The 71471-nt window shown below is 45.7% G+C and overlaps 2 protein-coding genes across 2 annotated transcripts; one reads left to right on the top strand and one right to left on the bottom strand.

The window, feature by feature from the left end:
• Positions 1-18613: 18613 nt before the first annotated feature.
• On the bottom strand, positions 18614-48852 carry CLSTN3 (calsyntenin 3). The gene is made up of 18 exons (XM_079140385.1): positions 48509-48852; positions 45838-45960; positions 45177-45372; positions 43544-43752; positions 43127-43276; positions 42693-42878; positions 41980-42261; positions 41086-41198; positions 37272-37434; positions 36594-36650; positions 35645-35802; positions 35363-35511; positions 28453-28679; positions 28008-28178; positions 27011-27156; positions 26701-26836; positions 19801-20003; positions 18614-19572 (listed from the first exon to the last, which is right to left on the bottom strand). Exons 1-18 carry the CDS (start codon positions 48570-48572, stop codon positions 19432-19434), a joined length of 2874 nt encoding a protein of 957 aa, XP_078996511.1. The 5' UTR covers positions 48573-48852; the 3' UTR covers positions 18614-19431.
• Positions 48853-50338: 1486 nt separating this feature from the next.
• RBP5 (retinol binding protein 5) lies at positions 50339-54037 on the top strand. The gene is made up of 4 exons (XM_079140389.1): positions 50339-50517; positions 50790-50968; positions 53110-53211; positions 53611-54037. Exons 1-4 carry the CDS (start codon positions 50445-50447, stop codon positions 53662-53664), a joined length of 408 nt encoding a protein of 135 aa, XP_078996515.1. The 5' UTR covers positions 50339-50444; the 3' UTR covers positions 53665-54037.
• Positions 54038-71471: the final 17434 nt, after the last annotated feature.

Below are 71471 nucleotides of genomic sequence, written 5' to 3'. Positions count from 1 at the left end.
CTCTCTCTCTCTCTCTCTCTCTCTCTCTCTCTCTCTCTCTCTATCACTCTATCTCTCTCTCTCCCCCGCTTCAGTGCAGATGCTCTGCTTATCTGCTTAATAAAATCTCTTGTGTGAGTTCCCATGTCCAGAGTGATTTTCTGGGTTCTTACATTGGTGCCATGACTCAGATGAGCTCTTCTACTGCCACTAAGGCAAGTGGAATCCCATCTGATGCCCTAGACCCCCGGATGCTGGTCTCACCTTCCATTTATCCAAATGCCTGGTCTTCAGATTGGTGAGTTTTCCCCTAGATCAACTTAAACACTGATCTGAAATGCTACTGTTAATCGTCTGATGCCCTCAAGGCAGTTCCCCAAACATGACTTTTACAGTTATGGCTGCCCCCTTAGTTGATCTTATCTGACAGGTGGGTCTTGATCTTTATGGTGGAGATTCTCTCTCTGGGTTGAGGCTCCTCTTCACTTTTCCTCTTGTAATTCCTGGCACCAGGCCCTCAGCCCCCTCAGCTTTTGCCCAGGACAGACTGACACGGGTGACATCTTTCATCATTGTGCTGCTTCCTCATCTCCAGCCAACTAGTCTATGACCTCAGGACACCTTGGACACTGACTTGACTGTTTATCAGTCTCCACTGTGGGATCCAGCTCTTCCATTCTAGCAGATTCACCCCTGGGGTGTCTACTAGACAATTTTAAACCCCTTCACCTGACCCCCAGCCTAAAGCCACCAAAACTTTTTTGCTTGCGTAATGATATTTGGCCACAAAATCCTTTAGATAATCAAACAAAATGATCAATTAATGGCACCCTGGACCCCAGTGTTTTACAAGACTTATACAACTTCCGTGAGCAAGCAGGCAAGTTGAAAGAGATTCCTTATCTTCAAGCTTTCTCTTTCTTGCTCACTAAACCTGATCTTTGCTCTTCCTGCAAACCTGAACACCTCCTTTTGGCTTCTTCTCCCCCTTAATCCCTCCTCCTCCTCTGACTTTTACCCCCCTAATATCCCCATAACACTACCCTATGGCAGAGGCCCTTCCAGCCCCTGGTCCTCCATCTACTTTGCCCCACTCTGTTTCTGCTTCCACCCCTCTTCCCAGCCTACCCAGTCCTCCCCCCCACATGATCCCAAGCACATTTTAGCCCCACTACAGGAGGTGGCTGGTGTAGAAGGAGTGATCAGAGTCCATGTTCCTTTCTCGCTCTCTGATCTTTCCCAGATAGAGAAGCAGCTAGGCTCCTTCACCTCCAACTTCGCAAACTTCATTAAGGAATCTCAGTATCTTACCCAGTCTTATGACCTTACCTGACATGACATTTATATGATCATGTCCAACACCTTGACCCCTGAGGAGTGCAGGTGAGTCTGGGAACAGGCACTCAATTAGCAGATGAGGTTCACCAATTGACCCCAACCCATTCCTTTGGAGCTGAAGCAGTACCAGATAGGGGGCCCTAAAAGGACTATAACACGAGGACCAGGCATCCGCAGTGGGATGAGTTCCAAACCTGTATACTTGCAGATCTCTTAAAGGTCACCATTAAACCCTTTAATTATGATAAACTTCAGGAAATAATACAGGACAAAACTGAAAATTCATCGCCTTTCTGAGTCACCTCACAGAGGCCATGCTCAAATATACTAATTAGGACCCTGAAACTCTGGAGAGACGACAGGTACTCGTGACTTATTGTTTTTCCCAAAGCTACCTGGACATAAAGGCTAAATTGAGGCAGTTGGATAGGGGGCCCCTTACTTCACAGCCAGAGGTACTAGCAGTGGCATTCAGGGTGTATAACAGAAGGGAAGGAAAAAAAAAAAAAAACTAAAATACCAAATGCTAGCCAAAGCCTTTCAGCCAGCTAGACCTACCCAGCTGACCACTACTAGGGGCACCCTAGCTCCCAGAAGACCTCCAGGCCCATGCCTCAAGTGTGGAAAAGAGGGCCACTGGGCATGAGCTTACCCCAACCCCTGCCAGCCCCCAGGTTCTTATCCAAAATGCCACCAACAGGGACATTGGGCAGTGGATTGCCCTGTTGCTCAGAGAAGTGACAGGTCACCCTCACCCCCTTCTCCCAGTAATTTACTGGGATTGGCAATGGATGACTGAAGGAGCCCAGGACTTCTACATCTGATGACCATCACCACTCAGGGGCCCCAGGTGACCCTTATGGTGGCAGGCAGGCAGCTCCCTTTCCTTATGGACACTGGAGCCTCCTTTTCAGTGCTGCAGGAGTTTTGGGGACCCACTTCCCCTGCTAAATCCTCTATTGTCAGGGTAGAGGGAAAACCATACCAACCCATAAAGAAGAATAAAATTATGGCATTTGCTGGTAAATTGATGAAGTTGGAAAACATCATGCTAAGTGAAATAGGCCAAACCCAAAAAACCAAAGGCTGAATGTTTTCTCTGATAAGTGGATGACGATACATAACGAGTGGAGGTAGCAACAGGGAGGGGGAGAGTTCGAATGAAGGAACTTTGGATGGTGTAGAGGAAAATGGGCAGGAGTAGGTGGGGGAAGGTAAAATAGTAAAATGAGAACAGACAGTATTACACTATGTATATGTATGATTACACAAATGGTGTGAATCTACATTGTGTACAACCATAGAAATAAAAAAGTTACACCCCATTTGTGTACAATGAATCAAAATACAGTCTGTAAAAATAATTCTTTAAAAAAAAAGAAAAGTGGGTTTGCTCTGGGGGTCTTAGGACACATGTTCAGTTCCACCTTTTGTCCAAAAAGGCTAGACCCCACTGTAAGAGGCTAGGCACCATGTCTTAGAGTATTGGCCACAGAATTTGTCTTAACCCAGGAATCAAAAAAACTTTCCTTTGGGGCTCCTAACGAAATGCTCTCACCTCATCATCTGTCCAAACTTCTTACTTACAATGGTCTGCAAACTCTACTGCTCTCTCAGGTGTTGGCGTTGCAAACTGCTGTTATTGAGGACTCTTCCATTCCCTTTAAGACATGCCTTCCTTTAAATTCAGCCTTCTCTTACCCTGCCTTCCAACATACATGCTTCAGCAACCCATAGCTGCCTTGAGACTGTGGAAGAGTTACTTCCCTGCCCCTCCAATGTTCAAGAGGGGGCCTAAAAAACCCTACTCTTATATGGTTCACTGGTGGAAGCTCTTTTCTTCATGAAGGGATCCAACAGGCTGAATATGCCATTGTCTCCCTGGAAAAGGTTGTCGAGTCAGGGCCACTACCAATAACACCACCAACCAATAGGCAGAACTAATCACCCTCACCCACGCATTCACCCTCTCAAAGGGAGAATCCCTCAATCTGTACTGATTCCAAATATGCTTTTCACATTATCCTTTCCCATGTTGCTATTTGGAAAGAGAGGGGGCTTCTTACCACAAAAGGGAACTCCATCACCAAGTCTAGTCACATCCTAAACCTCCTTGAGGCTCTTCACCTCCCGGAAACCATAGGCCCTGTACATTGGCAAGCTCATCAGACAGACCAATCATTCATCCCTTCAGGCAACAACAAGGCAATCCACAACTCCTCTCCAGCTTCTAACCCTCAGGTTTCTTCTGACCAATACTCAGTCACCCCAGTGGGACCCCTCCACCTCAGGCTGAAGGCCATCAAGCCCTCCACCCTTCTTCCTGTTCTGGAGACTGAGGACCAGAACAGCGAGCCACCAGACAACCACAGCCAGCCATGAGGGTTGGACTGCCAGCTACATTCTTGCCTCCCCTGCCATTTGCCCTGTCTGCCATTTTTCTAACTATTGAACTTTCCCCCAACAGAGCTATCCAGGTGCCAGCCAGATCCTCCCTCCTGATTGCCCGAGGGACTGTTGGAAGATCAACTCCTACTGTCCCCAGGGATGTTTTACCCATTTTACATATGTTCACAGCTGATGCTCAGAGGATCTACTCTTAACACATGTAGTCACCACCACACACCACATACTCAATTAAATTAACCCTCTCATGGCACAGGGATGTCAAATGTACATGAGAGTGGGGTTCTCTCATCTCCTGGCTAGCACCCTAGACTTTAACAGCTTTTGACTTTCAATAGCACCCCCTCAAAGTAGGCAGATATCACCCCAAAATTGTCAGGAGTGCCTCTCTTCCAATTTGCTTCCAGGTGCATGTCTTTCAATGGAAGCCACCCTGTGGGTTCACTAGAAAAAGAGAAGTGCTAGCAGGAAGGTGCTGCTTCTATGTCAATCAATCAGGTATTGTTAAAGACAAGATCAAACAGCTGCAAGAGGACTTGGAGAAGAGAAGGAATGAACTTACCTGAGGCTCCTCATGGCCCATTTCAGGCCAATTATGGCAACTTATTCTCCCATGTATGTCCTGCACTCCTTATAATTGCCATCATACTGGCCTTTGCCCCCTGTGCATTGAAATTTGCACAAAATCAGATTCAAAAATTTTTTTCTAATTAGACTATTAATCAGCTTGTATTACAAGACTATCAGGACCTCATAAAGGAAGAATCAGAGCCTGGCCACAGTGCACACCCAGGGGAACTATCCAGTCCCCAGTCCCCACCTACTGCAATGACATCTCCCTCCCCTGAATCAGCTGTATGCCCACACCCAGCCAGAAGCAGTTACTGAAAATGGATCTTCAACCATACACCCAAAAGAGATCTTTGTATAAAAACAAAAATGGGGGAATGAAGGGACAATGTGTTAACAAGGCTGCAGCCATTTCTCCCCTGCCATTTTGCTGCTGCCATTATTCTGTCCCTCCCCACACACACCATTTTACAACCTAGATTGGTAGCTCATGAACTTCCTCATCAGTCATTGGTCAGATTGTTATTAGCCTGTGACATTCCTTTACCCAAGGATAGCTCCATAGCTCACCATTCCCCCACCCCCCGCCTCCCTCCCTCTCTCTCTCTCTCTCTCTCTCTCTCTCTCTCTCTCTCTCTCTCTCTCTTCCACCCTTCAGGGCAGGTGCTCTGCTCATCTGATTAATAAAATCTCTTGTGTGAGTTCCTGCATCTGGAGTGGTTTTCTGGGTGATTTCAGTAATAACTAACATTTTTAGTGGTGTGACAGGTTGACAGATTTGACTCTATAGAAATGTTATAGGCCAAGCTATATGGGCAAGGACTAAACAGACTCCATTTTGCTCTGAAACTCCATGTTATGTAGGAAATCCTTCTCCCATGGAAACGCCCCACCTCTGTACCCATCATCAATTACTTAGCATGACTTCATTGGCAATACAAAATGACAAAATGGCAATTCTTATATAATGAAAAGTTGTTCTCTTTTTGCTTCCATTTTTCCTAAGCACTATACCATGACAACAGTGATGTCAACAGCTATTGTCTTCATGTTAATAACCATTCTTTAGTTTGTACCTAAGTAAGGTCATTTTGACCCACTTCCCCCGCTGCTAATTATTTCAGATCTCATTGATGTTAGTTTGTAATTTTGAATGGTAGCAACAGACACTTAAGATTGATGTACTAATTTATGGTATAAAAACCCTCTACAACTCTATGGACGGGGCCATTCTCCCAATAGCCATTTTTTGGGCATTGTGTGAGATAGTTAGCCAGCCGACTTAATAAAGACTCTCAAATTTGGACTTTTCAGTGGTGATCAGTCTGTTCTTAAGTTGCACCCCATAACAGGTGGCACTGTCCCAAGCACAGTGCTAAACACTATGTGTACTCTCAAAAGTTTAAGCATGTGTGCAGACAAGCAGGATTGTCTGGTAAATTATTCTGGAGTTACTTCCATATTGCCTGGCAACAGGCTAGCTTGTAAGACCGGGAAGATGATCATCCTCTTTCTCCCAGTGAGTCAGGCTGCTCCAGAACTCAAGTTCCCAATCAACCAATGGCTTTCCTACCATTGGAAAGTGAGAGAAGCTAGCTATGTCTGATCTCAACATATACTAAGTTCTCTAGGTACTGAGCTTCTTGTTTCCCAGCTAATTCTGGAAAGATTAAGCATCAAAACTCAGACCATCAGTGATGGAAACCACAGACCACTCACTCTTTCTTCACAAAACTCAGAACAATAGGAAGAGACAGTCTCTCCACACATCCACTCCGAGATGCTGAGAGGACAGGGGATCCATTCACTTGCTGACTCTTTCACCTGCACATTTTCATTGCACAGCAAATGACTCCCTATAGTTTGCACTGAGGACTTTGCAAGGAAAAATGTAAACTCCTTGACAGTAGGGACTGCAACAGTGCTCCACTGCTCCACTTGCCCTTTTGAATTCAGCTCCTAGGCTTATGTTCAAAAGGGACAAATTTTCCTTTTTTCCTTCTCCCTCTGCCCTCCCTAACTTGGGGGCAGGGAACGAAATTACCCTGAGCTATCTGTGCTCTACTGGAAGGAGATATCTGCTGAGTATCTGGGAGATGACTACCTCCTAAATTAACAAGTGAATGTTAACACAACTTCAGGGCACCCTGGGACCCCATTTCTGGGTACACCTCTGGAATGTAGACTTTGAAGAGCTCCTTTAAAATCCCCCTGTTCCTCCTGATGGGCAGAATCGCAGCCTTTGAGACAGGAGTCCCTTGTGTTTCTCCTTTGCTTGCAAAGCAATAAACCTTCTTTTTCTTTTTTTTCTCAAAACTGTGTCCTCATTATTGAATTGGCATTGGGGACAAGGACCAAGCTTTCAGCAACAAGACTTTAGCCTTTCCTGTGCTGGACCTCCAGGACCTAGAACTCTCCCAGACACATGGTAGATAGTGTTTAATAGGCTTTATTACACTTAGGTGTGCTAAATCCAACAGATCAAGAAATGATTGCCATTCAAAAGAGTTTGTTACTGTTCCCAAAGGGGAAAGGGCATACAGCACCACTGGGGGGCCACATGGGGAAGCACTGGGTCAGTCAGGAGACAGAGGGAAAGAAAGAAACTGGGTTAGAGACTCATTTTGGCTCCCTGGAAAGGAGTGTAAGAGGCAGGTAAACAGGTCGAGGATAAGCTAGTTTGAATGATATCAGTGGGTTAAGGGTTGTCCCCAGTTGTATGTACCTGGCCCTAGGGATATTAGGGCAGGTGGAGAGAGCTCTGGGTTTGAGGGCCTAGTAAGGGAATGGGTTGGTGGTGTGAGCTCTGGGTGGGTTAGTTTGCATTTGAAAAGCATTCCTTGCAGGTAAGTTGTTTACTCTCTCTAAGAATTGACTGACACTGGTAGAGACAGTCTCTCCAGGGTCAGCAAAGTCCTAGATGTCAAAACATGAGAATACAGGAAAACGAAAGACATGGTAATACAGGCAATAGCTATTTGTAAAGAGAAACAGACTGAGTTTGGGAGCACACCTCCTCCAAAATTAGTAAGATACAGATACTAGTCCCTGGAAGTCCCGATCCTTTTTGAGGTAATAAGGAAGGTTCCAGGGACTGGGAGGAACAAACACCTGTGAAATTCCTTTGGGTCATGACGAGTCAGAAGCAAAACCTGTGAAATTCTGTCTTTTGTGCTAATGTATCTCCCCCCACCTCTTCTCTCCCAGAGTTTTTCAGAGATGGAACTTTTAAAACAGTGAAATTTCTTCCAGCTGTCTTTGAAAACCTATTTTCCTACCAATTTGACTGGGAATGTTTCTGGAGCAGTTAGTATTATGGCCTAGCCTCTTTCCTCCCTAGGCAGGATCTGTGCTGCCCAATAACCAAAGGTAAGATATTACTATTGTAAAAACCCAGAAAACCACTCTGGACATGGGAACTCACATAACGGAGTTAACTAAGCACACAGACAGTGTCTCCCTGCAGGGTAAGAGAGAAAATGAGAGGAAAAGAGAAAGGGTGCGCGCAGGAGAGAGAGAAATGGAGGAGACAGCATGAAAGTGAGGAGAAGAGAGAGAAAAAATGGCAGGGAGCTATCCTTAAGCAGTCAAATCCCACAGGTTAACGGGACCAATAATGGAGAAGAATACTTGCAAGCTGCCTGATGAACCAATAGCTAGCTAGGAGGTTCACAGACTGACAAGTGGTTGGGAGGCGGGGAAATGACTGCAGCGGAAAGGGCGGGGGAGCAGCTTTATATTATAACTATCAGATTTTGAATGGTGATAATTATGCACTAGGTTCAGAGAAACAAAGCACAGAAGATAGAGTGAGTTCAAATTTCAGATTTATTCTTCTTAAACCCAACTAGAGAAAACTATAAGGAAAGAAGCGAATGAAGGAAATAGAAGAGGAAGAACAACAGCAGCACAGGTTTATTGGGGACAAACCTGTGGAGAGGGGCCTGTTACTGAAAGCTCAGTCCTTGTTCCTGATGTCCTTCCAATAATGAGGACACAGTTTTGAGAAAAATGAAAAGAAGTTGTATTGCTTTGCTAGCAAAGGAGAAACACAGGGGACTCCTGTTCCAGAAGCTGTGATTCTGCCCATCAGGGAAAACAGGGCTTTTAGAAAAACTCTTCAAAGGCTACATTCCAGGTGTGCCCTGACAGGGAGTCCCAGGTGCCCTGATAAGTGTGTTGAAATTCACTTGTTAATTTGGAAGATAGTCACTTCCTAGATCTTCTGGTGACATCTTCTTCCTGTGGTGAGTGTGTGCTCAAGGACAGATAAGTAAGTGTAATCATGTTCCCCAACCCCAGGTTAGGGAGTGGGAGGGGGAGAAGAGGAAAAGAAAACCATGTCCCTTTTAAAATGAGCTGCAAGGGCTATTTTCAAAAAGTGAAGAAGATCACTATTACAACCCTAGAATCAAACACACACTGAAACTTCAGCAAAATATATGAATTTTTCTTCTGAGATGAAGTATATAAATTGCATGAGGGAAGTTTATAAAATGCCTCAGAATAGAATAGAAATAGGGAAGATGTTGCACAAATGAATTTTGGCATCAAAATCATTCAAGTGTTTATTATAGTATTGATTATTTATTAATAAACACTTTTTGGTTTTGGTTTTCAGAACTTTGTGGATTTCAGAATTGCAGTTAAGGGACTGCGTAAGCAAAGCCCATAGTAGAGATTCAGAAATATCTAAAGAAGAGGAGTGGAAAGAGGAAATATTTGTTTTAGTATCAAGCAAACTATGCTGATAACAATGAAATTAAACTCCATTGAGAGGATTATTCAACCCAGAGATAGGTGTGGCTGAATGCCCAGGTTCTCTTACATAACATTCAGTGGTATGGACATCTTAAGAGCAAAAGAGGCCAGGAAAAGTAGCTTAGTTGTGTGCCTGGGATACACTGGAACACTAGGATATGCCAGTGAGTAACTGTCAATCTCTACTAAAGTCCACCCTTCTTGTCCCCAGTGTCAGGCTGTACCAGTGACTCTGAAGTTAAACTCTGTTGAAAGGATTCTCCAAGTAAAAGGCTGGTATGCGGACAGCTTGCCTAGCATGTGCAAGGTCCTGGGTTTAATCTTCCATACTTCAAAAAATCAAACAAAAAGACTGGTGTGTCTGTTTCAGTCTTCCGTTCTACCATGGACTTGACTGCAGTTTTGAGGGGCCACCTCTCAGCTATGTTGTGAACCTGTGCATCCTCAGGGAGTCTCTCTGGGTCACTTCTCCATCTCTTAGATTTCTTTGGATCCTGTTACTCATTCCAATCCACCATCCAATATAAGCCCTACACCCACCACTGTGAAGATTTTTAGTGTGTAATGTGTGGGGGAAAGATAATTTCCAGTTACCTAGGTTTTAAATTAATATTTTATTGAAATTATAAGTAGAAAACCTGATTTTGCTTAAGCTGCTAAATTCAACTTATAAATCTTGAAATTTTATGTATAAATGTGCTTACTAAATGTGGCTTTTCAATCACTTCCATTTGTTCTTTGATTGATAGTTAACTCAACTTGAGCAGATTTAAATTCACTTAACAGCCTTAGTCGTGGCTCAGTGGTAAAGCACTTGCCTAGTATGTGTGAGACACTGGGTTTGATCCTCAGCACCACATAAAAATAAATAAATAAAATAAATTCACTTAACAATTAGTTAAGTAGTTATTTATCTACTTAAAAACTTGGTAAAATTTCTATAACTTTTTAAAACCATATTCGCGTTTAATATATCTGATTCTTTTTCTCGTGTACTTCAGTTGCCTGAGAAGGTAGATTTAGAATCCTTTTTATTATGCAAAATCTTTCTCATAGCTTAAGCAATTCTTGTAAATCTAATTACTTGATTTGCCATGTTCAGGAGTTTGATTTCTCTTAAATGTTGTAATACTGTTTACAAGCTTGAGTAACATCATATTAAATCAACACGTATTTCCAGTTGAAAACAAAAATTAACTTAAATTCAGGCTTAGCTTAAACTCATACATGTTTTTAAACTTAACATCTAAATATTATGATTTTCCTCACTGTCTCTGTACTAAATTCTATTCTTTGTCGGAGTTGTAAAGTCATTTACCCCACCAAGCAGAGAAGGTTGACTTTCTAGGGAAAACTGAGGTTATTAGGTTTAATAATTAATGTGACTTGGGATGTAGTTCAGTGGTAGAGTACTTGCCTAGCATGCACAGGCCCTAGCTTTAGTCCCCAGCACTGAAAACAGAAACAAAAACAAAACAATAGTCTCTGTAATGAACTGAATATTTATGTCCCTACCCCCTCAAATTCTTATATTAAAATCCTAACTCATAGTCTGATGGTATTAGGAGATACGGGCTTTAGGATGGGATTAGGTCATAAAGTTGAATCCCTTAGAAATAGGATTAGTACCCTTCTAAGAAGAAAAGAGCTTGCCCTCACTCTTTCTTCTCCCTGCCATCTGAAGACACAGAAAGAAAAATCATCTACGAACCAAGAAGAAAGCCCTCACCAGACACTGAATCTGTTGGTACATGGATCTTGGACTTCCAACCTCCAGAATTATGATAAATAAATGTGACTTAAGTTATCTAGTCTATGGTATTCTGTTATAGAAGTCCAAACTAAGTATGTGTTTATAAGCTTTCAATTACTGTAACAAAATACCTGAGACAATTATTTTATAAAGAGAAAAGTTTTATTTTTGCTCATTTAAAAATATCAAAGGTTTACTCTGGCTTCTAATACATAGGAGACCCATTGGTTCTAGGTTTCTGGGGATGATGCCAGATGGTAATAGCAGGAAACACATGGCAAAGCAAACTGCTCACCTCAGAGCCAAGAAGCAAAAGAGGAAGAAGAAGGGGTCAGAGTTCCATAATCCCCTTTGAGGACACAACCCCAATGATCTGAGGACCTATTACTGGGCCTTGGCTCCTAAAGTTTCCACTACTTCCCAATAGCACCTCTCTAGGACCAAGTCTTTAACACATGGGTCTTTGGGAGACATTCAACATCCGAATGATAGCACAGTGTCTTAAAACAGTTATTTATCAGACTGAAGAGCAGAAACAGGAAAGTTGAGGGCCACATGCTGCCAAGGTCATTCTCACTGGTGACTTCAAAGGGTTTTCACCTGGTAGATTTACTTCTGCCAACCTCATGCCCAGGCTTTCAACTGTGCTGTTCCACAGTTCACACCATCAAGGCATCTTTTGCATTATGCCTTATCCCATCTTGGGCAGATGGACTGCTACTAAACTCTACCTAGATCTCAGCAAACTTTCCTCACTTTGCAATTTCTGCATGCCCTTTGTATTTTTCTTGTCTTACCAGATTCTGCATGCCTGTCAATGGCCTCTCTGTTAGTCAGTTTCTATTACTTTAACAAATAACTGAGAGAATCTACTTTAAAAGGGAAAGGTTTACTTTGGCTCACAGTTTTGGAGGTTTCAGTCCATGACCAATTGGCCCTATTGCTTTTGAGCCTGTGGCAAGGCAGCATGTGACAGCAGAAGCACTTGGCAGAGGAAGTTATTTAGTTCACAGCAGCCAGAAGTGAAAGAGAAAGGAAGAGGAAGAGACCAGAGTCCCACAGTCCCCCTCAAGGGCACCCTGCAATAACGTAACATCCTCCAACATGTACTACCTCTTAGAGACTCCCCTGCCTCCCAATAACATCACAGTCTGGGGACCAATCCTTCACTTATCCAAACTAGAACAGCCTCTCTTTTCCAGTCTTCTAATTAGGGTCAACATGTACATCTCCTTTTCCCTTTCACACCCACCTGGCCTGGTCTCTAAGTTGCCATGCTTTTTTATGCACCTATCTTCAAAGACCACAAACATGACTTTAGGAGGCTGAGACAGGAGTATCGTAAGTTCAAGGTCAGCCTCAGCAACTTAGCAAGACCCTGTCTCAAATTTAAAAATTTAAAAAGGTCTGGGTGCGGCTCAATGGTAGAGTACCCCTGGATTCAATTCCCAGCACCAAAATAAAGAACATAGCCTTTCTTCCAATGAAATCTCTCTTTCTCCATCTTAATCAACCTTTGAATTTCTTTCAATTTTCTTCTGCTCCTATTTCAGGAGCAATACAAAAATCCTATGTTGTTTTGTCATTGTTGTTTTTAACTAGTTTTTCCTTGATTCTCTGAGCCTTTGGGTTTTTCCTTAAGAAAATAGTACGTAATTTTAGTAATCATTTTCTTCACCAATTTCTTAAGGTAGAGAGATAAGCAAACTTACTATAAACCCAGAGGTTCAAAAAAACTATTAAAGGTGCCTGTATTCAAAACATTTTAAATTTTAAGAATTAGATTTGCTCAAGGAATCAAGGAGGTTCTGCAGTTTGGATAAGTGTCCCCCAAAGGACCCTGTGTTGAAGGCTGAAATTTAATTGCCATTTTGATGGCATTAAGAAGTTGAACCAAGACAGGCACAGGGGCATATGCCTGTAATCCCAGTAACTTGGGAGGCTAAGTAGGAGGATCACAAATTCAAGGCCAGACTGGAAAACTTAGAGATACCATGTCTCAAAATAATAAAGAATGGGAATATAGCTCGGTGGCTCAATTTCTAGTACTAAAGGGCTAAGGAAAATATTAAAGATCCTCTCTGTCCACGTGCCTGCTATGACCTTCACACACCCTTGGATGGACTATCTAAAGAATGCTGACTTATTGACTCACTCATGAAAACTCAGAATCATTCACTTACTTCAAGACTAACACTCTCTCCCTTTATAGATCTGGCCATCCTTGCAGGGATGAAGTGTCCTAGAGGGGGATCATTAGGTCACACAGGTTGTTAGATGGAGCTTTCTTTGTCCTAATTTGCATTTAAGGAGACCCACTGGGAATAAGACTTTGGAGTCTCACTTGTGGAGAGGATACTCTGCCTAGATCGTCCTAGTCAGCAACCTGAAAAGTTGCCCCGTGACTCCCCAGCTGCATGCCCTCAGGTGTTGGTGTTTCCCTTGATCTGGTGATGTGTTTTCCTCACTTTCTGTCTTGACTGTGACTTTTGATTTTGCTCTTGCTTCCATATTATTACTAAAATAAATGTTATTTTATATAAAGAGCATGTCTTTTTGTCTGTGGGATTTATCTGCCAAATTCAGCAGCTGCACAGGTACATAATGTTTTAGCATTACAAATACCCGCAACTCCAAAGATAGGTGGGGCCATGAAGTCTCCACTCTACTGATGGATTGATGCTGTCATCGTGGGAATGGATTAGTTTTCATGAAAGTATGTTCCCAATAAAAAGAATGAATCCAGGCCCTCTTCCCTCTCTTTTCATACTCTCTTGTCCTTCTGCCTTCTGCCATGGGGTGGGACACAGCAGAAAAGACCTCACCTAATGCTGGCACCATACTCTTGGACTCTCCAGGCCCCAAACCATAAGCCAAATAAATTTTTGTTGATTTGAAATTACCCAGTCTTAGATATTGTTATAGCAGCAAAAAATAGACCAAGACACTTCTTTTAGGTGAAGAACTAAAGCTTAGAGAAGTTGAAGACCAAGACAATACTAAGTTACTGGGATATGGACACGGGTGGAACTGACAGCCTTAGTCTTGAACTTCCTCCCGACCACCTTGGTGCTTTGGGCTTTCCTCAGAGCAGTAAGACAGTATATAGGGTAGATTCCTGAAGTAAACGGTCATTGGCACAGAGGTCTATGTAGGGACTGTTCAACTTCAAGGGAACAGGTGGCATGAGCAGCCCAACTCCACCTTGGGCCCAGCACTCTGGGGCCTTCACTCACTGTGTTTTTGTCCACCTCCCCAAAGGCACAAAGTTTTCAGGTCTCTGATTTGGTAACAGGAGGACACACTTTGTTCCTGAACTAGTAGTTAACATATCTGTCTTTACAGCATGGCTTTTTTCCCAATGGCATTAATGTACCATTTGAGAAGCTAATTAATTTTCAGTGAAGAGAGTGGACTTAAGAGGAAAACAACCCCCATCACAAGAAAATCATCCCACCATCTGGAAATGGTGCTTCCCGTTCTTCACTGGACTTATTTTCCTTCTCTGTAGTATTGTGGAAGGGACAGAAAATAAAATAAAAACTACTCTCCTTTTAGAACATCACACTACAAATAGAGAATGTAATGTGGCTTTCATGCCTATTAATGGCCCCCGAGAACCAGCCACACTGTGACCCATGAAGAAAAGGTCACACAATCCCAATCCACAAGAATTTATGGGAAAAATGCCCAACCGATGGTGAGGTGGAAGACGTACTGCAAAAATTGGAGTCGGTCTTGAGACAATACTGGGGACAGAGGTTCCCTTAGCCTTGTGGACTAGAATTCCCACTCAGGAAATACAGTGTTTCTACTCCTTTTCCCAACAAAGCCGGCTCTACCACTTCCCAGAGTCTCCATCCCCCGCCCCTCCTCCCAACTGTCACTAAATTTAGACCCTCATCTGTCCTTTTTCTGTAGGATGTTGGTATTTTAAGCTCTCAGCAGCTTGGTGCCACAGAGAGTCGGTGACTCCAGCACTGCAGGTAGACAAGGCAGCTCCTCCTCTCCCAGACACCAGCCTGCCAAGGGCTCACCTGTCTCCACACCTATCTCACTTTCTCCTGCCTCCCTCCCTCCAGGAGGCAGCATGAAGGAGCAGGTCCTCCATAGGACCCTGGGTGAGGAGAGTGTTCCCTGAGGTGGCATTGAGGAAACCAGTACCCACAGTGCACAGAAGAATCTAATGGTCATCTGCTCATCTCCATATCATGCTTATGGATGTCCCCAGGAAATATTCAGGTTCTGAAGGATCCAGTGGATCAAAACAGGCCAGAGGAGCACCGAGTTGTGTTGGCTTTAGGGATCCTAGTGGATTCACTTTGGTGAACCCCTGACATGGAGCTAATCTGAAGGAAATGAGATCTTCCACAGCTCCTAGAAGATTGGAGCAGATCTGTAGAACTCCCAAGGCGGGGGGTGATGGGTGTTCTTAGAAGTGTTGCTGAGCAGTGCATCAGCCTGAATGCTATAGAGTGGAATCCCAAAGTGGGCAGACCCACACCTTTGCACACTTTTGTGTCCACCCACCCCAACAGCACAAAAGTGAGTTTTCACATCTCTGGTTGGATAACAGTAAGGACACATTTTGTTTCTGAATTAGTAGTTACGTATCTGCTTTTACAGCATGGCTTTTTTCCCAAAGGCATAGCTCTTCCTAATGCACCTTTTGAGAAGCTAATTAATTTTCACTGCAAAGAGTAAACTTAAGAGGAAAACAACCTCCCCACCTCCCAGGAAGAAAATTTTGAGTGGGGCCAAGGGAAATGTGTATGCTGTTTCTAATTAAATTGGAAATAGGTGAATTGGAAACACTGCCAAGTCTGACATCCTGAGGCTTTGCCAGCTTCTGTGAGGGAGGTTAGGGAACATCTTTCCAAAAGATCTTGAACAAAAAAATAAAAAACCTTTTGGACTCCTGCCTGCTGCTCTTTGCCTGCATCATTGGAGTTGGCGTCTTGCCTCTTACCTGATCCCTATTTCCAGTCTGTGTGAGTGTGTGTGTGTGTGTGCATGCTAGAGACAGATTGAGAGAAGGAAGACAAGTTGAGAATCGAGAACAGTTCAGGGCATGTGTTGGAATAAAGAATTCAAGGTCTTCACAGGCCTTCAGGATCCCACTGACATAAACACCCCATGTGACCTGCCCATCTGTCATAAAGGGAGATAGTGGACTGGGCCCTTGTGTGTCAGAGGCTGAGGATAAGAAGAGGAACAGGGAACAAGAAATAATTGGTGGCCAATGGTTCTGATTCTGGAGGCTGTTTCCAAGGAAACTAATGTAGAATGGTTGCTTTTTTTTTTTTTTTTTTTTTTAATATTTTTTTAGTTGTTGATGAAACTTTATTTTCTTTATTTACTTATTTATTTATGTAATTATTTATATGTGGTACTGGGGATCAAACCCCGGGTCTCACACATGCTGGGCAAGCGCTATACCACTGAGCCACAACCCCAGTCCAGAATGGTTGCATAAAAAAAATTTTAAAAAAAAAATCAGGGACTGATGCTCTAGGAGGGTCAAGAGGTAGGATGAGGTTAAACAGATGCTATAAGAGAGACTGTATGCTGCCACGTGACAGTCTGCAGGTATGTGTACATTAAAAGCCAGCTTGCCCTCTCACCTGCAGGCTTTCTGCCCCTAAAGCCTGATCTGGAGGTGAATAAAAACTCCAAGTCCCAAGTCTCAACTATGGTATAAGGGACTCCAAGGACCAATGGAAATAATGGATCTCACCTGGCTTCCACTCCTCTGCAGTGGGAAACTGTGGCCTCCGAGGCCAGGGTGAGTGAGGACTAAGAGGATACAAAGAGAGTAGAGAGGGGGTTGAACACACTAAAATTCAAGATCACAAACTAAAACCTGCAATTCATATGTCTTTGAGAGCTAGAGCTCTCAGTGTCTCGAGCTTCTGACCTCTACCTGGAGCTTCAGAGGCGTTCCAGGATGAACAGGTAGGGCTGCTTCTCACATGGTGTTGCTTGCAAGCACTGACACAACAGCTTGACATGTAGGCAGACCACTACGGGAGAGGCTGCTGTAGGGTATCTGCTTGGCCACCCTCTGTCCCCTGACTCCCCAGGCCAGCGCATCACCCACGCTGCTCTCTCTCCACCTATTGGTAAATTCTGAGTCTGAGAACGATGCACAACCTCATTCATCATTTCCTGGGCCCCTGCTGTGTGTCAGGACCCATGTGAGTTGCTGAGGATACAGAGAATCTGTGATAGACATGTGCTGCAGCCCCATGGAAAGTACTGTCATGGAGATCCATCTTTCTGGAAGAGGTGACATTTGAACTGAGTCTTCAGTAATAAGATTGCTGGGGAATGGGAAAAGGGCATGCAAGGCAGGAAGAGCAGTACCTGCAAAGACACACAGGCAAGACAGAGCGGGGTAATTTGGGGAAGTATAAATGGCTCGTGTGACCAGAACCCAGGTGTGCAGTGATGGTGACAACAAAGAGATCGGGAAGGGAGGGAGGCAGGACCTGATCCACCTGGGTTAAGAGGCCTGCCAAGAGGCTTGACCCAAGCAATGACAGGGAGGTACGGAAGGTTCCAAACAGGAGTGGCATAACCAGAGAGTCACTGAGTTACGGATGGGATGGAATGGAGTAAGACATCAAAGACTAGGGCAGGTAGGAGGCTCTTGGAACAGACCAGGTGAAAAACGAAGAGGACATGAGTCAAGGCAACAGCAGAGGAAGAGAAAGTCATATTTAAGATATAGCAATGACTGATTAGTCACCATTTGGACATGGGGTTGAAGGGAGGGAGGAATCTAGACTGACTCCCAGGTTTCTGGCTTAGGTAACTGGGTGAAGGTAATAGGAATAGGTAACCCAGAATACAGAAGAATTCAGGCAAAGGTGAGTTTGACGCACGGGATGCCCAGGTGGAGGTACCAATAGGTAGGTGGAAATAGCAATTAGGAAAGAGATCTGAGTGGAAGATAAAAATGTGGCATCAACATTCAGCTGGTAGTTGAAGCCACGGGCTAGGACAGAGGCACCTGGTAGAAGCGGGAATAGGACCAGAGAACTCCACCGCCACCTCACCATATTACAGAAAATTAGGAGCAATCTTACTGATACTCTCACTCCCTTCTTTCTGTAGAAAGGAACCAAGGCTTAGTGTCCCTGGTGTTTCCCAGGGCAAGGAGAGCACAGGAATGATGTTCCCACAGTGGCTCACTCTTCTAGATAACTCCATCTGTTTTATTCCTTTACCACTTGGACCAGAGAACCAGTGGCCCAAAAGGCCAAGGAAGGACCAGAATCTGTCTGACCTCAGGCTGGACTGCCAGGTCAGCATGGCAAGGCTGAGGCCACTCAGCAACCATGTCAGGAGAGCCATGTGGACAAAGCAAAGGTCCCCTGGGTTGAGGGCCACAGACTGATCAGCAAAGAGAGCTCCAGATCCCTTTTAGTTCCAGACAGCAGAGTTGCCTGCCTTCTCCCTGAACTCCCAGACTTGGAGCCCATGTCGTCAGGCAGGATGTGCCAAGTGATAGGGAGAGGCTGGCGGTGTCCCCTACAAAGCATGCAGCATCTGTCCAGGTGTCTGTGGCATTTCCTGAGTTGTTTGTTATTTTATGGGGGTACTGAAGGAAGGAGACAGTGAGAGCCACCTGCCCCCATATTACCTTCCCACTAGCCTGGAACCCTAGGGATTTATCTGTCAGTCCTGCCCCTTCAGACCTGAATGGCCCTGAGACCCCGTTGCCTGCCACCCACGCCCACACAGGATCAGGCAGGTAGAAGGCAGCTCCTTGAGTTTTTTCTTATTGTTTTATTTGAAAACCCTAGGGTGTGTCCCCTCCCTCGCCACACCCATCACCTTCCCTCACCCCAGGACATGACGATGCCACACGCACACACAAGGCGGTGAGCTGCACACAGGAACACAGGGGCTGCGCTCACGACAACATTGAAAAAATATACATTATATATAATACACCTGGGGCTCCCCTCTCCCTCCCATCCCCACAACCTAGCCACAAGCAGGTCATGAAAGAAGGGGCAGGAGCTATAGGACCTCAGGACTGCAAAGGCAGGAGGAAAGAGGACAACAAAGGAAGGAAACGGGGAGAGGTGGAGGAGCAGGGATCCCCAGAGTGAAATGGAAATAGAGGAGGGGATCAGAAGAGAGGCAGGGAAGGCCTGGCCTTCCTCCTCCACGGAGCCCAGGGGAGGAGGGCATCCCGTGGACGGGACAGAGTAGAGAAGGGCAGAGCAGAGGATTTCCCTTGATCCCACCTGTCCCAGCCATGGCTAATGCCGTCCCCTCCCCAGTACAGTGCGTGACTGGTTGGGGGCAGACAGAGACATGGTGAGCCAAGGGGGCAGCTGCCACGGGAGGCAGAAAGGACAGCCAGAGTCACCCAGCCCAGATGCCACAGGGAATGACAGCCCAGAGACAGGAGGGGTAGGAGGGAGGAGAAAGAGTTGGGGCAACTCCAGTGGGGTCCGCTGGGGTTTTGAGACTAAAGGACAGCTCTTCTGGAGAACTCTCTCCCTCTCGGTCTCTCTTCTCTAAGAATGTCCTTCTCCCTTTCTTTCCTGGGCGTCTCTGTCTCACCGGGGCAGAATTCTTTCTCTCTCTGGTCCAGGATGTAGGCCTTAGTAGCGATGTGGAGGGCTCTCGATGATGCGTCTCTCGTCACTGCTAGGGGAGTCAGCTGCCTCTGAGTCACTGCTGTCCTCCTCCTCCTGCTGGCCACCAGCAGCCCCCGCCACACAGGCTTGCCGATTCTGATAGGACTGGAGAGGGTGGAAACAGCGAGGACAAAGATCACACCCAGGGTCTCTCCTTTAGGAGCCATGCCTCCCTCAGTCCCCTTACCCTCTCCCTACCTCACTCCCAGTCTGAACCTTCTTCCTCCCTACTCACTGCAACAAGAGCTTTCACATGGGACCCAGGGGTCTTGACTGGGTATGTTCCAGGTGAGCTTCACTCCATAGACCTCCCCATTCCTCAGAGCCACTCACCTCCATAGGATTCACAATAATGGTGAGAGCAGAGTCATCCCAGAAGAGGTCCGGGTCTTTGGGGTCACTGGAGGCCCCTGGGGGTCCACCAGTCCCTGAGACGCGGCGGTGAAGGGAGTGGATGCGCACAAGGCCCAGGATGACCATGAGCACCAGGAAGCCCACACACACCACAATGATGAGGGTCGCGGCACTGGGGACCACTGTGGGGAGAGTGGGGAGGTCAGCATGACACAAGTGGGGGCCTCAGGCCCAGGGAGGAGTGGGGAGGGATTTGGGGGAAGAGGCTGCCAGGCAGAGGAAGTCCCCAGTTAGGACAAGACAGCATCCACAGTGGCCCAGAAGAAGACAGTCTGAGAAACAGAATCCACTAGTTAGGACAAGAAACAGGAGAGGGAGGGAAGGAGAATGGCTACAGCAATAGCCAAGGGGAGCCACAGACAGGAAGGCTGATGGGAAAAGAAGGCACAGGACACCGCCCTGCCACGAACAACCCTGGCATCAGCAGAGACAGAGGACAGGGACTGGAATCTGCCTAGTCTTTCTGCATGTGCCTTACCCAGACACCACTCAATCTAGAAAGCCCAGTACCCAGAGGAAACAGAACAGAGCACTACAGAAGCTTGATGGACAGGAGGGGAAGCAGACTCCCAACTTAGCCTGGCTGCTTGAAAGCAGGCCCCAAGACTGGGGACAGGTCCAAGGGGCAAGGAGAAACCCCTTCTCTTACCCACCTGATCTGGGCTCATTCCTGCTGGGTGACACCTCCCTTCTTCTTGAGGGCTGGAGGCTCCTGGTGGTTTGGGGCTTCTCCCTAGTCATCTCCCCCTGAGGCAGCCCTGCCTCCTCCTTGGCCCTACCATGCCTCTGGCCCTGCTGCCTCACTTTGATGCCCAGGTTCAGGGGGGCAAGGACCCTGACAGGCAGTGAGAAACGGAAGGGCACAAGTACTTTCACAAGGACCCTTGAGCTGATGGCAGCAAAGCAGATATGCATGCATAGGTACATACCCAGGAAGAATGTGTGGGCACACAGCTGGACAAATGTTGCCATGCCCCTCAACTGAGCTAGGCCTCTGCCAGCCTGCACACCTGCCCTCACCAGACACCTGGCAGCCTGCTCACACCACGGGATTAATAAAATCCATCTAAGGGTCTCTAGCAAAGCATACAAAAGCCATATGGGTGACATCACCCAGCTCCCTGCCAGCTGAGCAGACCAAGCAAGCCCCTGAAGGAAGATGTAAACAGTATAGACTTGGGCTGTGAGGGCTACAGAGCAAACAGCCCTGTACACAACCCTGCCTCTTTTCTGCAAACACATACGTAGCACTCGGAGAAGCATGAGGAAGCAAAGAGGGAGAGCCCACAGTACCAGGGACAGCAAGTGTAAGTAGAGACCCCACAGACGCAAGCCCAGGCCCAGGGCCCTTGCGGGCATCTGGGTCACTACACGCCACATGGTTCACACCACTACATGGCAGCTCAACCCTGGGCTTAGTCTATGTGTGTGTGTCCTAGACACACATACACACACACCCACAGATTAGCAGTCACATAAGCAAGCCCCCAGAGGTATATGCACACACACACACACACACACACACACACACACAATATTACATTCCAACCCAGTTCCAAATTTACCCACATTACATGATCACATATCAAGAGACAGAGCAAAGCACAGAGAAGCACATGGCACAGGAGCCCCTCACCGCACAACCTGCTGCAGACCCTTCCTCACCAGCAGTCAAACACTCCTGCTGCCACCCGCTCCAGGGCCAACCAGGTGAGTGAAAACACCAGGACTAGGCAGGCCAGCCACCCACGCACCTCCCTGAGGCCACCCAGATGGCTCTCTGCCAAGTTGATACCCATCCTGACCCGACCTACAGCCCATTTGGAGCCACTTGCAGAGCACAGCTGGCTCTGCAGGGCAGAGTGGGTAGGCTTCCTGGGCACTAACTAGCTCCAAGACAAAGATTGGCCTGCCTGGATCAGCATTCCTCAACTGGCTGGAGATCAGGAAGGAGGAGAGAAGGGGACAGAGCTGCCCTTTCTGTGCACCTGCTCCAAACAGTCCCTCCCAGGTCTCCAAGTCAAAGGAAAAGACCTGGTGGTGGGTGACCCACCAGCAGATGGCCCCTGTGGCTAAACCCAGGCTCTAGAAGGAGTGGCAACGCCATCCTCGGAGTGGGCCCACAGCAGGTGAACAGGCACTATGGGCACAACAAGAACAAGCCACACTTCTGGTGAGTGCCTTATCAAAAGCATTTGTCCTAATGGGCGTGGCACACGCCTGTAATCCCAGAGGCTCAGGAGGCTGAGGCAAGGGGATTATAAAGCCAAAGCCAGTCTCCGAAATTAGTGAGGCTCTAAGCAACTTAGTAAGATTCTGTCTGTAAATAAAAAATAAAAAGAGCTGGGGATGCAGCTCAATGGTTAAATGCCCCTGGGTTCAATCCCTAGTACCAATAAATAAATTATCCCTCTGAGCCCCTGGCCTGGTGAAGGAAATGACAAGTTGATTACTAGGAATAAGGAAGGACCATCAGAAAGACAAAATGCAGATACTCTGTGTAGCCAAACAAGTCTGGTTAATTAAGTTAAGACGAGCCAGGAGACCAGGGAGATGGGAGGATTTTTAGCTACCGACAAAAATTTACATTTAAGAAGTCCAGTCAACATTTCTTGCTGCATTAGATCCTAGCAGTTAATTCTTCCCTTGAATGACCTCTATGACTGACCTTAAGGGGCGTTTTAGCAAATGGCCCATGTAATCAGAACAGCACTATTGAAAGCCCTATCTACAGCCCCACATAGTGCCCTCTTTATGAAGAAAGTGCTTCAGGAGAGAAGTCTTCTGATCTCAGTCCCAGAACTTCTCTAGAAATTCCAATTGGTCCCTGTTCTATGACTTCCATAACTTCTCAGGTTTCCTTTTGCTTTAGCCACAAGGAAGTTCAGAATCAAAATTATGGTCTATACTTACAACTGCACTGTATCTAAGAGTATGTATTTTATAAACTGACTTTATTCTTTTGCTTCATTTTATTCTTCTTTCATCATTATCCCTTCCTCATTATTTCCTAGTTCATATTCTTTTTATTAAGTGTCGTTGTTTTTGTGTGTTTGTTTGTTTCGTTTTTGTTGCAATACTGGGAATCAAACTCAGGACCTCATGTAGTTTAAGGCAAGTGCTATACCATGGAGCTAGAGCCCCAACCTTTTTTCTTTTATTTTTACACAGGGTCTCACTAAGTTGCTTAGACTGGTCTCAAACTTGCAATCCTCCTGCCTCAGTCTCCCTAGTAGCTGGTATTACAGACATGTGTCATTGCACCAGGTGTGTTGTTGTTTTTTGGTTTTGGGTTTTTTTGGTTGGTTGGTTAGTTGGTGTTTGGTTTTTTGTTGAAATAGGGTCTCGCTATGCTACCAGGCTGGCCTTAAACTCCTGGGCTCAAGTCATCCTTTCTGCCTCAGCTGCCTAAGGAGCTAGCCAATGTCCCTGTGCTGGCTCATTTTCTTTTTAATCCTATTTCTTCGTGGGTCTTTCTGCAAAGCTTCAGATAATTGTAGGAAACAGTAGGAAAATGACTTCCAAACTTTTCTGCCCAATGAACTCAAGTAAGGATCTTTAAACTCATTGATACCTGGTGTCCTCAGCCCCATACAGTCTGATCTCATCCATTGGATGTCACTTAAACACCAGGATTTTTTAAAGCTCCCCAGATGACTCTGATGTACATCAAAGTTTGGAACAACTACATAAATACATAAATAATGTCTTCATCAACTCAGACAACCTTGCTCTCCCTAACCATAAACACCCTTAATCACCCTCTCAAATTCTCAAATTTACATTCTTTCTCATGCTCCTCATATTCAGAGAAGACCTTCTTCTCTCTATGGTCCAAGTTCAAACTTTACATATCCACAAAACCTTCCCTGACGGTCCCAATACACACCAATCTTAGGAGCTGCAGAGAAACGTGCCTTAGTTCCACTGGAGGAGATCACATCTCTGCTTCTATATGATTACAGCTGGATATTGTGAAACCACAGTTCTGCAACACCACTTTTGGACTTCGGAGGTGAAAGGGAGGGAGCACCTTGAGGAGTCAGAAAAGGCATGTGAAAAGGTCACCTGAGAGGTAGGCAATGTCCTCAGGGAAACTGTGAACCCTGTGCCCACTCAGGCTGAAATAAGGGAAGAAGGAAAAGCAGGCTGCTATTCTAATTAAACTCTCGGGGCGGGGGCTGGATGTGGCAGCCACACCTTTAATTCCAGTGAGTCACAAGGCTGAGGCAAGAGGATTGAAAGTTCAAAGCCAGCCTCAGCGATTTAGTAAGGCCCTAAGCAATTTAGTGAGACCCTGTCTCAAAATGAAAAAGGACTGGGGATGTGGCTCAGTGGTAGAGCACTTGAGGTCCCTGGGTTCAATCCCCAGTTTCACCCCCACCCCCAAATCTCAGAGGAAAGCTCAGTTGACCCAGACACTGGCTTAGAACAAAGGACAGGAAGCCTGAGCTTCACCATAGGGAGAAAAGGAGTTAACACCTGTAAGCATCAGCCCCACTCACAGCATCTCTGGCGGGTAGTGGGTGAGAAATGCTGCCTATGGGACCAGCCAGTGCAGGGTAGCTGGACACCCCATGGGAGGAAGTTCTGTAACATTGGGCTGGGGTTGCAGCTCAGTGGGATAGCACTTGCCTAGCACGGTGAAGCACTGTGTTTGGTCCTCAGCACTGCATATAAATAAATAAAGGTATTGTGTCCATCTACAGCTAAAAATATTAAAAAAAAAAAAAAACAAGGACTACCTCACCTGGGGTCTCCTACCAAAATAGAATAGAATAAAGAGGTTGTAGCTCAGTGGTAGAGCACATGCCTACCATGTGTGAGGAGGCACTGGATTTGATTCTCAGTACCGTATATAAATAAATGAATCAAATAAAGGTCCATCAACAACTTAAAAAAAAAAAAGAGAGAGAGAAAGAGAATCTTATCAGGCCCAGAAGCACACCCAGATCTCCAAGAAAAGAATGAGAGAAAGAACTAAGGAGTCATAGGGGATATAGATACGACTAGCCCCAAGTGTTTAAAAAAAAAAAAAAAGACACACATACACACACACAAAACAAAACAGGTTTCGTTTGTTAGTATGTCTAAAATACTGGGTGAAGTGTCTTTGAACCTTTGCAACTTGATTACACCTTATATCCCCTCTCTCTTCTATTCCCATCTACTTTGCTGTAACAAATCGCAGTAGAACTGACAGAAAGGACTCTGCAGCTGTTTTTGTGGAGACAGCCAGTCCCAGGGACAAGGAAACACAGAGACAGTGTAGGTGGAGGCCACTGCAAGAAGAGAAGAGACCGACTGAATACCTGGGAGGACCAGGGGAGCTAGCCTGATGAAAAAATTTTGGGAAGCCCCTCAGGAGCCCCCAATTAGGTACAACTCTAAAGTAATGAGACTAAAAAAGCATAACCATGTGAGGAGGAGGTTGAGGGCCATGGTTAGTGCATGTGATTTGGAATCATGTTGCTTGGACTTAAATCTAGTTCCATCTTTTTTCTAGCTGTGTGCCCTTGGGTAAGATATTTGACCTCTTTGTGCCTCTGTTTCCTTATATTTAAAGGGAGTACTATTTCATTTTTGGTTTGTAATGGCAAAATGAGTTAATACATGTGAACCCATTAACACAGACAGCAAGAGCCTGTTTGTTGGTATTACCATTACATGTATTGAGATGAATGCTTACTTTCATGGTACTGTTCAGTGACCCTGAACTTCCCTGAAGAAAGCATTTGTGGAACTCCCTGGGGAGTTGGTTTCAGAGTCTGTGTCACAACCCTTTGACATTTTTCCAAAAGTGACAAGTCTATGACCTTTGATAGTGGTTTTAATGTTTAAAAAAGTAGAATGATATCCAGAGCCAACTCTGACAAAAGTAGATGATGAAGTTGGATAATACTGAACTGGGTTAAAAGTGAAGTAGGTCCCCAAAATTACAAAAATAAATATACCTCCTGAATGGGCTTTGAAAAAAAATTCTAAAGAGGGATTCCAAAAATCACTTTCAGCAATGTCAGCATCATTATTCATTTTTTTAGTAATGAAGACTTGTTTTATAATATTAAGTATAAACATCAGGTTACAAAATAGTTTGATCTCAATTTCTAAAAAGAGAAAAATAGGCATAGAAAAAAGACTGGAACATAATATACCGTAAGGCAAGGCACATTTTTTTTCTGTATACTTGTATTTTCTAGTTTTTCTACAAATGAGCAATTTGTACTGGAAAATAATTGTACTGTGGTAAAGGGCCATGGTTGGGAAGTGAGATTGCTTTAAAGGCAGCACCCCATCTGGAGGTAACACTTTGCATATTTTGTTCTAGAAATACTCTTATGACTTTACAGATAGCACATAATGACACATGTAAAAGTACCAACTCTCTCCTTGAAGACAGGAATTGTATCTGTTCTATAATATTTTATATCCCAAATAGCATCTTAGGACAGTGCTAGTACCTTGTAGGTGCTTAATGAATGCTTGATAGCTCCACTGCATAGGATCTCTAAGTCCAGAGCTAATTTGGGAGAAGGTTCGTCAACAGGAACAACAGACACCTAAGCCACACCTTGACTTATGATTCCAGGCACAAGTGTCCCTTCAGTAACTCAGGGCATACCTTGTTCACAAGGGAGTCAATGACTCAGCAGGATAAAGGGATTAGTCCACAGCTGTCAACTAAAACAGGTACCACAGGAAACAGAATCAACTGGTCTCCCCTCTCCTCTCCTCCCAAGGGTGGAAAGGAGTAATACCAGTGACCACCCCTCACTTGACACCCACCTCTCTTGCCAGGACCCAGTTAGCCTTACGTACTGGAGTTCCGGTGGGAGCTGGCCAAGCTGTGTCCCGCCATCTCAGGAAGAGGCTGGTGACCACGGTGCAGAAACTGCTGGGAGCTGAGGACATGGCTGGGGTGGGCAACCCGGTTCATGCTGTGCAGGACATTGACCTGGGCAGAGGGAGGGCTCCATGGGCACAATGCTTCTCCCAAGGCCCCTCCTCACTCCTTCAGAGCACAGCTCCATATCTGAAATCCTGCCCACCACTGTCGAGTTGAGTCCACCCCACCCTCGCTCCTTGCCAGGGGATAGTAGCTGTGGAAAAAAGGAGATTTTCTGGGTACCTCAACGATGAACTCATTGCTGGAGTAGCGGCCATTCATTTCTGAGCAGGAGAGACGGAATTTCCTGGAGTAAAGGGCAGCTCCATGTCGTAGCCGATAACGAGCCTGCCTCAAGATCTCTTCATACACAGTGATGCTCTCCACCCCTGGGGAGGAGGTAGACTCAGTGCAGGACCCTGGACTCCCACTAGCTGACAAAGCCATAGAAGGGATTTTTCACACCCCACAACAGGATGTGTCAGAGGAAGAAATGCTCCCCCCCCACTTGGATGGACTTGGGTAAAGCAACTAAGGCAGTTTTCTGCTTTGTCCTTCTCTACTAACTCAGTTGCTTCTAGGTAAGAATGAAAAGGAGGAAATAAGGATATCCTGCAAGACAGAAGGGAGGAGGCAAGCAGAAAGGAAACAGGGAACACACAGCTTCAGTGAGGCCCTGGGAGGGAATGACAATAGGAGGGAACTGGTCATAGCACCTTCTTCTGTTCCAGTGGGAGCTGGCCACCGGAAGGGCCCTGAGGAAGGCCCTTCAGAGAATAGCAGCCTTCCTTTGCAAATCACCAAAGCATCACTCCCCACTAGTCATTATGAGATGAGCACTTAACTTAAAGCTATGGTGTGTACATGAGACAGGGAGATGGAAGATAGAGAAGATGACCAGTACTACCAAACAGCTAGATGAGCTAGCTAGTCTGGGAAGACTGAGCCAGAGGAGGAGAGAGATGAAGGAGATCTAACGGAGAACAGAAGTGGAAGCAGAAGTGGAAGTGAGCCAGACTATGGAGAGGAGAGGGAGGAGAGAAATTGCCAGAGCTCACACCCCAGCACACTTCCCCAATGGACAATCTGGAAGTCAAAAGATCTTCCAGCTAGGAAGGTACAAGTTGGCACTTGGTCACATCCCTGGGCCTGGAAAAAGGACACTCTGGGTCTCCTAAGAATTTAATCAAAGGGAGAGGCACACACACAAAAAGAGGACAGGCTCTCAGGCCCCACTGACCAGCAATGGTGAGGTAGGCTGATGTGTTGGTGAGCTCCAGCCCTCGTTGCTGCAAGGACGCCATGTCCAAGAGCAGGCTTTCCCGCTCAGGGTCTAGGTCATCCCCCACCAGGGAAATTTCACAGCCATCCAGGTTGTGCACAATCTCATCCGACATACGCGTGTCTGTCACTGGGTGGGAAGAGTCAGGGTCTGGGTCAGAGCTGGTTCCGCTGAGGTTGTGAAGTCCACCATTATCATCATCACCTTATAGCCACTGGCCCCACCCCAAAGGGCATCCTTAAGGGAAATCAGTCTTTGTTTTCATGATCATTCCACAGTGGTTTCTTTATACCCATGGGCCTCCCACCGCTCTGTTTCTTAAGTGTGAGTTGTACTAGTCAGTAACCCTGAAAGGTTACTAGCCCAGACATCTGGATGATGTCGCTTCCTGGATCATCCTCACCTGTGCCCTGCCAACTCTCATCCTTTTTGGCTTCCACCTGGTGAGAAATGGAGCAAGTGATTTGAAGATCAGGGAACAAAGGGACCCCCTCAGGTCCCTCAAAGTCTGCAGCTGGGCGGGCAAAATGAGTGGTGCCACTTAGCAGGATCTGCGGGGCGTCAGGCTGAAGAACCACCACGTAGCCCTCCACTTCAGGGATGGAGACACAGGATTCTTCGCTGAAACATCTATGTGAGAAAGGGGAAATAAGCAGTTTCATTGCCCCCTCCCTGAAAATTGTTTCATCCCTCTGGGCCTCCAGCTCTACAGTGCAGCCCTCATGTTAGAGCAGGGTTGGGGAGGAGACCATGTCTCTGCACCCCAATACCCACAGCAAAGATGGAGGGAAGGTCTCCTTTCCTGATAAGACGTCACTGCAGGAAAAGGTCAGGGACAGAAGGGGAGATGGTCCCAACCTGTGGGGGTGATCACATCATCAATGCCATGCCCCAAGACTATGGAATGTCTGTCAAGTTTTATTTTAATGAAAAATAAACTGAACTAACAAAAATGTATATACACACACAGTTCTTCACCAGGGAGTAAAAATTACATGGGTTCAGTATAATATCTGGCAGATATGTGACCCAAAATTTAAAAATGGGGAAAGGTGGAAATTCTATCAAGGGAGGTCCTCTTCCTTGGTGTATCTTCTATTCTCTGATATCAGAGATACTGACAGGGAGGTGAGATAATCTGACCTTGGACCTAGATCCACCCCCTGCAGTTTGGTGATCTGGGCCTTGGTCCTGGAGGATTCTGCCAAGCCAAATCAAACTACAGGACAGCTGCTCAGAAGCTGTTCCCAGGAGCACTTCCAGTCCCACCTTTTCCAAAAATAATGACACCTCACAATCACATAGCATTAACCAGTTTATGAAGAGTTTTGCCCATAGTCTTTCATAGTAAACTTGCTTTGATGTTGTACAATAGGGAGAAGGCACCTAAACTCTTAGATCAAACATCTGGCCACAAAAACTTGACAGTTTAAGAGTCAAGGTTTAAACTAAGGTCCACTGATCTTTCCACTAAACTGAAGCCACTATTTAGGGCCTAAGTTTTCACCAAGGGAATTTATTTATAAAGAAGTTCCATAATATATTTTTCATAGATTTTCAAAACAGTATGTGTTGGAAATTTCATCCCGAATACAACAGTGCCAGGAGGTGGGTTCTAACAGAAGGGGTTTAAATGGTGAGGGCTCCTCCTCATGAGTGGATTGATGCTGATTATAAAAGTCTCATGCTATGAATTTGATCTCTCCCTCCAACTCTCACTCTCTTTCTACCCTTCTACCATGGGATGATGCAGCAAGATAGCTCTCAACAAATGCCAGTCCCTCAGTCTAGGACTTTGAAGCCTCTAGAACTGTAAGAAACAAATCTCTACTATTTATAAATTACCTAGACTCAGTTATTCCATTATGGCAGCAGAAAACCAGCTAAGGAAATTAGTAACAAAAAAGTGGGGTATTGCTTAACCAATGCCTAAAATATGGAAACAGTTTTGGAACTGGTTAATGGGTGGAGGCTGAGACAGTTTTGAAGTGAATGCTGGAAAACAGTCTTTACTGCCATGAATGGAGCATTAAGGGTAATTCTAGTGGGGGTTCAGAGAGAAGAACTATAGGGAAAGAATGGAACTTCTTAGAGATTATTTAAGAGGAGATGATCAGAATGCTAGTAGAAATATGGACAGTAAAACCATTCTGATGAGGTCTCAGACAGAAGTGAGGATTATCTTATTGGAAACTGGAGAAAAGGCAATCCTTTTTATAAGTTGGCAAAGAATCTAACTGAGCTGTATTCATGCCTGAGGTTTTATGGAAAGAAGCATTTAAGAGCAATGAACTGGAATATCTGGCAGAAGAAATAGCCAAGCAAAATATTGCAAGGGTTGCATGACTACTTTTAACCACATATGGTAAAATGGAAAAAAAAAAAGAAATTATTTAGAGCTGGAATTTATAATCAGGTGCAGTGGTGCACATCTGTAATCCCAGCAACTCTGGAGGATTGCAAGTTAAAGGACTGTCTCTGCAATTTAGCAAGACTCTGTCTCGAAATAAAATTTTAAAATGGCTGTAGATGTAGCTCAGTGGTAAAGTGTCCCTGGGTTTGATCCCTAGTACCAGAAAATAAATAAAGATGGAATTTATAACTAAAAGGGAAAAAGAACTATAAGATTTAAAGGATTCATAGCCTGGTCAAGTAAAGAATGAAAAAGTGTGCTAAAGTATGACCAAACAACTCTCTAAAAAGGAATCAGCATGAATAGAAAGAAGTAAGGTAGCTGGGTGCGATGGTGTATTACTGTAATCCCAGCGACTTGGGAGGCTGAGGCAGGGGATTGTGAGTTCAAAGTTAGCCTCAGCAACTTGACGAGGCCCTGTCTTTAAATAAAGTATAGAAAAAGGGCTGAAGATGTGGCTCAGTGGTTAAGTGTCCCTGGGTTCAATCCCCTGTACCAAAGGAAAAAAAAAGAAAGAAGTAAGGTGTTAGGTATCAAGACAATGAGAGAATGTCCCCAAAGGTATTTCAGAGATCCTGAGGCAGTCCCAAGTGAACAACCCAGGGTACCCAAGAGAAATCATCATCCTCAGCCTTGTGCCACCGCCAGTCTTTGCTCCCCACATGCTGGTGCAGCACCCTTGACCATTGCTCAGCCATCCCAGACTCAGCTTAGACCACTTCTCTGAAGGGTGCGAGCAGTTAAGTCTTGGTGACATCCACATGGTGCTGACTTTGCAGGTGCTTAAAATACAAGAGCTATGGGGTCATGGCTTCCTTCACCTAGATGTCAAAGCATGTCACAGATAGCAGGGCACTCAGGAAGAGATTTCTCATAAGTACAGAGCCACGGCAGAGAGAACTAAGTGGGTCTATAGCTCAATACCCCTGCAGAAAGTTCCCACTAGGGTCATGCCTAGTGAAGTCATGGAAATGCAATCACCAGCTACAGAGCTACCTGCCTCTGACACCAACCTGGAAGAACACAGGCATGAGACTCCAAGCTGTGAGAGCTGCACATGGGCTGAGCCATGTAAGCGGGACTACTCAAGGCCTTGGGGGCTGAATCCCCACTTCAGTGTGTTCAGGAGGTAGCACATGGAGTAAGATTTAACTGGAATTTTAAAATTTAACATTGTTTGTCCTGTTTGTTTTTGGACTTGCTTGGGACCAGTTACCCTTTTTCTTTCTTGTTGTTCCCTTTTGGAATGGGAATGTCTATATTATGCTTGTCCCATCATGTATTTTGGAAATAGATAACTTGTTTAATTTCACAGGTTCACAGATGGAAGGGAATTTGCAGCAGAATGAATCATGCCTTGAATCTCACCCATCTCTGATTTAGATGAAACTCTGGACTTTGGATTTTAGAGTTAGTACTAGAATGAGCTAAGACTTTGGGGCCGTTGGGATGGCATGAACACATTTTGCATGTGAGAAAAACATGAATGGGGGGGACAAGGGCAGAATGCTATGGTTTGAACATGTCCCCCAAAACACGTGTTGGAAACTTACTCCCCAACACAGCAGTGAGGAGGTGGGGCCTAGTGGAAGGTCTTTTTAGGTCATGAGAGCTCCATTCCCATGAATGGATTAATGCTGATTATAAAGGGGCTTGAGGCTGTGAGCTCAAATTCTTGCTCTCTTGCTCTCCTCCCACACATAACCCTGCCCTTCCAACATGGAATAATGCAGCAAGGAACCCTATCCAGATGATGGCCCTTCAATCTTTAACTTCCCAGCCTCTAGAACTATAAAAAAGAAAAATGAAAAAAGAAAAAAGAAACTTGATTCTTTATAAATTACCCAGTCTCAGGTATTTTGTTATAGCAGCACAAAATTAAGACATTCCCCTTTGAAAAAATAATCTTCACAAGGCAGTGTAGGGACTGTGGTCCATATGCTTGTGTGTGCTAATTGAAATGATTTTGCAGAAAGGATTTAATTATCAGTGTTACTGAGCATGCCCAAGCTGGCTGTTAGAGCCAAAATGGAACAAGTATTCCCTCAACAAGTATGATGTGCCCAGAGCCCCTGAAGTTACCAATGCCCAGGACTTCCTGAGTTCCTGTACCAGAAAAATAACTCTAGCAGGCATCTCCAATGCAGTGAGTAATCCTGTAGTACATTACTGCTCTGGACACCCAAATAAGAATAGAAAGCTATCCCTGACCCAAAGAAACTCATGATCTGGTAAAGAGATTAGGTATGGCACCCAAACCTTAGACCAATGGACCAAAGAAAAAACCATGAGAGCACAGAGGAAAGAGAATGGAGTAGGGCACTTGGGAAAGAAAGGTACAAATAAGTCAGGAAAACTAGCAATTGAACTAGCTTTGAAAGAAGGCTAGACTTTGCCAAGGCAGAAGGTAGAGGGCATGGTGATGAGCACACTAAGGGGAGCAGAGGAAAGGCAGGCCAGTGCCAGATGGTTCGGGGCTTAAATGCCATGATAAGAATTCAGTTTATAAGTTTCATGCCATGGACACAAAGTCACTGGTATCTTTTTCATCAGGAGATCATGCTGATCAAAAATCAGATTTAAGATCACTTACCTAGCTTCAGGGTGGAAGGTGTACTAGAGCTAGATCACCGAGTTAGGAGGCAATCAGCCAGGTGAGAGGTAAGGAGAGTTTGGGTGGGAGGGGCAACAACAGAATCAGAAAAAGAGAAAACAGATTGCAAACACCTAGCACAGAGGCAGGACCTGGATGGCCTGGAAACTCCAGCTGGTGTGCAGAGGATGAAAACAGGAGGAGCCAAAGATGACTAAGGGCTTTCTAGCCTGGGTTATGTCAAGGACAGAGATGCCACTAGAAAGAGAAGTTAGGGGGAGTAGCTACTTTGGGCAGTGGTTAAAGTTAATTACTTCAGCATTAGCTCATCTGGGTTGAGGTGCTGGAAGATCATCTGGATAGAAGTTACAGAAAGCAGGTGTAAATTCTAAAGATGTGGAAAGAAGACAAAGTTGGAGAAAAAGGTGTGGTTTCCATCTGTTCCAGGGTTCAGACCATCAATCGACAGGCCTCCAAAGAAACAAAATAAAAAATGTTTTAATCTTAGAGAAAAGTTGCCTTTAAGCATTAACCAGTCACATAAATCTGGTTTTACATGGACAGAGGTCCAAGAACTGAATACTAGAAGTTAGGGAAGTCACATGGACAAGGACAAGCATATACATCAGAGAAGGGGAGGCACTGCCATGCTCTGTCTCTCCCTGTTACACACACGCGCACACACACACACGCACACAATTTTTCTCCTATAAGGGAAGTATTAGGGTGGCACCAACCACGTGGTTACCCTAGAAATGGAGAGAAAAGAGCTCTCAGTCTTAACCTCATAAAGAAAATATCAAGGCCTCTTTCCTCTTCTAAAGAGCTAAAGTTGAGTTCCAAGTCCTTGGATAAGCCTCTATCTTAGATGTGAAAGAGGTATAAGGAATTCAGATGAGCCAGTCAACAAGAAGGATCTCAGCTCCTCCTTCTGTGCTTGCAGAGCTCCACCCCGCAGCAAAAAGCAGTCCTCCCTTCTGATGTGGCTCCTGAGCTGAAGGAAAAGAGACAATTCCTTGGTCTCTGAGGGATTAAGGCCTTCATAATTAGATGGCAGCCCTTAACAACTAGAGTGCTGACTAGGGCATGGTGGGGTGCATACTCAGCTCTCATCTGTGCCATGTGATCTTCAATGACCTGTGACCTTTCCCACCATGACCACACCAAGGATTAGCAGCCCAATTCCCAAAAGCTATTGACTGCCTTCTACAGCTCTAATTGTGCAGCCTATTAATCTTGCCCAGAGCCCTCTTCCCTTTAACCCCTACCAAGATAAGGATACCTCAAAGATGTTGATCTTCAGACAGCTTATGGAGAAATTGAGGTAGAGCTGTGAGAACACAGGAATCCTGACTCCTAAATCCACCCACTAAATGAGAGTATCTCCCCCAAACTTCCCCATAGACCATAATAAGGGGTGAATATAATAGTCAACATTTACAGAAGGCACTCTATTAGGCACTCTACTATTTGATCTGGGACATATCATTTCATTCTCATAACAATCCCATGAACTAGAGTCTATTAATATCCCTTCTTTATAACATTTGTCAGATACTAAAAAGCTAGTAACAGACCCTGCATCCTTAACTATTATGCTTTCATTGCCTTTCAATCTGCATTTTCAAATTCCTAATATGTACTTAAGTCTCGAAATAATCTAATCTTTCTTTTAATAAATTCAAAATAATTTACTTAGAATTCAGAGGTCAGCAAAAATTCCCTATAAAACACTAGACACTAACTATTCTCTTCTTTTCGGTCCGATAGTCTCAATTCCAACTACACGACTGTACCATCCTACTGTGAAATCAGTCATGGAAAATATGTTAATAAAAGGGCATGGCTATGTTCCAATAAAACTTTATTACAAAACAAACAGTAGACCAGACCACACGTTGCCAACCCCTAGCTTGGATCCTCCTGTTTGACTTTGGAAGAGCTTAGTGAAGCAACTAGAGCTCACTACTTGCTCAAGGCCATCCAGTCAATTAGTGTTGCGTCATGATTAATGTCAGGTCCCCAGCCCCCAGTCTTCTGGCTCCTACTTCACACATCTCATAGAGGCATTGAGAAGATCAAACCCCCCAAATCCTGAAAGTGTGACTTAGTGGAAAGATAATGAACTGGTTATGAGTCTAGACTAGATTCTTCTACCAACACAACTATATGACCTTCAGCAGACCAGCTGTCCTCTCTGGGGGCCCAGAGGGGGAGGCATGGCTAGCTCTAGGTGACATCTGAGGCCCAGGAGCTGAGAACTATCTGACTGTGCTCTATGATTTGCCCCGCCCACCCAACACTCACTTGACTGCAGTGGTGAGGCGCAGGGGCCTGACGCCGGGCGTGGCAAAGCGCAGAGTGTTCATGTAAGCCACATGCTGCAGGGCATGGTTGAAGGTCTCCACATCATCCCCCTCCAGGGTGAGCAGGGACTGCGAGGGGTTCACGTGGACCTGGGCCCCAGACACAGACACAGCTGAGAGCAGGACCAGGAGGCAGGAGAGGAAGGGAGCAGAGGTAGAGAGGTGGGGAAGGGGAGGGGCGGGGGCATGCCAGAAAGGAGAGGGCTGGAGGAAGGGGCTATACCTTCATGCCTTTGCCCAGGCTCTCGAAATCCCTATAGTCCAGCCCCTCCCGACATGCATAGAGGCACTCGATGACCTCGCGGCTCTCCAGGCGACCTGAGCGCACGCTGAAACCAGCCAGGTAGCCGTGGAAGTAGTGGTGGATCGGCAAGGGGTCTCCTAGGGCAGGAACACAGGAGCAGGCCCAGCGGTGAGAGGAGGAAAGGGGAGGAGGGAACAAGGACAGAGGCTGAAAGAGGAAAGAGACAGCGAGAACGAGCAGAAGACTTGAAGAAGAAAATGAAGAGGAGAAATATGGAAAGAAAAGAGATGAGAGGTGAGAGAGAAGTGAAGATAAGGGGCCGGCTGGAGAAGGGAGAAAGATGAGACCAGAGACGGGATGGGGTGCGGCTCCGTGGTAGAGCTTGCCCAGCATGTGCCTGGCCTGGGTTCCATCCCCAGCACTACAAAGAAGACAGGATGAAGCTGGGGGTGGAAATAGAAGCAACAGAAATGAGAAAAGCTTCTGAGAAGGAGAGAGAGAGAAGAAAACCAGGAGGACGGGAAGGTGAGTGGAAAAACCGAAAGGAAAGAGGGAGAATGCAAGAGAGGGTATTCATAGTGACATGCAAGGAGACCAGGATGAATGTGTGTGAGCTTCACAGATGCCCAGCTCTTCCCCTCCTGCATGTCTGACTCCTGCCACCTCCTTTCTGCCATGTGAAAAGCCAGCAAGAGAAACCCTTTCCTACATTCTGTGGGCAGGAAAAAACAATCAAAATCCAGCCAAGCTACGGCTAGCTTCTTTGCTCCAAGGAGACCGGGCTTTGCTAAATTTCTCTGTGACTCTGCCCCCTGGTGGCCGTCATCAGCAACTAGACAGGCTAGATGGGACTTAGGTGGAAAAGGGAGCACAGATCAGAAAGCTAAGATGAGAACTTGCTGGCCTCCTGTTCATACACACGGAGTACCTTGGGTGGTGTCTGTGCTGTTGTCTCCTCCCTTGTCCTTCTCTTTGTTCTTCTCCTCTGAGGACAAAAAAAAAAAAAAAAAGTGACAGTGAGCTAAGGTTGTGGAGACAGATTGAAGAGAAGAATGAGAGTCTTCCTCTCATTCTCCTGCCTAATAGCACCTGCAACCTCCAAGCTGAGTCCCAACCCTTCTTGTGTCATGTCTCAATTTCAGGCCTCTGTTATAGACCATCCTCCAAATACATTGCTGAGAAAACACAGGAATCTTGGTAAGACACATATGTGTGCCTCCAAAAGAAAAAAAGGAAAGAAAGAAATGGCTTAGAAGTTAGAAGGTCGAATGCTCTGAAGGGTTACTGTCCTCCAGTGGGGGAATGGATCATCATCACTTCAAAGGAATAAAGTGAAGTTATAGAAAGAAGTTATAGAAAGAAAGATTCTAGGGACACCCAGAAGGAAATCCACCAAGTCAGAGGTGATGACTCATGAAATGGGAGTGGATATAGAGGCCAAGGTCTCCTCCAGTGGAGACCATTCAGTCACCCTGCCCAACTGCAGGGAAATGCAGGAAATGGCCTCAGCTGCAGGGTCAGGCTGCTCTCTCACTCCTGACCAGCCTATGTCCCCTCACCAACCCTAAACCACTGAGTTTTCACTGAGAAGATCAGGGAGACCTACCAGTCCAGCAGGCCCCAATCATGAGTGCAGGTTCCCTTCGTGGTGGGTGGATGAGGCCATTGTCATGGATGAGCGCAGGGTCGAAGGAGATGCCATCAGCATAGAGAGTGACTGTGGGGAATTCCAGGTTCAGAGCATAGTGGTGCCACTCATCATCGCAGACCTGGGGGAGCAGGGTGAGGGCAAGAATCTCTCAGTTACTTCCTTTTCTGGGAACTAACCTCAAGCACCACTTCATCTCCTGAGGAGGACAGTCCAACATGTTCCTAGTTCTACCAACAGGGCTGCCTTACCAGCTCAAGGAATAACATCCTTGTCCAAAATCTATCAGGCAACCAACATAGTATTGAAAATTCCACTAGTCAGGTAAATCTTTAAAACTATAGTGATGCACTGTGAGGACTCAGCGGGCCGTAGTTGGCTTTGAAGATGGAGGAAAAGGTCACACCAAAGAATGTAGGAAGCCTACAGAAACTGGAAAAGGCAGGGAAATGACTTCTCCCCTACATCCTCCAGAAAGAATGGCCCTGCTGACACTTGATTCTTAGCCCAGGGAAACCCTGTCAGATTTCTAACTCACGGAACAGTAAGATAATCAATTTGTGTTTTCTTAAGCCACTAAGGTTGTAGTAATTTGTTATAACAGCAACAATTAACTGATAAAATTCCAATGCAGTTAAATATACAAATGCAAAGAGTCAGGTGCATTGGCATCCACCTTGAGTCCCAGAAGCTGAAGCAGGAGGATCTCTCCTGAGCCCAAGAGTTCAAGGTCAGCCTGACAACACAGGGAGACCTCATCTCAAAACAAACAAAGCACTATAAACATAAAACTACGTTGTGAATAGACTTTTCTAAAAAAAAAAAAAAAAAAAAAAAAAAATATATATATATATATATATATATATACGTGTGTGTGTGTGTGTGTGTGTATGTATGTATGTGGCACTGGACTCTCTAGGGTAGTTTCTAACCCACAGAATACTGAAACCAATACTGCTGCCCTTTGCATTCTCTTCTAGTGTCAGTCAGCTGGGGATGGGGATGGCAAAGAAAGGAGCAGAGCTCTCTGCCTTATCGACCTCCAAAGTTTAGGTTCCCTCAAGGCTCACACCTAGGCCCTCTCCCCTCACTGCCTAGGATTTACCTTATCTATTCCCCATGGCTCAGATGTCATTTTATGCTGATAATTTCCAAGCCTTCATCTCCATTCCAGGGCTCTCCATTTGGATGTCTCACAGGTCTATTTTTTTTTGAAGAGGGAGGTACCAGGGATTGAACTCAGGGGCACTCGACCCCTGAGCCACATCCCCAGCCCTATTTTATATTTTATGTAGAGACAGGGTCTCACTGAGTTGCTTAGCGCTTTGCCTTTGCTGAGGCTGGCTTTGAACTTGCAATCCTCCTGCCTCCACCTGAGTTGCTGGGATTACGGATGGGCACCACTCCTCCCGGCTCACATGTCTATTAAATGTAACGTGTCGGATGAAAATCCATGCCCCTTCCACATTCCCTCGGTTTTTGCTGGGTAGAATAATGACTCTACCATCCACATGTTTGCCCAAGTGGTAGCCTAGGAGACATCTTAAACTTTCTTTTCCCTCATCCTCCACATTCCAGTCAATCAGCAGGTGCTTTGGCTCTCAGGTCCAAACAGAACTAAGAGCTGTGGGTTCCTGTGCTAGTCTCTCTATCTCCCTTGTCATATGCCAGTCAAGTCCCCAGCCCCTTTGTGGGGACTATCTGTTTACTGTCACTTATGTCTCCAGTACAGTCTTCCCACCATTGCCAAAACGATCTTGTTAAAATGTAAATCTGATCAGGTCATACTCTTCCTTTAAATCCTTCAAAAAAGGCTTCCTATCCCTCAAAGGACAAAATATAAACTAACCCCAGTGACTAAAGTCTACTGTACAACCTGATTGTTGCCCATCTCTCTAGTCTTTCCCTCTTGTTCACTGTGCCTCAGCCTCACTGGCCTTGCTTCCATGCTTGGAAAACGCCCACCTTTTTTCTGCCTCAGGGCCTTTGCATCTGCTCTTCCCACTACCGGGAACACTTACTACTCTCCTCTCAGTCAGCTAGTTCTCATCCTCTAGCATTAAACTAAAATTTCCCCTCAGCCAGGCATTCTCTGGACATTCAATCTAAGTTCCTCACCCACATCCTATCTTCCCCCACATTCTACCTCAGGTCCTTGTTAATTTTACAGTACCTATCCTAATTGATGGTTTTGTATGTCTTTTTAGATTTGTGGGTTTTGTTTGTTTGTTTTTTTAGTGCTCAGGATTAAACCCAGGGCCTCCAGCATATCAAGTACATACCCTATCACTGAGCTAACACAGCCCCATTTAGTTTTTAAAAATCTTTCTTCTCTTGGGATTGGGGTTGTAGCTCAGTGGTAGAGCACTTGCCTAGCATGTATAAGGCACTGGGTTCTATTCTTGGCACCACATATAAATAAGTAAAATAAAGGTTCATTAACAACTAAAAAACTATTTTTTAAAAAAATCTGTTTTCTCAAGGGTCTAGGGGTATAGTTTAGTGGTAGAGCACTTGCTTAGCATGCACAAGGCCTTGGGGTTCCATCCCCAGCACTGTAAAACAAAAACAAACAAACAAATCTATCTCCCCAACCAAAGTGTAAACTCCATGAAGTCAAATATTTTGTTCCATCTTCAATTCCATTATATCCCCAGTACCCAGCAGAACAACAAGAACTTAATTGACATTTAATTGATGTTTTTAATAAGTGAGAGTAAATTAAAGAAATATGGGAAGGGCAAACTAGATTATCAGCAATGTGGCAGAAAGATCAAAAAAATGGCAAATGGCAGACTTTGTTTTTAAAAGAGTGGCATGAACAGCAAAGCTTTTGCAGGTACCCTCAACTATCCAGTTTGTGAATTTTCAAAGCCCTTGTTTCTCTTCTCTCTCTTACTTTCTGCTTTTTTTTTTTTAAATTCTGTGTTTATTCAGCCACTCTACTATAGAATGCAAGAAAAATAGAAGATGGTAACTCAAATTAGTCTTTACTGGTCCTTGTGTTCAGCTTGGAGAATAAACTGAATAAAGAAAAAGCTACAACTGTTGGTTCATGAGAGGATTTAAATTTTTTGATCCACTTTTATTAATTCCCCATAATAGTGAGAATTACCATGTATAGAGTGCTTTTTAATCTGTAAAGTTCTGTCATATAATTTAACCCAACAACCACCCAGGGATATAGAATCCTTTTTTTTTAGTCATTGATAGACCTTTATTTTATTTATTACTGAGAATCAAACCCAGTGTTTCATACAGGATAGGCAAGTGCTCTTAACACTGAGCTACAACCCCAGTCCCTATAAAATATTTTTTATCTCTATGTAATAGGTTTAAAAAAAAAAAAGCCTGAATTTTAGACATACTAGCCAAAATTTCATAGCAGGCAAGTACCCCAACAGGACTCAAACCTAACCTGTGTACTTTGGAATTATTTATTTTCTTGGTTAAAACTCTTGAGAGTCAGGGACGTGTACTGCTAAGGTTCTCCTTAAGAAAGAGATGAAATAAAACAAAGGGGGAAAGATGGTCGGTCGACCTTAGTGTTAGTAGTGATTTGTTGCCTATTTCCTTTCAATCCAGGAGTTCTTACCCTAAGGTACAAGCCTTGGAGAAAGAGAACCTGGGAGTAGAATGACAGGGAACGAAAAGAAGAATGAAAGAGGGGGCACAGGCAACCCAGAATATGTGAATCCCTTCAGGGGACCCTCTTTCCCTGAATATTAGTTACATGCACCTGGCCCTCCAAGGAGCTGGGCACCAGCCTCACCTGCTCCAACTTCCACAGGAACTTGACCGGGCGCGCGCTCTCAAGCAAGGGCCAGTAGAGGAACGCAATTCTGCAACCATGGACGGTCAGCGAGTAGTGAGAGAAGCCATCCTCTGAAGTGACAGGATGGGGAGAGGGGTCAAGCACAAGGCCACAGGCAGGAACAGCAGTAGGAAGAAGATGCTGGATGCTGTTTATCCTCTCATGTGCTCTCGTTTCCCTGCTCTCTAGTGTCCTCTCTCCCCCCTCTCTTTCTCTGTCTTTGCACACACAAACACACACACATACATGCATACTCCAATGTGAGTGACAACTAGAGCTTCTCAGGCACTGGTTGCCCAAAGGAGGAACGCTGGCCAACCCCCACTGGTCCTTTGGTTAATATACACATCATGGGGGACAACCCTTTTCAGGTCAAGAGAAATGAGGTCAGAGAAGTGGCTAGAAATAAAAGAGTAGGTCAAGGCTGAGCCCTCCCTAAGGAGCTGTGCCACCACAGTTGAGGAAGAAGGGTACTTGGAGTCAGTTAGCTCTGAGAGGAGGAGAATGGCATGGGGGTAAAGAGGAAGAAATGGGCATACCATTACCCAGACTTTTCCATTGCAATGGTTCATGGGAGTAGAGATGGGGTAGTCAACTATCTGATGGGATGCAGGGGTATTGAGGCAACTACAAATGAGATTGGCAGTGGCCATGAAGAGTCTCGTTACACCAGAGCAGCAGGATCTCAACATGCCGTGTTGGGGATAAATCACAGAATTTCAGGAAATATCAAAGCTGATACTTTTATCAAAGCATGTCACAAATGAGAGAGGAAGTGACCTATTCACAGTCACACACAGGGCAGTGAAGCTAGTCTCTCACTCTCAATCCAGTGCTCTGAGGAAGGCTCACCATTCTGGACTGTGTTACACACAATGGTTTCCTCTTCCTTCTTGCCCTTGTTGGGAGTTATACCATGCTTCATCCAGAAGGACAGGGTGAAGTGGTCACTGAGGCCATCCTGGGGCCCGGAGCCCAGGCCAGCTGTGCCACCCAGAGGCACCTGCACAGCTTGAGTGCCGTTGAACCAGTAGATAAGGCTGCTGTCTTGGCTGTAGTGCACCGAGAGCCCTGCTGTCCAGTTGGCATTGGGGCCTGGCATGGGCAACAGATCCACCTCCCCAGTGGCAGCACCTGCAGGGGCCCCAGGAGGCACAAGTGTCAGAGCTAAGGGACAGCAGATAAGGGAATGGGAAGGAAGCAGGGAAAGAGGGACTGATGGGAAAAGATTTCCTGCAGCTAGTCTCACCCCCTCTTGTGGACTTTCAAAGAAAGGAAAGGATGAACCTCTCTCCTGGGAATCTCTCTCCAGTTAATTCAACCCATCCTCCACCTCTTCATCTCTCCCTACCATTGTTCCATAATGTATCTGGTGACTAGTGAAACAATTATGATCTTTGCCAAAAACATATCTACCTGCCCTTAGACCACAGAGCTAACTACATACCACAGCTCCAGGCAGATGACCAGAGGAGATATAAGGGGATTCCTAGGAAATCGACAAAGGTGCAGGATGGTTGGAAAGGGACAAGCCTGAGGAGTGTTAGGGGAGGGAGTACACGCACCACACAGTTTCCGCAGTGCCCGCTCTGAATAGTTGTCTCGGTCACAGCCCTTGGCCACATGGCTGGTCTGCAGCTCTATGGTGGCCTGAATGTTCCAGAGTGGTTCATCACAGGTCTCCAGGCGGATACCAGGGAACAAAGCCAAGCTGCCAGCACCTGGTGCATATTCAATCCTTTTGTTCCAGCCTGCATGAGTGAGACAAAGAGTGAGCAGTGGAGAGAGAAGGTAGGGCAACCTCTCCTATCCACTCCCCTCCTGCCATGTCTACTGACAGTCTCAGGTTCTTAGGAAAATGGTTTGGCAGGAGTACATGCCTGGCTGCAAATATGTCCCCCAACCCCTAACCTAGCCCCTATGGTTATTGAATGGGGCAAAAAGAGAAGCCAAGGTGAACGAAGATTCACAAAATAGGTCACAGAGCTGAGCGCCTCACCTTGCCAGCTGGGTTTACAGGTGGGCTTCACCTGGATCTCCACCTCCGCATCATCTGCCGCTCGCTTCTTCCCACAGTCATAAGCAGTCACCGTAAATTTGTAGAGCTTCTCACCACTATATTGCAACTTCTCTGTGTTCTCAATGTTCCCTGGAGCACAGGAGTGAGGGAAGACAGAGAGGGTCAGGCGCACTAGAGAAGGCCCAGGGAGGCAAGGGGAAGATTAAGGAGTTAACTGAGCAGTAAGTGGATTCATCAGCAGGAAATAGAAAGGAGCCTGAGAAAAATGGCTCCATTTGTAGGAAGGAGGGTGCAGCGAGGAACTGAGGGGCAGAAGTAGAGAACACAGTGCTGGATTGTCCTGAGGAATGTGGTGCACAGGCCTGGCCAGCTGAGGCACAGGGAATGTGGACTCACCATCATTGTCAATGAGGAAGGGGGTGTTGGGCGTGAGGATCTCATAGTAGCAGATCTGGCTGTACTGGGGAGAGCAGTCACCATCGATGGCTTCCACCCGCAGGATGCGATCATACAGCTTCCCCTCTGTCACTGCAGCACGGTACAGCCGCTCCACAAACACGGGGGCAAACTCATTCACATCGTTGACCCGCACATGCACAGTGGCCCTGCAAGCACCAGAATGGGAGGAGGAACAAGGAAGTGTTAGCGAGTTTCTATACACCGAGCAAGGTGCAAGCAGAATTCCACATGGGAATGGGAGCTGGAGGAGCCAACCTATCTCTAAGACTGCTCACCCCCACCCCACAGAGCACTGGGCTATGCCAAATTCATGCCAGAGACAGGGCAACACAAGGACGAGGGCCCAAGGAAAAGGTAGTTGAAGTGAGGGATAAGGAACAATCTGCAGGGGACACCAAGAGCTGATATGGAGGACTTCTGTACAGAATGCTATTGGTTTGGTTGCCATGACCAGAGGTGGCACAAACCCAGCAGGTCCTTCCTTCAAAGGTCAGATCCAATGGGATAATCAAAACACAGTAAAAGCCAAACTAAAACCAGCCATAAGAAGGGAAGTGGCATTTGTACAAGTCATAAGTCAGCTGGGTGCAGTGGAGCACGCCTGTAATCCCAGGGACTCGGGAGGCTGAGGCAGAAGGATCACAAGTTCAAGGTCATGCTCTCAACAACTTAACAAGACCCTCAGCAACTTAGTGAGACCCTGTTTCAACAAATAAAAGGGACTCAGCGTTAAAACACCCCTGGGTTCAACCCTTGGTACCAAAAACTAGAAATAAAAAAACAAAAACCATTAAGTCGTAAGTCACCCGACACATCTGCATAGTACCCGTGAGCCATGGGCTGCCTTCCCGCATGTGAATGAATGTGCGTGTCAGCTGTGGACCCTCTCCACTCATGCTCTTACTCAGGCAAGCAGTGCTAGGTCTAGGTCCTACATGCTGAGCCCTGACCCTCCTCAGGTTCCAGACCCAGAGGAAAAGGTCCTGTCTCTAAATGGGAAACTGAGTCACAAAAGAGCATTTATCTCTAATGCTTCATAGTGGCCTAGGAATCCTGACTACTGATCTTTCTCCTCTTCTCAAATGGAAAGTGAACTGGATGTAGGTATCTGGGACGCAAATCTCTTATGATTTAAGTACCCCCTTCCCCACCGCTCACCTAGAGCTGTGTGTTATAAATTGTGTGCACGGCACACACTGCAAAAAGACTAGAGGAGGCAGTTGAAAGGGATCTGAATGTGTTCTGAATGTGTTCATCCTCTTCCTCCTTGTTGTCTTCCCCATCACCTCACCTCCCACATACTAGGCCCTTACACAAACCATCTCTAATCTTCACAGAAACTCTCCATTTTACAGATAAGGAAAAGCAGGTCCAGAAAAGCTAAATTGTCCAAGCTCATAAGAGGGAATAGAAGAATTTGATCCCAGTGAACTCTGCTATGATGAAGGTCCTTAAACCCTATTAACAATGGTGGTAGGGTGGATTTTCAATGACACATGGACAGAGGGTGGTAAGGGACTTGGGGTGGGGGCGTACACAGTACATGGGGCAGGGGAAAGGCTTTCCTCACTTGTGGGACTTCTTGGTGTTGGCCCCGTCAGGACCCTCGCCACAGTCATAGGCTTGGATGGTGAAGGTATGCTCCTTCTGGGCCTCACAGTCCACCGGCTCCTTGGCCCGAATCAGCCCTTCTCCGGTCGCCTTGTCCAGGATCACAGCCTCAAATGGCACCCCAGACCCATGGAGCCGGAAGCCACAGATCTCACCTGGCCAAGTGGGGAAGAGAAGGGGTGAGGCTCCTGCAATACCTGGTACTTCTCCTTCCCCACCCTCATCCTCCCCGCCTGAGACACACTGACACTGACACATCAGGTGGGTCCAGTAATGTCTGTCCTCCCAAACCCCTGGGAAAGTATCAACAATCAAATATACAGCTCCAACCCCAGCTTTTCCAAACAGCAGCCTCTCAGAGCCACCAGGCCTGAGTTCTGGCAAAATTGGAATGTGTTTAACCCCTGCCTGCCCATGACCCACTGTCGCACCCTTTGCTCAATCTCCTTGTTCAGTGGAGCCCATGCCCCTCCTTGAGTCCACTTCCACCTTCCCCAGGACTCTTCCCCACTTTCTCATTGCTCCCACTCCCAGGATCTTCCCTACCTCCCTCGTGCTCTGATCTCCCACCCACTTTTTCTCTGTTCTGCCCCTGCCTTGCCACCCCCAGCCCCAATTACCTGCATAGCGCAGGGGGGCATCCTTATCCAAGGCAAAAAGTGGTGGGTTCAGCAGGACAGTGTTGTCATTCTCCATGACAATGCCCTGGTACTCCGCCTCGATCCATGGCTTGTGCTTGTTGGCTGGCCCCACCCCAGGGAGAGGAGAGGAAGCACCTGTGAGCAGGACCACCACTCCCACCTGAACCCCTACCCACCCAGCAACTCATACCCCAGCATCATCCACCCTTTCCTCTCCCTGCTGAAGCACCTTACAAAAGGGAGGACTGAAGACAAGAAATCAACTACAGAAGTCAGAAGGTCTGTGGGAGATCAGAGCCTTCTCCCAAGGTAGGATAGACTGTTTCCATGGCAACTGCCTGCCCTAGGGGGAAGGGGACCCACCATCTCCCCTGGGAACCATAGTTAGAGATGGAGAATCTTCTTTAGGGACCTCCTAGGTTTAGAGGAGTGGAGACTGGGGACTCAGGAAGCAGTAGTGAGCCCTCAGAAGGCCCTGAGAAAGGGAAGGGATAAGGTACAGGCAAAGTTAAGACTGAGGAGAAAATCTAGAAGTTTCTTGAGATTCAGATTGTTTATCCTCCCACCCACCCCCAACCCCAAACCTCATTTAAATACTGATCCCTCCATTCTGCACTTTTCCCAATCAGACCCCAACCTCAGGCCACTCTCCCAGAGCAGAGGAAGAGAAGAAAGAAGAGAAGATATATAGGACAGAGGGAGGGGGACAGAGAGGGGCAGGGATGGAGCAGAGGAATCAGTGCCAAATGACTGGACCCAGCAGAGCCAACATCCTAAGGGATTATAGAGCTGGCCTAGAAACATGCCAAATCCCCTCCCTGTTTCCCATCCCCGCACCCAAGAGAACATTCACAACCAGCACATATCTATGTCCTTTATAAGGCCTCCAAACCCCACACTCCCTCGACCCTACTTTTTCTTGCTGTGCTAGGGATCAAACCCAGGGCCTTGTTCTTCCTAGGCAAACACTCTACCACTGAGCTACATCCCTAGCCCAGGTTTAATACTAATTAATACAGACCCATGATTTAATACCAATTCTTGTGTACCCCAGCCCTCTCCTTTTCATCCACCAGCCAATTCAGGATAAATGTAGGACTCAGTCAGACTCACTTCTTCCCATCTCCTACCAGACTCAGCTGAAATCACATCTCCTTCGCAGGACTAGTCTCCCATGACCTGGCGAGGAGCTGGGGGAAACTGAAGCATGTTCCTTGAGCTCAGCATGTTCCCTTCCCCCTCTGTTTCACCCCCCAAACCCCAACCTCCACAGCTTGTTCTATCTAATCCCATCACGCCAATACCCAAGATTTAAAAGCCCATTCATGATGGCACATCAGCTAGACACATGTGGGGAAGGATGTATCATCTGAGGGAAACTGAGTCACTAAAGGGAACCTCACCCACAGTAACATGAGGTGAGCAAGAAATCCTGATTTCCACTCTCTCCTCCAACTACACTCCAATGCACTTCCTGGTACCTGAATGCCTGCCCCTTTCTTGCTGAGAACCACCATAACCCCCTTCCCTAATGACTGAGGAGAAAGCCACAAGATGGTGTACTGAAGGCCGCACAGGAAGTGGAAGAAAGCTCAGGAGCCAGGCTAAGGTCCTGAGGAGACAAGAGAGCAGATAGAAGGGCTGAGGCGTGGCAAGGGCAGGGCTGGGAGCCCTCTCCAGACCTCACCCCTCCTGGTCCCTGAGCCTGTTCCCCTGTTGCTCTCCTCTTGGTCACCTACCATCTCCCTTTCACTCCCTCTTAGGTTCTCTGACTCTTCTTTGGCTCTGTGCCCCTCTCTTCTCACTTTTCTTTCTGATTTTCCTTTCATTCCTCCCTTTCTTCTGCCTCTATCTTTACCCTTTGCCATCCCCTTCTTATCCTCTTCCCACATCTCACCTCCCTCTCCTCCATCTCAGCTTTCCTTCTCACCACTCACTTGGCACCCCCACACACCCACTTCTGCCCTTCCCTGCCTTTCTCCTTCCCTTCCACTTACCTGAACCCTCTGTCCCAATGGCTCCCTCCCAACCTCCCTCCCCATCCCTCTGACAGCCTCACCCAGCTGAATTTATCTGCTATCTGCCAGAGAGGGCAGCTCTGGTAACCCACAGCCCAGCGGATGCAGGCATAGGGTATGGATGCAGAGGAACACGCAAAAACATACGTGCTCCGAATTACTGAGCTGCAACCAACAGTTTCTCCCCAGGATGGGATGGAGAAGAACCAGATGGATCTGCCACACACCCTTACCGTGTGCACACCCAGTGGGAAAGGAGAACCATTGAGTTCCGCATACCACCCCTCAGGCAAAGTCTTCTGAGACCTGAGATATCTACTAGCATGGAGAAATTGTGGGAGAGGAGAGAAGCAAGAGACCCCCCAGACAGGAATGGTAACCAAATGGGAGAATGACTGGCAAGAGAAGCACATGGGTAGAGATGGGTTGGAGAGGAAGATGTGTTGCCTTGGGAAGTGAGAAAGAAGGGAAAGGAAACAGGTCTGAGAAAATAGATAAGAATAGAAATAGGCATGGTCAGAGAGGAAGGGACACCTGTCAGGTGCCAGAGTCTCAACACCTCCTTCCCACCCCACCCCCACATTACTCTGCTTGATGCCTTCATTCAGAGCCCCCACCCCCACCTCACTCACCTTTGTTCCCAGAGCTGGGTGGGAGCAGAAAGGCCAGCAAGAGGGGCAGTAGCAGGAAGGTCATGGTGCGGGTGTGGGGCAGGGCCAGGCCAGGCGATCGCAGTCCCCTGGGAGCCTAAGCCTACTAATTCCACCTCAGAGGAGAGATGCCCGGGCTCTCCAACGAGGGGAGGGCAGCAGGCAGTGACAGGAAGGAGCCTGCCGCCCACGTTAGTCCATAAAGCACACCCTGGCAGACCCCAGTCTCAGTGGCTGAGATGGGGGACTTGCAGTCGCTTCTTCTCTTCCCTCTTGAGCCCAGCGTCCTCACTCTCACTCCCACCCCATCCCCGCTACTGCAGGATGACGTCAGCACAGCCAGGCAAGGATTGATGAGGCTGCTGGCCAATCGAGTGACTGGGGGTGCCAGGTGCTGCAGGGGGGGGAGGGAACCAATAGGACTGAGGGGCAGGGGTGGGAGAATGTGTTAGGGCTTTTTCCCCCCGACTGCAATTTGGGGGAGCAGAAGAACTGCGGGGGCTGGGGAGGAAGCTGGAAAGCCATAGAGGGGATGGGAGATAAGAGGGACATTAGGAGGAAGGAAAAGCTAGAAGCCAGGGATGGGAAAGGGAGGCATCAACTGAGACCTGAGGGTGGCCAGGAGGGGCGGTACACGTCACCACACCCCCAACTCTGCATTAACCTCTTTTCACAGCCCTTTCCATCAGCAAGTCCCTGCTGTGTGCCTTCTGGGAACTGCTAAGTAAAACCTTCAGTCTGAACATAAGAAAACCTAGCATTTTAGGTCCCAGCCCAGGTCTCTGAGGAAACCATAGGAGAGTCAGCAAGGCAATGCAAAGCTCCCTGGGACTAGAGGAAGAGTGAGATGTTTGTTCACTGTCTTCCAACACTCACACCCCTGTTGGGACAGTTCACCAGTGGCTTTTTTTGCTGCCTACTCTACCTCCAAATTCCCCACCTTAAACTATGATAGAACAGCCCAGTGGATTCTGAAGCCAGGGAATTTGGCAGGTTTGAGAGGGAAATGTGCAGCTGGGGGTGGCACACACAATAATTCAGGGGTCCTCCACACCACTATGGGAATACATCTGGTAAAAATGGGCTTTTGAAGGGCTGGGGGCAATGGTATCATTGGCAACTCAAGACAGAAATCTTGGGTCTTAAGCCAAAGAAGATAAATTTCTCCTGAAAAATCAGACAGATCTCTCCCTCACCTGCTCCAGACCTTGAGTTCAATACCCACCAGGATGCTGATAACCAGTTTCTCTGCCACTTTCTGTCCAACCCTATAGGTCCGAGATCCTAGAATGCCAGTTTGGGTCCCAGTTCAGCCAATTGTCTGAGGGAGCTGTGAGGCTAGGGCTCCAGGACTTTCTTCATTGTGGCTCCTAGCCAGTTGGTTGTCTCCCTTCCTCCTCCCCTCCTACCTTTCAATATCCCTGACTCAGTCCCAGGATCTCAGGATACTCCTAGAACTAATTTATCCCTATCTGACACAGTCAGGGCAGCCATAACTGCCTCTGAGGGAGGCTGCCCCCTCAGGGCTCTGGGAGGGTTCTGAAGCCTGCTAGAAACTGAGTGGAAGCCAAAACTGACCTTTGGAAAGACTCAAGTTTTAGATGATGGACAGTCCCAAATCCTGCCCCAAGTTCCTTCCTCAGGAAAAGCTGAGGTCAGGTTCAATTTTGCCAAGTCCCAGGCTTTCCATCAAGCTGTAGGCACCAGCCCCCAACTCATCATGAGGAAGGAATACAGCCCAGCAGAGACTCTTATTGCAAAAGGACCCAGCCCTATAAAAACCCTGGCCAGGGGACCTTTCCACCCTCCTGTGTGTACACACATCGAGAACTAACCAGCATCTGTCAGTACTCTCTTCCTCTTCACTCTGTCTCCTGTTTCTTCTGAAATCTTGATCTCCATCCTGACCAGCAGAACTATGCCTCCCAACCTCACTGGCTACTACCGCTTTGTCTCCCAGAAGAACTTGGAGGATTACCTGCAGGCCCTAAGTAATGACCTCACCCTCCCATACCTCTTTCACTTCCCTTTCCTTTCCCTTACCACCTCTAGGTCCCCCTGAGAAGGGGGCACCCTGGGGTCCAACATTGTGGAAAGGCTGTATCAACTGGCAGCCTACTTGAGATTCCAACAGTGGGTGGGTAAATCCTCAGTGCCAGACTCAACTAAAGGAGTGCTCAAAGCCACAGGGCCTGGGAGCTGCTACAGGCAGAGGAGTGCCTGGCTGGGTGGCAGGTACTTTGCTAAGACTTAACCCCTGCAGACATCAACGTGGCCCTGCGGAAGATAGTGCTGCTGCTCAAACCAGACAAGGAGATTGACCATCAGGGTGACCACATGGTAGTGAAGACGCTCAGCACCTTCCGCAACTATATTATGGAATTTGAGGTGGGAGTTGAGTTTGAGGAGGACTTAAGGATCGTGGATGGACGAAAATGCCAGGTACTTTCTCTTGGGCTAATGGGGGAGAAGGAGGACAAGCAGGTGCCTCTTAACAATGTGGGCCAAAACAACGGGTCTTCTCCCAGCCGCCAGAGCCAGGGAAAATGACCATCGCAGCAGGCCACAGGGTCCCAGGACACCAGGCTCTGTGACTAGCAGATTCTAGTACTCCCCCGATTCCTTCCTTCTTCTGCTCCCTCTTATCATTAGCCAAAGGACAAAAAAAAAACAGGCCCAGGAAGCCAATGAGCAAACATTTGCTCATTCCCTATCCCATGACACTGTGGGTCACCTCAGTCTCTTTTCTATTTTCTTTTTTTAATATTTTTTAAGATGTCGATAGACCTTTATTTTATTCATTTATCTATATGTGGTGCTGAGAATCGAACTCAGTACCTCACACATGCTAGGCAAGCACTTTACCACTGAGCCACAACCCCAGCCCAGAATGCATATTCTTTTTTTTTTTTTTTTTTCTTTTCTTTTCTGCTGTGCTGGGGATTGAATCCAGGGCCTTGTGCTTGACAGGCAAGCACTCTATGAACTGAGCTACATCCCCAGCCTCAGTCTCTTTTCTATAACCCTAGTCTTCTATTGTTTTTCTCTACTTCTTCCAGACTCCTTCTTGGTCCCCTTTGCAAACAATAGTTCCCCTATTTATCTCCTAAACTGGGCTTTTCCTCCCATTGTTTTATTCTTGACCTTCTCTCTCTCTTACCTGTGCACCATCCATGGGCGAAATCATCTACACCCAAGCTTTCTGCTACTGCAAACTGTCCTCGACATTCATCTCCAGCCAGAGCCATCTCCTGAAATCCAGGGCAATGTTTTTAACCGCCTGCAAAATATTTCCATTTGTGTGCCTCAAGGTCAAACTCGAATTCATTATCTTCCTACCCAAACCTACTCACTCCACTTTTTTATATTTACTGTCTTTGTTAATGGCAATAACCAGTCAGACCGGGAGACCCAGTGATGTTTCTTATTTCCTTATCCCTCTACCCCCAAAACACACAGCTTCCACATCAAGAAGTCTTTACAACTTTTATGCACTGTCCAGTAAAGTAGCTACTAATTACATATGACTTCTGCACACTTGACATTGAGCTAGTCCAAGTAGAATTATGCCATGTGTGCAAAATACACACTGGATTTTAAAACAATATCCAAAATATATATAGAGAGAGAGAGGGAGAGAGAGAAAGATATAGATAGGTAGATAGAAATATAGAATATAGATATTATTACAAATATATTATTTTATATGTATATGTATTTTTTCTTTTTTTTTTTTTTTTTTTTTTTTTTGTACCAGGAATTGAACACAGGGGCACTTAGTCACTGAGCCACATCCCCAACCCTTTTTTATATTTTATTTAGAAACATGGTCTTCCTAAGTTACTTTAGGCCTTGCTAAGTTGCTGAGGTTGCCTTTGAAGTTCTGATCCTCCTGCCTCAGTCTCCTGATTTGCTGGAATTATAGGCATGCACCACCACACCCTGCTTCAGAATTTTTAAATATTGATAACATGATGAAATTATAACATTCTGAACATTTTAGAGTAAATAAAATATATTATTAAATTTAAGTTAGCTGGGTATGGCTGTGTACTCCTGCAATTCTGAGCATACCTACTCGAGAGGTTGAGGCAGATGGGTCACAAATTCAAGGCCAGCCTGGGCACCTTAGCAAGACCCCGTCTCAAAGTAAAACAAAAAGGCCTGGAGGTGTAGCTCAGTGGTAAATCACTAGACTTGCATGCCTGAGGCCCCATTTCATGCAAAAATAATTAATTAATTAAGTTTTTCAAATAAGGCTCCTATAATTGTTTTGTAAATGTGGCATTTTATTTCTATTGTACATCACATCATTTTATTCTGTTGGTCAGTCAGTAGTATCCAAAGGACAAAGTTTCCATTCTTTATCACACCCTCCCCAGTTTCACCCCTAGTTATCCTCCTCCTCCCCTGCACTCCCGCAAAGGTCCCTGTAGACAACTGTGGGCCCCCCTTGGAGGCTTTCAGGAATGGAGGGGGTAGAGTTCTGCTAAATCAGAGCATCTGTCTCAGAATGAAGGGGCTGGAGAACACGGTAAGCTGAGAAGTCTTTGGAGTGTCCTTTATTTCTGCCTTCCCTATAGACCATAGTAACCTGGGAGGAGGAGCATCTGGTGTGTGTGCAGAAAGGGGAGGTCCCCAACCGGGGCTGGAGACACTGGCTGGAGGGAGAGAAGTTGCATCTGGTAAGTTGGGTGAGGGCTGGGAGAGGGACCTCCAGCAAGGATGCATCCCCTTGCCCCAAACCAGAAAGTCTACTCCTCTGCCCCCACCCACCCTCACTGCCAGCTCCAAGGAAGTAGTGGGGGAGCACTTGCAAGAGTAGGCAGAGGAAGACACAGAGTGGGTCCTGGCTAAAAATCAGATGAACACCCACAAATCATAACTGGAGAGATTTCACATCCCCTGACCCAGCGACCTTCCTTCCTCTGGGTTGAAAAGTTGAGAATTTGGAACAATGATACAATTCCCCATATATCAAATACTTTAGCTGCTGTATCCTGAGGGATTAAACGAGGTCAGGGACTTGGAGAAAGGAGTTCCGGCTAGTGAGAACCCTCCTCTCTGTTCTCCTTTACCCCCAGGAACTGACTGCCAGGGATGCGGTATGCAAGCAGGTCTTCAGGAAGGTCAGATAGCCCGAGGGGAGCCAAGGCCCCTCCAGACAGTGCCAATCCAGGCCCCTCTTGTTTGTGCCCCTTTCAAACCCAGGTCAAGTTTGTGCCAGGTCAGCATTTCCATCTCAGTCACTATTCTCCCTGTGGGTCCCTCCTCAACCCTCCCCATGTTAATCGGTAACCTGCAGCCCCCAGGTCAAAGTCCTTTCTCTCACACACTCCACTGCCCAATAATGGCCCTACTTCCAGTTCAAGGTCTGGCCTCCTGGATGGCAGAAGAAGGCAAAGGGGAAAGGACCCTTGAGAGTAACTAATCTACATTCTATAGTTAATTTGGCCTCTTATTTTCCATCTAAGAAATAAACTATGGGCATTTGAGTGTTCTTGAAAATTCTGTCCTGCTGAATCTTTTGGAAAACTGTGACTGGTTCAAGTGTTTAAATGGACTCTACTGTTAGAGACTTCTTGTTCGTTTCTTGGTCTTTATTCTCAAGAAAGCCTCATGTACTCAACAGAACCTGGTCAGAGACATGGCCTCAACCACACAGGGTCTCACAGATCCACCTTACTGACATCTGAAGCCATCCTGGCCATTTTGTACTTCCATCAAGCATGTTAGGGAAAAGGGATGGGGCTGGGTGAGACTTTTGTCCAGTGCCAGGGAAACTGGGAGCTTCCAAATAGTGCCCTGGCCTCTGTGTCTACTTTGGGAAAGACAGGCAGCAAAAAGAACAGAAAAGACTGAAAAGGGAAGCAGATGGAAGATGCAAGGCCAAGGGATAAACAGATAAGGAGCATGCAGGTGTGCAAGCAACAGTAGCAGAAGTAGCTGGAGAGACTTCTGTTTGAAGACCAGCAAAGCTGGAGACAGAGGATAAAGGGAGAGAGCTGAGGACAGCACAGCCCCTCCCCTGGGGTCCCAAACCAACTGACTTGGGAGACTGCCCAGAGGGTGGAGCTGGTTAAGGGTCAGGGCCAGCTCAAGCTTCAGCTTCCCAATGCCTCCAGGGGCCTTGGTTCTTTCAGAATAAAAGTCCTGTGGAGCAAGTGTCAAAGGGCTCAATGTGTGGGTGGGAACAGAGCCTGGAGGAGGGGTGGAAAGTGGAAAGTCCCTGGCCCTTGCCAGATGCACACCCAGAGGAGGTGGGTCTCCTCTTCCTGCAATGGCTGAGCCCCCTACATATACAAGAATTACTGGGACTCTGAAAGGAGGCCTATGCTACTAACCCTACCACATACCCTGGAGTGAATTTGGAAAAGAACTGAGTTGGACTAAATAGCATATTCCCTGCCCAGTCTCTCCACAGATGTCCCCAGCAAAGTGGGGAATGCAAAATCCTTTTCATTACAAAGCCACCCAGCAGAAGCTCTGAAGGCTACTAGATCCTACCCATCCTTTCCCAAAGCACAGGAAGATGCTCTATGTGTCTGGCCACCAGACCCTGAGGCCAGGGTATAGCAATGCTGCAAGACCCCAACCTCACAGAATAGGCAGGGCACAGAATAGGCAGCCTGTAGGCCCTCCTCTGTCCTCAGATCTCATCCAGCAGGATGGACTTGGACCAGCTCTTTGGGTACGTGTGCACATTGCTCAAGTCACAGGGTCTTCTAAGTGTCCTGGTTCTCTGAGTTCACAGTGCATGTCCAAGCCTCTCCCTACAGGACTGTCCTTGATGTTCCCGTTCAGTGTTCCTCAGTGCATGCAGTCTTGCTAGAGGTCCTGACTCAGGAGCTATAGGCCTCCAGGTGGCTAAAATGGTCTCAGTTCCTTAAAACTGCTCCCTGCCAAACAAGAACACTGCAGGTCCCCTTCCTCATTCAACCACGTCCCTCCAGGAGCCAGAATCCAATGGAGGTCCCCAAAGGAACACAAGCAGTCTGGGGTTGCTGAGTAACTTCAGTCACCTCCAAGCCAACAGGAGCCAGGCCTGCTGAGACTATGGGAAGCAGGAGCTGCTGTTTCCCCTGTGGACAGCAGGGGGCACTACTCACTGCAACAGAAGTCACATCCTTCAAATTGAACCTCCTCCTCTATCACCTTCTTGGATATTCAACTCCCCACTCCTGTCCCCACACACGCCAATTCCCAACCCACAAAATCACCCTCACAAGGCCCTATCTCTTACTCAGATCAAATTCTATTCAGCCTCAGAGCAAAGAGACTCCAGAGAACCAACACATGGGTGAAGAAAAGGCAAGGAAGGGTGCAGGGGCCTCACATGGAGTGGGTCTCACTCCAAGGCCTTCCTGGAGCACATGAAACTGTGAAGTTGACTTTGTTGACCACAGTCTTAGACCCTAGGGATATGAATAGGAATCCAAAATGTTTATTTCCATATAAGATGGAACAACTGCATTCTCCTAAGATAGGTCCCTATCTCATTTCCACTCCACCAGACCCTGAAGCCAGATTACAGCAATGCTGCAAGACCCCAACCTCACAGAATAGGTAGGGCCCAGAATAGGCAGCCTGTAGGCCCTCCCCTGTCCTCAGATCTCATCCAGCAGGATGGACTTGGACCAGCTCTTTGGGTACGTGTGTTTTTCACTGAACACCCACCCCCACTAGAAGCCACTTAGGTCCCAGGGGAATGAGATGGAGCTGACCTTCCACATCACCCTTCTAGCAAGGGGGACCTGCCTTTCTCAAGGGCTTCCAGGCCCACTATCTAGCTGGAGGTGAGACTCCTGCCTCCCCTCTACCCTTGTTTTTACTCCGGCCACTGGAGAGAGGGGACAGTGCTCTGGGTCTCGAAAATAGTCAAGCCATCTGGTCACAGATAAATTACTTACTTCAGAGCCTCTAAAATCGCATCCAAAACTGATGAGGTGAACAGGTTTTGGTGTCAAACTATTGTTACCAAAAGTTCGGTCCTTGTCCCACATGCCAATTCATGCCCATTTAACAATGAGGACACAGTTTTAAGAAAAAGGCAAAAGAAGTTTTAGTACTTTGCTAGCAAAGGAGAAATACAGGGGACTCCAGTCCCGAAGGCTGTGATTCTGCCCATCAGGGAAAACAGAGGGCTTTTAAAAGTGTGCTCTGGTAGGGGTTCCTGGGGCAACCTGATGGCTGTTAGGATTCACTTGTTAATTTGGCAGATATCAATTTCTACATCCTGTGGCAGACATCCCCTCCCTGTGGAGAACAGATAACACAGGGTAGGGAGTGGGAAAGGAAGAAGAGGAAAAGAAAAACATGTCCCTTTTTAAATAAGCAGCAAGGGCTATATTCAAAAAGGTGAAGTGGACCACTGTTACACTATTATTAGCTCTGTGAGCATATACAAGTCTCCAACCTTCAGCTAATAAGCCACGTATGCCAGTCATCCAAGGCAGTACCAAGAGTACTTCCATCACCAAAAAGTTTTGTGAAGATTCCATGAACCATCACCTAGCAGAGCGCCAGGAACAGAGTAAGCACTCACAGAACGTTCAGTATCACTGCCAGTATTGTTTCTTACTTCTTGCCCGTGGTGACTGAAACTCCCTTAACTGGGAGCAAAGCCTTGTATTCTTCAGTTAAGGATAAGGCGTCAACTGCCAATACCTCTGAGGTTACACAGTGACGTATATGAACCAAAGTGTAAGTGACCAATAGCAGAGAAGTGGAGATGATACAGCTCTCACCCTGCTGCCCAGGCAGGGAGATTGTCTGGGAGCAGTGGGGGTGAAGGGGAGTTGTTGGTTTCTTCCCACCCTCCAGAACCAGATTCTCCCACTTGATCCACCCCTTCATCCCTAGGAGAGAACAAGAGTACAGAACACCTGTGCTGGCTTCAGGGTGGTTACTTTTGCTCCACTCCTTTCCCCCACGATACACACTAAAGCTCCTCCACCTAAGGTGCTTGACTCCTGTGGCCAGGCTATGTCCAGGCCCCAGACTCCTCCAATCACCAGCTGCAGGCTCAATCACTTTCCCTTAACCCTTCTGCTCCCAGGTCTTTGTCCCCACTGACAACAAATCAGCACCCTCACCTGCCCTGGCGTTGTTTCCCACACTTTTCTCTCAGCTGGGAGGCTTCCACCCTCCTCCTGACCCTGATCTGCAGAATGTCCTATCTCCCTTACGCACCGGCCCAAGCCTTCCCTCCTCTAGTTAAGCCATGGTTTGACCCCACCAGCCCTGAGTAGTGGGCAGGCCGAGGTCTTATGTAGACCCTGAACAATCTTCTTCCACATAAATGTGCAGCATAGCCTGTACAGTTCTTTCTGGCACACACCTCTTCTACACACAGTGTGTGGGGACCTGTGTGTGTATCATGGTGTGGCCTTTTCCTTCCTTGTCCTACAAGCCTGCTGAAAGTCAGCATTCTCTCTGCTCCGTGCATGTAACAATAGCCATGGCTTCTTCAATGACCTACGCAGGTGACACAATGCAAAGCTGAAAGCATCATTGGTGGATCCACTGTCACTGCCTCCTATGTGATTCTGAGAAAATTATTTTACTTCTATGTGGCTTTGTTTCCTCAGAGGATTGGTTCTGTTCAGCTCTGATACTCTACAACTGATGTCTCTTGCCTTCTGTACCCACCCTCTCCCCCTCTTTCCAGATGTTTTCGGAGAACAGTTGCTCCACATCCTTGACCCAGCTGCAAGGAAACTATTGTCATCCTTAATGTAACTGGGGCTTCTGCTAGGTCTCCAGTAGAGAGAGAATCCACATGAGAAGGGGCAGCTAGATGGCAAAGCCCCTCTCCTTGAGGCTGCCTCTGCCCCCCACTGCAATCACCACCCCCTTTCTATCTGCCTACAGTCCCTTTATCTCTGAGTAGCACAGATGGGACAAGGTAGATCTTTCAAATAGGGCTTATTAAACTCCTGGGGGAAACAAAAGGGAAATGGAACAGAGTAATATACAAGTGCAGCTTCACCCATGAACCCATTGTCAAAGGAAGGGGTGTGCAGGATAGAACAGAACTGCTCTGCTGTTAGCACGCCAAGGACATGGGCCATGTGTTTAAAGACTTTGCTGCAGCAAGATGAAAGTCCACACAAAGCCCAAGGGGCATGGGAGGTTTTGAAACAGGCCAAATTTGCCCCACCCCAACATCTTAAGAGGAGCTTCTCCTGATGAAAGAAGGAAGATGGAGTGGCCGCAACCCACCACCTGACAGGCACCAAAGAAGATGAGAGCCAAGAGGGCCCTGCCCCAGCCTAACTCCAGCTGAGTCTGTGACTGTACCTTTTCCACCTTCAGTCTTGCAAACCTGCAGCTGCCTCCTCTCCTTTAAAATTTTGCTGATTTTCAGGGATTTCAGAGATGAAAACTTTGAAATGATTAAATTTCTTCTTTCTTCTTTCAAACTTGACTTTGGATAAAATCTTTTTGCCTACCAATTTGACTCTAAGTATTTCTGGAACAATGAGCACTAATGGCCTAGTCTCTTTCTTCCCTAAGCAGAATTTTGTGCTGCCCAGTAAGTTTAGAACTAGACTCTACGGCCTCAGAACTTGTTCATTTGGGCAATCTGCTGGTGTGGGACCTCATGGGATTATCAGGATGCACAATTGCCATTAATTCCCCTGGATTAGAAAGGCATTCTGCCTAGGGTTTTTTGTTGTTGTTTTTGTTTTGGGGTTTTGTTTTTGTTTTTTGTTGTTGTTGTTTGTTTTTCATCGTTGTTGGTTTTTTTGTTTTGTTTTGTTTTGTTTTTGGTACTAGGTATGGAACCCAAGGGTGCTTTACCACTGAGTTACATCTATTTTTTTATTTTGAGGCAGGGTCTCACTAAGTTGCTGAAGATCTTGCTGAATTGCCAAGGCTGGCCTTGAACTTTCAATCCTCCTGCTTGCCAAGTGGTTGGGGTTACATTGCACTACCACACTGGGCTGGCTGGGGCTTCTCTTTGTTATCTTCTGCTCTCCTCCCAAAGTCCCACCTCCTCTCAGGTTTGGCCTCCTGAGGGTCACACTTTGATCTGTCCAGTCCTGGATGAGAATGGATGCAGGGCCCTAAAGGTAGAAAAAGAGAGGTCAGAGTCCTGCCAAATACTCTGGGTTCAGCTTAATGCATCTGCAATACAAACAGATCTAGCAAAAATAACATCTTAATAAATGTACTAAAATAAGGTCTGCTTCTGTGACAGTCAGCCTCCAAGATGGCCTCCAATGACCCCCTCCTGGAATTCCAGTCCTTGTGTTGTCTCCTCCCACATTACATCAGGGTTGGGCCAAGTGACAAACAGAATAGGCAGAAACGATATTATGTCACTTGTTACTTGCTAGGTTAGATTATAAAAGACATCTTGGCCTCTGCCTTGCTTTTTTCCATCTTGAGTCACTTTTTTTTTTTTTTTTTGTACCAGGGACTAAACCCAGGGGCACTTTATCACTGAGCTACATCCCCAGTCCTTTCCATATTTTATTTTGAGACAGGGTCTTCCTAAAATGCATAGGCCTCACTAAGTTGTTGGGGCTGATCCCAAACTTGTGATCTTCCTGCTCAGTCTCTCAAGTTGCTGAGATTACAGACGTGTGCCACCAGCCCCTTCTTGGGTCACTCTTGAGAATATTCAAGTGTCCTATGAGGAGGGCCTTGTGGCAAGGAACTGAGGTCTCCTGCCACAGTCATGGGGAGGCAGACCCTAGACTGCCCAGGTCAAGCCATCAGATGGCTGTAGCCCTGGTCACCCCTTGATTGAAACCTTGTGAGAGACCCTGAGCCAAAAGCACCCTTCTAGCCACTTCTGGATTCCTGATGCTCAGAAACTGTGTGAAATAATACCCATTTGCTCAGTGTAGGGGAGATTTGTTACACAAAAACAGATAACTAATACATAGCCTCAATCTTGAATTTCATCACAAGTAAATCTCTCCTGGGACCATAGCTTCAATGTTTCCCAAGCTGGCAAAAAATTGGGGGATGACTTGAGGCAACAAAAACATGTCCAGTCACAAACAGATATGACTCTACTCAGTGTTCACAGGCCTCCCATCCTAGCTAGAAGTTGAGATACCATGTTACCACTCAGTACAGAGGCTCACATCTCAGCATCAGCCTCTCTACACATCTAAAGAGAAGGAAGGTCAGAGACAGGCAGCTGTTCTCTTTCCTTCCTCTGTAAGCTCCTCCTGCCTAAGTACTATCTGAGAAGCCATTTCTTCCCTAGGTAACTGTTCAGGGGAATATCTGGCATCTCAGGTAGTACCCACTTTGTGCCAGGGGGTCACCTTGTGCAGGGGCTATCAGATGTAGCCAAATCTGAGCCAGGTGCTATGGCACATGACTGCAATCCCAGCAGCTCAAAAGACTGAGGCAGAAGAATTGTGAGTTCAAAGCCAGCCTCAACAACTTAGCCAGGACCTAAGCAACTCAGCAAGACCCTGTCTCTAAATAAATATAAAAAAGGTTGGGGCTGTGGCTCAGTGGTTAAGTGTTCCTGGGTCCAATCCCTGGTACCAAAAAACAAACAAACAAAAATGATATAGTCAAATCTGATGCCTGGAAGGACAGGGAAAGTGTGTACAGACATTGTCCTATTGTGCTCTCCCAGACAGTACAGGCAGCCCCTCAATTTGCCAAATGAAAACATCCAGGAGAAGCAGAGCACCCACCAGTCCCAGATATACTACCTGCCAAAAGCTCTATCACTAGATGATAGACCCCTAGTGAGGGCCAGCTGGGCCCTCCAAGGGGCAGAATCCTTCCATTCACAGGGTAGCTTTCTCCAACAAAAGGTGAAGGACTTAACAGTGAAGAGCAAAATCACATGGTGATGACCAAAACTCTCACTAGGGAACAGCAAATGGAGCAGGGCTACGCTCAGAACCTCTGCCTCCAATGCCAACCCTAGCTCCCAGACACACCTGTCTATCACCTACTTCTCCATCAACAAGAACTCCAAAACCTGGTGCATACTTCCCTGCCCTGCCCCACCCCAGATACAGGTGGTACCTAATGTGCCAGGAACTGTGCTCAGTCCTGGGGATGGTGCAAATTGCAGGACAAAGTCCCTCCCTCAAGGAACTCATGGTCCTGTGGGAAAGACAGACAAATGGACAGGTGGTTATCAGGTATCAAGATATGCACAGGTGGCACAAGCCTGTAATCCCAGCGACTTGGGAGGCTGAGGCAGGAGGATCACAAATTCAAAGCCAGCCTCTGCAAAGGTGAGGTACTAAGCAACTCAGTGAGAACCTGTCTCTAAATAAAATATAAAATAGGACTGGGGATGTGACTCAGTGGTTGAGCGCCCCTGAGTTCAATCCCTGGTATCCCCACCTCACACCAAAAAAACAAAAAAGAGATGCACAGGGAAAGTAAACGATCCTGAGTCAAGGAGACACATGCGGAGAGAAGTAAAAATAATGGCTGGCATTTGTGGCATGATTTCCACGTACCAGGTACTTACTCCTCTTAAAAACCCCATCACATTTCACTGTTCCATTTTACAGATAAGAACACTAAGGAACAAAGAATTTCAGTAACTTATGAAGGTTATACATCAAATAAAAAGGAAATCTGGGTTTGGACTCAAGCAGATTGGGGCTGACCTAACCCCGGTTTTCTCATCCTTGGCACTATTGACATGTTGAACCAAATCATTTTGGGTTGGAGGTAATGCCTTGTAAAGATGCTAGGCACAGTCCCTAGTCTCTGTCCACTAGATGGCAGTAGCATCCACCACTTGTAAAATACAAAAACAAAAATCTGTAGATATTGTCAAATATCTCGGGGAGCAAAATTGCTCCTAGGGGAGCACCACTGACCTAACCATTTTGCTCTTTGGTCTCTCTAAGCAAGAAATGACATTTATTATTATTGTTGTTGTTGTTGTTATTGATTTATTAATTATTGTTGTTGTTTGTCAAAAGCTAGGCACTGTCCTAAACAATGTTGGTTATTAACTCATTTAATCCTCACAACAACCATCTGATGTGGACACCATCATTCTCTGTTCCACAGAGGAGGATGTTTAGTGGCACACAGAAATTATATAAATTGGCTGTGGTCCCACAGCTTCTAAGTGGTAGTGCCTAGCTTTGAGCTTGGTGAATGTGGCATAGAAGCCCACCCGGTTTACAACTATGCTATACTGGTTTTTTGTCTCTCATGATTGAAGAACATGGGATTTAGCTGGGCACTGTGATGCACACCTATAATCCCCGTAACTCAGGAGGTTGAGGCAGAAGGATCGCAAGATCGAGTCCAGCCTCAACAACTTAGCAAGAACCTGTGTTTATAAAAAATAAAAAGGACCAGGGATGTAGCTCAGTGGCAAAGCACCCCTTGGTTCAATCTCCAGTCCAAAATATAGAACAAGGTATTGGCCAGGGGGTCATGTGTGCAAATGTGAGACACAGTCAATGTGTCTGGAGCACACATGTGTGGCACAACAGTGCAGATGTGGCTACAAAGACAAATACAGCCTGGTTAACAAGGAATAAACTACACGATCCACACGTAGCTCAGGCTGCATGTTGTAGTTGTGGATTGGAAGATAGAGTCATTGAAAATTTTTCAGCTTGTGAAGGGCGTGATTGATGAATACTATGGACAGGTAGGAAGGGTGGGCTTGACACTCCTTTGGGTTGATTTACCTCCTGCCTGAATGTCCATAACCTATGGAAGTCAAAGTTCTAATTTACAAACCTGAGATGACATGGCGGTGGGAGAGAATGCAAACAAAACCCACATCTAATTGGGGTCATCCCTGTCCCCTAAATCCCTGCCCTGCCTACATCCATACTGGCCATTAAAGACAGAAGCCCAGGCTCCCAATTCAGCCCACTCAGGCTGCTTATCGTACTGCTGTTCTGTATCTCCCTTCCCATGTGGTGCTGGGCATAGAAGTCCCACCATGTCTTGTCCCTGGGCAAGGTATCTGAAGACAGGAAAGCTGTGGAAAGGAATAGCTGTTGTTGCCTCTGCTGCCCAGGGTCTCGTGGTTGATTGGATTCCAAGAGAGCAGATTCTTTAAATAAAGACTGCAGAAAAAAAATCCCTGGCCAGAACACAACATTCCTCTGTTGGGCCCTTCCCTTGCAAGACAGCAGGTGGCAGCACCAACAAAATTGTCAAAACCAAAAACCCAAATTTCCAGTATGCTTATGCACTTCCTGCCTTTACATGCATGTATTCTTTCTACTCACCCTCCCCTGCCCGACCTCTGCCCTCTGCTCCTCTTCAGTTAATGAGAAACAAAATCGAATGGACCCAGATGCAAGCTTAGAAGGTGTGAGGACTGGAGGCAGGGGGAAGAACATCACTTTGTCTTTAAACCTGGTCCCTGAAATACATTGTCCTTGTTCACTCAGTTCCCCAAGGCTGAAAGAATCCACAAAAAGCCAGGTATAGTAGCACATGCCTGCCTTTAATCCCAGCTATTTGGGAGACTGTTAGGAGAATCTCAAGTTCAAAGCCAGCCTGGGCCCTTGAACCCTGTCTTGAAATAAAGGAGAAAGACTGTGTATGTAATTCAGTGGTTAAGCCTGTAGCATGAAGCATATATGAGACCCTGGGTTCAATTCCCAGTACCACAAGGAAAGAAGAAAGAATGGACCATCCCCACTAGAGCAAGGAAAAGATTTAAGGTTAGGATCTGGCCTAACCTTAAATTCAAGGACTAAAAGTCCCTCATTAAGAGAGAAGAATGGAGGAACTTTAGATTATGTAGAAGGGAAAATGGGGGGGGGGGGGTGTTGAAAAATCATGGAACAAGACAGACATCATTATTACCCTATGTACATGTATGATTACACAAATGGTTAGGAATCTAGATTGTGTACTGCAATGGTGCTGACAGATCTGGCTCCATGAGAATGTTATAGGCCAGATCTCTAAGGGAAATGACCTAAACAGACTCCATTTTGCTCTGAGACTCCATGTTATGTAGGAAATAAGCTTCTCCCATGGGAACACCCTGCCTCTGTGCCCATCATCAGTTACTTGGTGTGACATGTTGAATAATACACAATGGCAACTCCTCTTTGGTAAAGAATTGCTCTCTTTTGATTCCTATTGCTCCTAAATAATGTACCATGTGAACAGTGATTGTGTGGATGTTAGTAACCATTCTTTAGTTTGTACCTAGGTAAGGGTCATTTTGACCCACTTCTCCCTTTGTTGATGATCCCATGATGTTAGTTTGTAATTTTGAATCATAGCAACAGACACTTATGATTGATGTGATTTTTGGTATAAGAACCCCTGCAACCCTGTGGTCGGGGCTGTTCTCCCAATAGCCATTTTTTGGGGCATTGTGTGAGACAGTCAGCTGGCCAGCTTAATAAAGACTCTCAAATTTGGACTTCTCAGTGGTGATCAGTCTGTTCTTAAGTTGCGCCCCATAACATGTACAACCATAGAAACAAAATTATGTACCCCATTTATGTACAATGAATCAAAATACAGTCTATAAAACATAAATAAATAATTTTAAAATATATATATCTGTATTAAAGATGCCCCAAGATGGGCATGGTTGGCCCAATTCCTATAATCCCAGTGGTTCAGGAAACTGAGGCAGGAGGATCACAGATTTGAAGCAGCCTCGGCAATTTAGCAAGACTCTAAGCAATTTAGTGAGAGCCTATCTCAAAACTAAATAAATAAAAGGAACTGGGGATGTAGCTCAGTGGTAAACACCCCTGGGTTCAATCCCTGGTACTGGGAAAAAAAAAAAAAAAAAAAAAAAACTGTCCCCAGAGTCAGTCTCACACTCAAGTCAGTCTCAAGATCTGTGATTTCATCCTTCTAATCCTCTCTGGCTTAGAAGGGATGATCCAGTCACGCTTATAATTTTAAATCCATTTATTTCATAACTATTAAAGTGACTTAATAACATTACAGAAATTTTCACTAAACATCCTTTAAATTATCCATGACCCTGCGTTCTAATATGACACAGTTATTTTTAGAATTTTCTCATGGATATTTTGTATAGTTTGTAAATACAGTGTACTTGCAAATTGTAGCTTGCTTCCTTTACTTAGTCAGCTTACAGGAATCCCAATCCTTTTACCTACATTTGAGGGCCTTAAAGTAGACCAGATGTGACTTGTACTCTCTAGGGGCTCACATTTGGATAAGGGAATGAGAGCCGAAGTGAATGATTGACACATTAGAATAAGGTGACCTACTGTCCTGGTTTGCCTGGGATTGAAAGGCCCACGTTTCATGAAACCCCAATCCAACCAGGATGATTCTCTCTCTAATAGGTCACTCTATTAGAAACAAGTTCCCCCAAATTAAACCAGTTCAGAGTTCAGAAGTTCACTTTAATATATAATGTCCTTTCAGCTATACCTTTTTGCTTCTCCCCACCTCATGTTTGCCCTAGGGTAATAGTTTTCAATTTTATAGTCTTTAAAATTATTGCGAACCCAGAAGAGCCTTGCTTATGTAATCATATTTCTATTAATATCAATATATTCAAATTAAAATAGAAAGCCAGACACTGTGGCACATTGCCAGTATTCCCAAAGATGTGGAAGTCTGAGGCAGGAGGATCACAAGTTCAAGGTCAGTCTCAGCAACTTAGTGAGCCCTAAGAAACACAGTGAGGCCCTGTCTTAATATAGAAAATTAAAAGGGCTAGGATGTGGCTCAGTGGTAAAGCACCCCTGGATTCAATCCCCAGTACCAAAAGAAAACAAAAGAAAAGAAATTAAAAATAAAATTTTAAAACACAAATACACACAACACACATTCCAATAGTTAACAGGGGGATATCATCACAGATCGGTTAGCCTCTGGTATGCTCCACTTTATAATCATGAGAGAATGAGAGAAAAAAGCAAATAGCATCTTGGAACTTTTATAAAATCATTTTGACCTAACAGACCCACTGAAAAGATATTTAGACCTCCCCACCCCAGGGCTTCCCAGACCATGCAGAGATGGCTCTGCAGAGAACCATCTACCAGGAATTAAGTATACATCCTTAACTTTCCAGTCTTTTTTTTTTTTTAATATATATATATATATATATATATATATATATTTTTTTTTTTTTTTAGTTGTATATGGACACAATGCCTTTACCTTATTTATTTTTACGTGGTGCTGAGGATCAAATCCAGTGCCTCACACATGCTAGGCAAGCGCTTTACCACTGAACTACAACTCCAGCCCCAACTTTCCCATCTCGAGATTCATATTTGTACCACTACAGGTAACATGAAGGACACTTATAACCATCTGAGTTCACCCCCCCCCCCAAATCCTGTATGTTGTAGTTTCCATATATTAATTTTTATTTATCATTTATTTATTTGGTACCAGGGATCAAACCCAGGGGCCCAAGCTATCTTTTATATTTTATTTAGAAACAGGGTCTCACTGAGTTTGCTTGGGGCCTAGATAAGTTGCTGAGGCTAGGTTTTGAACTTGTGATCCTCCTGTCTCAGCCTCCTGAGCCACTGGGATTACAGGCATTGAGCCACCATTCCTGACACATCTTACATTATAAACCCACAATTCAGGGTAATAATTTTTGCCTTAAGGGTTTTTATGTATTTAAAAAACATTAAGAAGTAAAATGTGTCAGACACACCATGGAGCCCGGGGACCTGCTTGGGGTAGAGACTGTCCTTGTCGCCAGGTGGGATGCAGGTCTGCTCCAGCCCCTCAGTGTGCAGGCTCAGCCTAGCCCATCGTAGACAAAGGAGCCAAATGGTGCTCATTTCAGAGCATGGGTGTGGCCATGCTTGACAAATATCTTAACTTCCTTATGAAAATAAAATGTAAAAAATATATATAATTCTCTTGTAACGCAATCATATCAGATATGATTGGGACAGAAGTGGGTTGACTTTTTGCAAATGTGACTAAAGTGGGAAAAAAACACACCATAGACATTTTATTTTAATGGGGAGCACCTACGTGTTCATGTCTTTGCCAGCCTTTTGATGTCAGGCCAAAGCTTTTCTCGGGGGTATGGTTGACTGACTAGAGTCATTCTTTCATAAACGACAGTCATGATGCACAATTAAAAAAAAAAAAAAAACAAGGAAAATGTATTTTACCTTTACCTACAAATTTACCACTTACTCTATTCCAGTCTATGGCTCTTCCATTCACCCTCATTTCCCTCCAGCCTGAAGAACTTTATTCAGCACCCTCATAGTGTAGGTTGCTGCCTAACGAAATCCATGGATTTATTTCATCTTCATACTGGAGAAATATTTCACTGGAACAGAAAACTCACTGACTTTTTCTCTTTCAGCATTTTAATGATGTTATTCCACTATCTCCTAGTCTGCATTGTTGTTGATGACAAGACAGTGACATTGAAAATATTGTTCTCTGTTATGTCGTGTCCTTTTCCTCTGACAGCTTTCAAGATATTTTCTTTATCTTTGTTTTTTGCAGTGTGACTATGATATGCCAATGTGTGCTTTTTTATTTTCTACTTTCAACTCTGCTTTAGGGTTATTAAGCTTCTTGAGTCTGAAAATAAATATCTCTTACCAAAATGAGAAAAAGATCTGTCACTGTTTCTTTGAATATTTCTTCTGCATCATTCTCTCTTTCTCTCTCTCCTGAAATTCCAAGAACACATGTTTGAGGATTTTTTTTTTAATATCGTCTAACAGTTTCCTGAAATTCTGCTCATTTTAAGAATATTTTGTTCTCTTCTTCAGATGGGATCAAGTCTTCATGTTCAATGACTCTTCCTTCTCCCATCTCCATTCTTCTGTTATGTGTGTGTGTGCGTGTGTGTGTGTGTGTGTGTGTGTGTTGAACCCAGTGCCCTGTGTATGCTAGGCAAGTGCTCTACCACTGAGCCACTTCCCCAGTCCCATTCCTCTGTTAAGTTCCTCCAATGAATCATTTTATTTCATATATTTAATCCTTTAATTCTCAAATTTAAATTTGGTTATTACTTTTTTTAAAATTTATTTTTATTGTAAACAAATGGGATACATGTTGTTTCAGTTTGTACATGGAGTAACAGCATACCACTTGCATATTCATATATTTACATAGAGTAATGATGTTTGATTCATTCCGTTATTTTTTCCTTCCCCCCCACCCCTCCCACCTCTCTTTTCCCTCGATAAAGTCCCTCCTTCCTCCATTCTTGCCCCCCTCCCATCCCCCATTAAGTGTCATCATCCGCTTATCAGTGAGATCATTCCTCTTTTGGATTTTTGAGATTGGCTTATCTCACTTAACATGATATTCTCCAATTTCATCCATTTGCCTGCAAATGCCATAATTTTATTATTCTTTATAGCTGAGTAATATTCCATTGTATATATATACCACAGTTTCTTTATCCATTCATCAATTGAACGGCATCTAGGTTGGTTCCACAGTCTGGCTATTGTGAATTGAGCAGCTATGAACATTGATGTGGCTGTATCTCTGTATATGCTGATTTTAAGTCCTTTGGGTATAGGCCAAGGAGTGGGATAGCTGGGTCAAATGGTGGGTCCATTCCAAGTTTTCTAAGGAATCTCCATACTGCTTTCCAGAGTGGCTGCACTATTTTGCAGCCCCACCAGCAATGTATGAGTGTCCCCTTTCCCCCACATCCTCTCCAACACCTATTGTTGCTTGTATTCTTGATAATCGCCATTCTAATTGGGGTGAGATGGAATCTTAGTGTAGTTTTGATTTGCATTTCTCTTATTACTACAGATGTTGAACATTTTTTCATATATCTGTTGATTGCTTGTACATTTTCTTCTGTGAAGTGTCTGTTCATTTCCTTAGCCCATTTGTTGATTGGGTTATTTGTATTCTTGGTGTAGAGTTTTTTGAGTTCTTTATAGATTCTGGAAATTAGTGCTCTATATGAAGTATGATTGGCAAAGATATTCTCCTACTCTGTAGGCTCTCTCTTCACATTGTTGATAGTTTCCTTTGCTGAGAGCAAAGCTATTTAGTTTGAATCTATCCCAGTTATTGATTTTTGCTTTTTATTTCTCTGTGCTATGGGAGTCCTGTTAAGGAAGTCTGATCCTAAGCCGACAAGTTGAAGATTTGGACCTACTTTTCTTCTATAAGATTGCAGGGTCTCTGGTCTGATTTCAAGGTCTCTGTTGATCCATTGTGAGTTGGAGTTTTGTGCTGGGTGGGTGAGAAGAGAAGGGGTAGTAGTTCATTCTGTTGCATATGGTTTCCAGGTTGTCCCAGCACCATTGTTTTGATAGAGGCTATCTTTTCTCCATTGCATATTTTTGGCACCTTTGTCTAGTATTAGAAAATTGTATTTATTTGGGTTTGTGTCTGTGTCCTCTATTCTGTACCATTGATCTACCTGTCTATTTTGGTACCCAATACCATGCTGTTTTTGTTACTATTGCTTTGTAGTATAGTTGAAGTTCTGGTATTGTGATACCCCCTGTTTCATTCTTCCTGCTAAGGATCGCTTTAGCTATTTCTGGGTTTCTTATTCTTCCAGATGAATTTCATGATTGCTTGCTCTATTTATGTGAGGTACATCATTGGGATTTTAATTGGAATTGCATTGAATCTGTATAGCACTTTTGGTAGTATGGCCATTTTGACAATATTAATTCTTCCTATCCAAGAACATGGGAGATCTTTCCATCTTCTAAGGTCTTCCTTAATTTCTTTCTTCAGTGTTTTGAAGTTTTCATTATAGATATCTTTTACCTCTTTGGTTAGATTGATACCCAAGTATTTTATGTTTTTTTGATGGCAATTGTAAATGGAGTTGTTTCCTCATTTCCCTTTCAGCTGTTTCATCGCTTGCGTATAAAAATGCTGTAGATTTATGCGTGTTGATTTTATAGCTTGCTATTTTGCTGAATTCATTGATGAGGTCTAGAAGTTTTCTGGAGGATGTTTCGGATCCTCTAAATATAGAACATGCCCATCTGCAAATAGTGACAGCTTAAGTTCCTCTTTTCCTATTCGTATCCCTTCAATTTCTTTAGTCTGCCTAATTGCTCTGGCTAGAGTTTCGAGGACAATGTTGAATAGAAGTGGTGAAAGAGGACATCCCTGTCTTGTTCCCGTTTTTAAAGGGAATGGTTTCAGTTTTTCTCCATTAAGAATGATGTTGGCCATGGGCTTAGCATAAATAGCCTTTACAAATGTTCAGTATGTTCCTACTAATCCCTATTTTTCTAGTGTTTTCAGCATGAAGGGGTGTTGTATATTGTCAATGCTTTTCTGCATCAATTGAAATAACCATATGATTCTTATCCTTAAGTCTATTGACATGATGGATTACGTTTATTGATTTACAAATGTTAAACCATCCTTGCATTCAGGACATGAACCCCACTGATTCGTGGTGCACAATTTTCTTAATATGTTTTTGGATACGGTTTTGCCAATATTTTGTTAAGGATCTTAGCATCTATATTCATCAAGGATATTGGCCTAAAATTTTCTTTCCTTGATGTGTCTTTCTCCTGGTTCGGTTTGGGTATGAGGGTGATATTAGCTTCATAGAATGAGTTCGGTACGGTACCCTCCTTTTCTATTTCCCGGAATACTTTGAGAAGTATTGGAATGAGTTCTTCTTTGAAGGTCTTGTAGAACTCGGCTGAGAATCCGTCTGGTCCTGGCTTTTTCTTGGATGGTAGATTTTAATGGCTTCTTCTATTCATTGCTTGATATTGATCTGTTTTAAATCGTGTATGTCCTCCTGGTTTCAGTTTGGGAGGAGCATATGTCTCTAGAAATTTGTCAATGTCTTCGGTACTTTCTATTTTGTTGGAATACAGATTTTCAAAGTAGCTTCTCATTATGTTCTGTATCTCAGTGGTGTCTGTCCGTGATATTTCCTTTTGCATCATGTATTTTAGTAATTTGAGTTTTCTCTCTCCTTCTCTTTGTTAGTGTGGCCAAGGGTTTGTCTATTTTGTTTACTTTCTCAAAGAACCAACTTTTTTGTTTG

This window comes from Sciurus vulgaris (genome assembly GCF_902686455.1).
Source record: "Sciurus vulgaris genome assembly, chromosome: 5".
NCBI lineage: Eukaryota > Metazoa > Chordata > Mammalia > Rodentia > Sciuridae > Sciurus > Sciurus vulgaris.
Note: the sequence above shows the minus strand (reverse complement) of the source record. Positions and strands in the feature narration are given on the sequence as shown.

Coding starts and splice junctions, on each gene's coding strand:
- CLSTN3 (XM_079140385.1), bottom strand. CDS start 48,572: ATGACCTTCCTGCTACTGCCCCTCTTGCTGGCCTTTCTGCTCCCACCC. Junction 43,753..45,176: donor AACACCAAGAAGTCCCACAA/GTGAGGAAAGCC, acceptor TGGTGCTTGCAG/GGCCACTGTGCATGTGCGGG. Junction 19,573..19,800: donor TTATTGTGAATCCTATGGAG/GTGAGTGGCTCT, acceptor CACCCTCTCCAG/TCCTATCAGAATCGGCAAGC.
- RBP5 (XM_079140389.1), top strand. CDS start 50,445: ATGCCTCCCAACCTCACTGGCTACTACCGCTTTGTCTCCCAGAAGAAC. Junction 50,518..50,789: donor GGATTACCTGCAGGCCCTAA/GTAATGACCTCA, acceptor TAACCCCTGCAG/ACATCAACGTGGCCCTGCGG. Junction 50,969..53,109: donor TGGATGGACGAAAATGCCAG/GTACTTTCTCTT, acceptor CCTTCCCTATAG/ACCATAGTAACCTGGGAGGA.